Source organism: Mirounga angustirostris, unplaced genomic scaffold, assembly GCF_029215605.1.
Source record: "Mirounga angustirostris isolate CCGP_5_RB_7025 unplaced genomic scaffold, mMirAng1.0.hap1 SCAF_8, whole genome shotgun sequence".
Classification (NCBI taxonomy): domain Eukaryota; kingdom Metazoa; phylum Chordata; class Mammalia; order Carnivora; family Phocidae; genus Mirounga; species Mirounga angustirostris.
The window spans coordinates 52,659,592-52,731,680 of NW_026991716.1; the positions used below are offsets into that span (position 1 = coordinate 52,659,592).

Below are 72,089 nucleotides of genomic sequence, written 5' to 3' on the forward strand. Positions count from 1 at the left end.
CTTTCCCCAGAAGTTGCAGAAATTTATACGTCTATCAGCAATGTACTAAATACATCAAACTTCATTTTTTCCAAGTTGAAATAATATGGTGTCATAGGGTCTCATGTTAGTTATAATTTGTGTTTCTCTGTTATGATGTGCAAATTGTCAAAAGTTTTTAACTGTTCATGATGACTGAATATGTATGAAGTGTTTTCATCTGAGCTTTCTCAAAGACCTGAAGATCTTCCTGACATTCCTGTTACGATACTAGAAATTGCTTAATCTCTGCCCTCCTGGGCTCCAGGTACATAGTGGCTCCTGGCTGCCTCCATTGTCTTTTCTCACTTACTCTGAAGTTGTAACTTCTGCATATTAAACACTGGCTGGAAAATCAGGCATTAAAATTATTTCCTTAATTGCAGTCCTGAAATTTTCTTCTTATGAAGATGTCCATTTCCCAGCTATTTCCTGCTGTAGCCTTTAACTCTCAGGGATCACAGAGTTTCCAGCATCTGGAGAAAGCCTCTTCTCCCCAAAGCCCTTAGTATCCTTTCCCTATAAAGTTCCTACACATCACTGTCAGTTTAACAGCCTGATAAGCAAATTTATAGCTAAATTTTGGCAGTGATTTTTGACATTTAGAGTTCTTATGCAATAACATTTTTTTAATTTCCCTTTTACCTTATGCCATTTGATAGTCTCCTACTTTCAGGCCATATTTGGGACCCCAGTTTTTACCACCAGGGATACCAACATCAAGCAGTATATCCTAGTATAATGCTTAAAGACACCAAGGATTTGATATATAATTGGGTATGAATAAAAGAGTGGTATCAATTCATTGTGCTGCTTCTTAATTAACTTTAGCCCAGAATTCTTTAGACTCCCCTTTTAAAAATATTTAGATGTGTTAAGCCCACATATGTGGGAAACAATAAATAGTTTTATTGGCACACAAAATAGGAGTTTCTTGTGGAAATCCATTCTTTTGGCTTGTTGGATGAAATCTAAATGCATAAAATACAGAATCCTCATAGCAAGCAAGAATAAAACAATGTCAGTAAGATGACCTTCAGCACCGGATCCTCTTGCTACTGCAACTCTAATCATACCAATATTTGTAAAGACTCCTCCTCCCCCCGCAAAACAATAGAAAACATGTATTATTTACCTTTTGTGACTTATACCAAAACTTTGAAAAATGGTTCCATTACAAGAACACTGAGACAAGGACGTCAAAACAATTTTCAGTTTTCCTGAAAACTTGTGTTGTCTTATTTCTAACCAGAAATCAAATGCATCATGTAACATGTGATTTTCTATTTTTGAGTGTTAGCCTAGGATCCTCTGATTTTACTGTGGTTTGTGCTTATAAATCTGCTGTGTGATATTTGTTAGATTATACCTTCATTTCCTGTCTTAGGTGGAGGGATATGAAGAATCATTGTTTAAAACATATAAATAGCATGATAAAATCTAATATTTAAACCAATTTAGTAATATATTGATCAAAATACAACCAAAGGATCAGAGGAACATTTTTTCTCTAAAATTTTTTTTCCTGAAATTTTCATATCAGTAAACATGATATTTAAAAAATTATACAAGCCATAAAACACATCATGTGTATACATCCAACCAGTCAAGGAAAAATGAGGTAATAAAGGATTTTTATTTTATAATGGCACAGGAAGATTTGCACTTATATTCATGTTGGACATAACCTTGATATGAAAAATCCCTTAAAATACTGTTTTTATAAGCAGTAGTCATAATGTTAGGGCCCAGTGATTATGAAAAACTATAGTGGCTAAGAGAAGATAACCTTGACACCATTATATAAAATCCCTGAAGTGTTATGGATGACTATGTTGTATAAATGTAACTTAGAAATGTCTTCATGCTGAGATTTAATACTTGGGGGTCAGTGCGGTGGTAAAGTTTGAAAAAAAAACCATATCAACTAAACAACCTTCATTATTGTGTCCACCAGGGAGTCTCAGTATGAAATCTTTCGCATCAAGAATGAGTCAAAAAGCCTAAAGCATGCAGGAGATGAACCAAGCAAAGACAGAATTCTTAAAAAGATACATGAACTCCTGAACTCTTGCAATAAAGTTTTACATAAATGTTCTTAATCACATATCATTTAAAGATGAATTTCCAAGTGTACCAAGATATATATTTTTCGATCACTCACTCATTTTCCAAAAGGCAGTTGAGTTAATGAAAAAGATAAAAATGCTGGTTTATAACATTATGACATAAGATACACATAAAAATTAAAGTGTTAAAAGCAGTTAAATAAAAACTTCATTTTCAAGGTAGATTTTTTGGGCAGTAAAGCTATTCTGTGTGATCCTATAATGATGGATGCTTATCATTATACATTTGTCTAAACCCATAGGATATACAATGCCAATCATGAACAGTAATGTAAAATATCGAGTTGGATGATAATAATGAGTGGGTGTAGGTTCATTGACTGTAACGAATGTACCACTCTGGTGGGGGATGTTAATAATGAGGGAGGCTGTGCATGTGCTGGGGCAAGGATTATATGAGAAATCTCTGTGCTTTTTGCTTCATACTGCTATGAACCCAAAACTGCTTGAAAAAGAAAATCTATTTTTAAAATCTCATTTTCTTTTATTTATGTTTATATTTAAATGTCAACAGCTTTTTGGAGGTATAAGGGGTATACCATAAACTGCACATATCTGTAGTGTATATTTTGGCAAGTTTTGACATTTCATGCACCAGTGGAAGTATCAATGCAATCAAGGTAGTGAACATTTCCAATACCTCTGAAAGTTTCCTTATGCCCCTTTGAAATCCTCCCTCCTTCTCCTGCCAGACCTCAGTTCCCAGATAACCACTATGCTCTGTTCTGTCACTATAGATAAATTAGCATTTTCTAAAGCTTATATAAATATAATCTGTCTTCTTTCACCCAGAATAACTATTTGAAAACAATCTATGTTGTTGCATTTATCAATATTCCATTTCTTTTTTACTCCTGAGTACTATTCCATTGTATGGGTGTACCAAAGTTTGTTTACCTATTCACCTGTTGATGGAAATTTGGTTGTATCCGGCTTCTGCAATTGCAAACAAAGCTGCTATGAACATTTGTGTATGAGTCTTTGTATGGACATATGCTTTCTTTTCTCTTGGGAAAATACCTAGGCGTAAAATGGCTGAGTTATGTGGTGTATGTACACTTAACTTTTTAATAAAGTACCAGACTGTTTCCAAAGTGACTGTACCATTTCACATTACCACTAGTAGCATGGTAATAGAGTGTTCCAGTTCCTTTACATGCTTGCCAACAAAGACTTGGTATGGCTAGTCTTCTTAATTTATTTAATTTATTTTTTTAAAGATTTTATTTACTTATTTGACAGAGAGGGAGAGAGAGCACAAGCAGGGGGAGCAGCAGAGGGAGAGGGAGAAGCAGGTTCTCCCTGAGCAGGGAGCCCAATGTGGGGCTCCATCCCAGGACCCTGGGATCATGACCTGAGCCGAAGGCAGAACTTAACTGACTGAGCCACCCAGGTGCCCCCAGTCTTCTTAATTTTAGACATTCTCATAGGTGGGTGGTGGTATACAATTGTAGTTTTAATTTGCATTTCCCTGTGACTAATGATGTTGAACATTGTTGCATGTGTTTACTTGCCATCTATGTATCTTCTTTGGTGAAGTGTCTGTTAAAGTCCATCCACAGATGAATGGATAAAGAAGATGTGGTATATATATACAATAGAATATTATGCAGCCATCAAAAGGAATGAGATCTTGCCATTTGCAACGACGTGGATGGAACTGGAAAGTGTTATGCTGAGCAAAATAAGTCAATCAGAGAAAGACATGTATCATATGACCTCACTGATATGAGGAATTCTTAATCTCAGGAAACAAACTGAGGGTTGCTGGAGTAGTGGGGGGTGGGAGGGATGGGGTGGCTGGGTGACAGACATTGGGGAGGGTATGTGCTATGGTGAGCGCTGTGAAGTGTGCAAGACTGTTGAATCACAGATCTGTACCTCTGAAACAAATAATACATTATATGTTAAAAAAAAAGAAGAAGAAGAAAATAGCAGGAGGGGAAGAATGAAGGGGGGGAAATCGGAGGGGGAGATGAACCACGAGAGACGATGGACTCTGAAAAACAAACTGAGGGTTCTAGAGGAGAGGGGGGGTGGGAGGATGGGTGAGCCTGGTGATGGGTATTAAAGAGGGCACGTTCTGCATGGAGCACTGGGTGTTATATGCAAACAATGAATCATGGAAAACTACATCAAAAACTAATGATGTAATGTATGGTGATTAACATAACATAATAATAAAAAAATCTTTTACCATTTAAAAATTGAGTTGTTTGTTTTCTTATTATTGAGTTTTGAGAGTTTTTTTTTTTTTCAGTGTAATGTAAATACAGGTTCTATATCAGAGCTCGGCTTTGCAGTTAAATACTCCTAGTTTGTGGTTTGTACTTTAATTTCTTTGTGCCTTTCAAAGAAGAAAAATGTGCTATTCTCCTTATTTTTGTTCCCCTATAAGTAATGTGTATTTTTCTTTCAGCTGCTTTTAAGATTCTCTCTTTATCATTGGTTTTGAGCAATTTGATTATGCTATAACTTACTGTAGTTTTTTTTTTCCCCAAGTTTTTTATGCTTAAAGTTTGTTGAGGTTCTGAATCTGTGGGTTTAGTTTTCATCAAATTTGGAGAATTCCAGCCATTATTTCTTCAAATATATTTTCTGCTTTCCCCTTACTATTCTATTGTTTGGGGACTCCAATTACACATTTATTAGGTCACTTGAAGTTGCCGAGATCATTGATTCACTTTTCATTTAAATTTTTTTTTTCCTCTCTGTATTTCATTTTGTATAATATCTTTAAGTTCACTGGTCTTTTCTTCTGCAATGTAAATCTGCTTTTAATCCCATCCAGTGTATTTTTCAACTCCAGCATTGTAGTTTTCACCTCTGGAAGTTTGATGTGGATTTTTTTTTTTTTTAAGATTTTTAAAATTTATTTATTTAGAGAGTGTGTGCAAGTGAGGGGAGGAACAGAGAGAGAAGGAGAAAGAAAATCTCAAGCAGACTCTGTGCTGAGCACAGAGCCCGATGTGGGGCTCGATCTCATGATCATGAGATCATGACCTGTGCTGAAATCAAGAGCTGGACGCTTAACAGACTGAGCCACCCAGGCACCCTGACAAGGATCTTATTTTAGATTTTCAATGTCTCCATTTAAATTTTGGAACATATGGAATAGTTACAATAACTGTTCCAGTGTTGCTGTCTAATAATTTTAACATCTGTGTCAATTCTGACTCAATTGATTCTCCTTATTACGGGTTGCACTTTCCTGCTTCTTTGCATGACTGATAATCTTGGATTGGATGCCAGCCATTGTGAATTTTATCTTGTTAAGTGTTGGATATATTTTGTGTTTCTGTAAATCTTCTTGAGCTTTGTTCTGGGATGCAGTTAATTTGCTTAGAATCGATTTGATCCTTTCATCTTATTTTTATGATTTGTTAGGTGGATCTGGGGTAATGATCAATCTAGGACTAATTATTCCCACTACTGAGGTAAGACCCTCCTGAATATTCTACCCAATGCCTCATGCATTATGACGTTTTGAAGTCTGGCTGCTGAGCATAGGCCCTCCTCCCAGTTCTGGGCAAACACCTGGCATTGTTCCCTTTAATTATTTCAGATGGTTCTTTCCCTGGATTTGGGTAGTTTCCTCACATACAAGTGCTGATCAGTGTTCAGCTAAATACTCAAGAGGGACTTGAGTTTTCTGGATTTCTCTCTTCGTGTAGCTCTGTCCTATCTGATATTCTCTTATGAGCTCTAGCCTCTTTAGTCACCCTGGAATCACAAAACCATGTGTCCTCAACTCAGAGAGATTATCAGGCTCAGCATAGGTTCCTCTGTCCTGTACCCAGGCTTGGAAACTCTTGCAAGTAGTAAGCTGGGCAACTGTAGGGCTTTCTTCTTTGTTTCCTGTCTCTTAGGAGCCACAGTTCTTCATTCCTCATGCCGTGTCTTAAAAGCTTGCTTCCTTTATTTTATCTGTTTTTGTTTTTGATTGTTTCAGGCAGGGCATCGCTCCATCTTGGCTAGAAGTGGAGGGCTCCTGGGGCGCCTGGGTGGCTCAGTTGGTTAAGCGACTGCCTTCGGCTCAGGTCATGGTCCCGGAGTCCCTGGATCGAGTCCCGCATCGGGCTCCCTGCTCGCCGGGGAGTCTGCTTCTCCCTCTGACCCTCTCCCCTCTCATGCTGTTTCTCTCTCAAATAAATAAATAAATAAATAAATAAATAAAATCTTTAAAAAAAAAAAAAAGAAGTGGAGGGCTCCAAAAACTAATTTTCTAAGCGTTTGATTTTTGGAGAAGAATAAAGTAATATTTTAAAGATACACATAAGGAGATAGGTAAGTGCAATATTTCTGTTTACGTAGAGAATTTATCCTAAGGTACAATGTAAATAGTTTGGGCTTTCCTTTAATTTGTTCTGGTATTGAAATGATTATTATTTAATATATGTTAAGCCTTCTAGATATAGGCACCATAGCTATATTTTAATTAATCAAAGTCCTGCCTTGAGGAACTTGAAATCTAATGGCACATAAGATATATAATATTGGAACTCAAATACAGAATTAAAATGTAAGTGGGAAAGGATAGCTAATGTGGAAATGCACAAGGCTGAAACTTTAATCTTCGCTTTTTAAAACTTCAAGTGGAAGAGTCAAGCTATGACATAATAATGAAAGGAATGATTATTGAGATTTATGAGAGGAGATAAATTATGTAAATTCCATAATTGGAATATTGTAGGAAGATCTTACAGAAATAGAAAAGATGAGATGACCCATAGAACAACCTCCGGAGGTATTTGGGTGGTTATTATTACCTCAGTTTTAAAGAAGACACTGAAGTCTTGTTAGAAAAATAATGGATTCTTTAAAGACATACCTCCTTGGGTGCTGGAATGGAGCTGACTACATCTTCCCTGAGTCCCCCTAATTGTTTCTTTCTTGTACATCTATGAGATCACACCAAACCTAAACCCATACTTCACATGATTTTATCCCTTACTACAATGTATATAGATTGATCACATGGAAAAAATACCTGTTTGGGGGACACACTGTGACCTGGAGGTGGTAGATACTTCCACGAAGTGGTACTTAAGAGTCTATGTGTGCTTCTACTTTTGAGCTGTATAACAATTTTGTGGTTTTGACACTGTTGCTGAACTGTACTGTATTATCCATCTTTGAATCTCTATTATGTAACATGGCACTATGTGTATAGTAAGTAAGTAAGTGATCAGTAAATAATTATGAAATAAATAGGGGCGCCTAGTTGGCTCAGTTGGTTCAGCATCTGCCTTTGGCTCGGGTCATGATCCCAGGGTCCTGGGACTGAGTTCCAAATCAGGCTCCTTGCTGGGCGGGGAGCCTACTTCTCTCTCTGCCTGCCGCCCGCCCTGCTTGTGCATGCTCTCTCTCTCCCCCTCCCTCTGACAAATAAATAAATCAATCTTAAAAAAATTATGAAATAAATGAAAAAATGAATACTCTGAATTTTAGAAGAATGGAGCTAAAGTATACTAACTTTAAAGTTAAAATAGCACAATTCTTCTTTATTTTTTTCTTAATATTTCTTTAAGAAGTGGCAAATATTTGTAAAGAAATGCAAGAGTCAGAGCCTCCGAATTGCATATCTTCACTGTTTGAAAGAGTAACAAAGGATTTATTTTATACACTTTACTCTTTTTCGTATCTACTGTCCCTTTTCTTCCCAACCACATACAGATTACAAACTCAATCTAACCACTTCCCACCATCTCCATCTCCATCACTGCCCCCTACTGGAAGCCACCATGACCTTACCTGCCTTCTAGCAAATAGTTTCTCTGTTTCTACTCTTGCCTTTCCATGATCTGTTCTTTACATAGCAGCCACAGCGAATTTTTAAATGTATCTTATCACTCCCTTGCTTAAGATTGATGTCTTTCCATCAGACTGAAGCTAAGTTCTAACTCTATTTTATGACCTATCAAGCCCAGTGGGGTATATTGCGGCCACTGCTGCCACTCTGCCTGCTTCTCCTAGCAAATATCCCCTGCCTCGCTCTGCTTCTATTGGCCTGGGTGCTCTCCAAACACTAAGTGTGGGGTTAAGCATATGCCTTTGGCTCAGGTCATGATCCCAGGTTCCTGGGATCGAGTCCCACATCAGACTCCTTGCTCAGCGGGGAGCCTGCTTCTCCCTCTGCATGCAGCTCCTCCTGTTTGTTTTTTCTCTCCCTCTCTCTCTCTTTCTCTCTCAGACAAATAAATAAATAAAATCTTAAAAAAAAAAACCCAACCGAAAAACAAAAAACACTAAGTGTGTCCCACTTGCTGTCACCTCTACTTGGAACGCTTTGCCCCATTTTATCCTGAAGTGATTTGGATAATGATATCTCCAATAGAACAAACATATAAATCTTACAATGGTCTCTGTTGAAAAACAACACACATTTGGACACATATGTTATATGTTAAAGAACCAGTCACAGTCACTTCTAGTTGCAAAGCTTTTGGAAGTAAAGATGGCTTCCTCTCATTGTATAATAAGGATGGTTTGTTGTCAAGGGGAATCCATTCCATGGCTCATGACTACCTTGGGAAGCTGGCATTACCATTTGAACCGTGAATTCCCCAGCACCTATATGGGTAAAACAAAGAGCTGTCATTCCTTCTGTCTCCCTCAGTGTGTTGTCACCTCCGCAGTCAGCATTTTTTCAGCTTGAAAGAGTGTCCTTAGGGATGTAACACCTAACCTTCCCTCCAAGGTCAATTGCAGTTCAGTTGACAGGGACAGAACTATTACAGCTATGTTACACAATTTGTTTTTTTACTCAGATCCATTTTACACCATTAATATGGGCGTTGCTGTTTTGCTAGAGAAAGGAGGCTATGTTCGGGGAGAAGAACATGAAAAATGACCTGGGGAGAAATAGGATTTTTCTAACAAAGAGATATATCAGTGTAAGAACTTATTAAAAACATACCATTTATAATGCACAAATTGTAGTCATTGCAACGGCATCATTGTTATTCTGAACTGCTTCTCCAGACTTTAAAAGGAGACCAGTGTCCTCAGACAGTCTCTTTTGTCAATGATGGATTTTTCTTTTTATGCTGCAGAACTATAGGATTTGTTCCTCTGCTTAGTTCAAAGGGCTGCACTTCTGTTCATTCCTGTTTTCACCAATTTTCCTTCCATTTTTGTCTCTTCTAAGCTGGTTACAGAAGTTAGTACATTTTTTTCCCTTTCTGGAAATAAACTGAACAAAAATTACCTTTCTGCTTTAGGGAATTTAAAATTTCCATTAAAATATTAATAAAAATGTGATCCCTATAGTAACAAGCAATTTTGTTTCATGTCAGAATGTTTTGACACCTTGTGTTTTAATAGCTGTGGTACTACGCATTTGAATGACACTCAGGAAAATGACACCTGTCTCCTTCAGTGGACTTTTTATATATCTGCATGAAGAGTTTTTGCAAATATTTGGCTTCTCCTTTCCAGGGTAGAAATCACCACTGAGACATCATTTGAACTAGTTAAACCAACATGCTGGTAATCATGAACAAATAGCAGTAGACAGACTATGCTGGTGACTAGAAATCAGGAGTGGTATTGTTTAATTTGAAGAAAACATCTGTGCTGGTGTTAGTATGACAAGTTCAACAAGCAATAGTAAATGGAAGGAAGACAATGTAAGATAAAAAAGAACTGTGGATAATGTCAACCTTTTATTATATAACTGTGAACTGAGGAGTAGTACAACTAGTGGGAATACTTTCCAGTATGTATCCATACTGGATATGGATATCCATACTGGATATGTATTCCAAGAATACATGATGCCTAGAGCTCAAGTCATGCAAGGTATTAAATGCTATTTATTTTGTAGATTTGGGGCTGTGATGGACTGAATATTTGTGTTCAGTCCTATTTGAAGCCCTGAACCTCAGTGTGACGGTTATTTAGAGAGGGTGCCTTGGGAGGTAATTGGGGTTAGATGAGGTCAATAGGGTGGGACCCTCATGATGGGAGTAATGCCCTGGTAAGAAGAGACACCAGAAGGATAACTGTCTCTCTCTTTCTTTCTCTCTGTGCGCACAAAAAAGAGGTCATGTGAGTACATTATGAGATGGCAACTGCCTGTAAGGTAAGAAGAGAGGCTGCAGAAAGGACCTACCTCATCAGCACCTTGATTGTGGACTTCCCGGCTTCCAGAGCTGTGAGAACTGTGGTGCTTAAACCACCCAGTCTATGGTGTTTTGTTATGGCAACTTGAATGGACTAAGATGGGCTATGAGAATGTGTGTGTGTGTGTGTGTGTGTGTGTGTGTGAGAGAGAGAGAGAGAGAGAGAGAGAAAGAGAGAGAATCTGGCATAGCAAGAAGAGAATCTAGTGCAGTGTTTTTATATTAAAACTCTCTCATGTTACTGAGGTTGACCTATCTCAGTCTCCTACCATGTAATGAGTTACAACTTGAAAAGGAGCAAATCGTAAATCCTGCTCTCCCATCAATCAAGAGTTGAACTTGGAGCTTGAATAACAAAAGTCTACCAAATAGGATTGGGCAATAAGAGCCTTCCAAGGCAGGTAGATATGAAAAGATTTGCTGTGTTCAGAAGGCTGACAGTCTGGCTGTAAGGACAATTAAGTGGGTTTATGGAACAGAAGGGGCAGGAGATGAGCTTGGAAAGTTGGGTAGTATCTGGATTGAAAAAGGCCTTGTAAGACAGGGTTGGGAGGTTCTCCTATCCCAATCTTGGCAACAGGAAACCACAAAGAGTTTTAAGTAAGAAGGTATTATGAGAACTTGTTTTCTAGAAAACCCATCTAGGCTGCATGTTAAGGGTGGATTGAGAGGGTTTAGGGAGATAAGATTGGAGCTTATGGTGATGTTTGGAGTGAGGAGGATGCCACAGTTAAGGCAATGGGAATGGAGAGAAGGAGCCAGAGAGTTGCCAGAGATAGAATTGACAGGGCTTGGTGGATTGAGAAAGGGAGAACAGTTGGTTGGGTTAGCCAATCTGCAAGAGTTTATACCTAGAGACGTTAGAACTGGCAAAAAAAAAAAAAAAAAAAAAGGAAATACATGCCTTCCATTGGGCATGATAAAAACAAACTGATAAAATCATTTGTACCTAAATATATGAACATATACAAATATTTATATGACATAAAACATATATAAATTTATGTCATATGTCATAAAAAATCATTTGTATCAAAAAATTCTTAGTGCAGTTGTGGAGAAAAAAGACTCGTTTCCTTCTGTATCCAAATATTTTTAATGGGTTTACCCTACCTTCAAGAACTACACGGAAGAATAATCTATGCTGTATTGAAATTCATAAAGCAAGTTAATGCCAAAGTTAAATCTCATTTAAATTCAGCTTTTTTATGGCACTGTTTATTCAAAAATAAGTTTGAATTGGTCATTAACCAAGGTATCGTTTCAATAAATAGTAACCAAAAATTATACTTTGGAGCATCCCCTCTCCATCCCTTTCCTATCATAAACCTTTTGTAATTCATCTTACATACTTTTTAAAGAAAGAACTGTAAGTTGGTAAACATGCTTTCCAAGGAATAATCATGGGAATGAAACATATTTTCCAAGTTCCACTTAAATAAACAAAACATCTCTCTTTTAATTTTGAGAACTCATTACTCATGAGTTCCCAAGGTTTTCATAAATTTTTGAGCTTGTAGATTCTCTTTGAGACACAAAAGAAAAGCTTTATGACATCTTTTTCCTCAGTCTTAATTAAAACAACATAAAATTTTATTTTGTAAGTGTTTTAAGACAATTCCTTCTGGAATACCATTTAATTCCTTGCCAAGTGTTTTCTTTCATAGGTCTTTATAAAAACAAAATATGAGGGACACCTGGGTGGCTCAGATGGTTAAGCATCTGCCTTCAGCTCAGGTCATGATCCCAGGGTCCTGGGATCGAGCCCCACATCGGGCTCTGTGCTCAGCAGGGAGCCTGCTTCTCCCTCTCCCTCTGCCTGCCTGTCTGCCTACTTGTGATCTCTCTCTGTCAAATAAATAAATAAAATCTTAAAAAAAAAACACAACAAAACAAAACAAAACATGAAAAATAAAATAGTTTAACATTTGTCTGGTAATATTATAAAAAGTCATGCATTTTATTGGTTTATAAAATTCTCACAATAAATACTCAGCTACCTAGCCTTTTACCTCAACCCATTCTTTTCTTATTTCTTTTTTTAAATTCATTTATTTTTCACGCATTAAATATTTATTATTTACTATGGGCCAGACACTGCTGCATGTTATCTTCCTGTGTTTCTGCTGTTTTCCCTCCTTTCCTGCATTTTCCTTACTTCTAATCTCCCATCGATTTTGTCAGGCAAGGTACTAGGACTGAGGATAAAAATGGTGAACAAAGTACGATTTTTGTTTTTGAGGAGTTCATGGACAATACATTTACATACATGTATATCCAAGTCATTCACACTTGTGATTTCTTTGTGGTCATGTAAAATGTATTGATTTTTAAGACGAAAAGTAATTACTACATGCAATCACAAAAAGAGATCTTGGGTATTAGAGTATGTGAAATCATGTCTTGTTTAAATTGGCAAAAATCACATTCTCTGTTTGCTTAGTACTTCTCAAATAAAGAAAATTAATCTTCTTAATTATAAGTGAATTTTGAAATTACAAAACTTTTAAGTTAAAAGTTTTCTCTAAATGTATATTTTTGTAATGAAAATAATGCCAAAAGTTTAGTCTTAAATTTAGTCTCTTAAAATACTTGAGAGAAGGAATTATTTTATCAAAGCTCTTTGTATTTAGTAGGGCATAGTGAAATAATGAATAAATGCTACTTGTATTTGTGATCTCCATGTATTTTTCCATTCATTCATTTGGTTTTGATCCTCTGTGCTTATGATCTGGACACCTTTCTAGGCATTGGGACTCCTTGACATTAAGATGCTTATAGTTTAGAAAGCAAGACCTGAAAAAGTCGATGTTATGTAGAGATGTATAGTAGATCTCACTGTGGAACTTGTATTCCTAGTGTTTAATTAAAAAAATACTGGTTGGAGGGCGCCTGGGTGGCTCAGTTGGTTAAGCGACTGCCTTCGGCTCAGGTCATGATCCTGGAGTCCCGGGATCGAGTCCTGCATCGGGCTCCCTGCTCGGCAGGGGGTCTGCTTCTCCCTCTGCCCTCTTCCCTCTCGTGCTCTCTGTCTCTCATTCTCTCTGTCTCAAATAAATAAATAAAATCTTTAAAAAAAAATACTGGTTGGAAAGATACACTTTTCACTTTAAAGCAAAAATCAGGGTGTTTATCCTTCTGCAAAATATTTTATAATATTCTTTGCATTACAAAAAAGTAATTCTGAAAAAGTATTATTTTAAATGTTATTTTTATTTATTTTTAATTATTAAATTCCCACTCCAAATATATTTATTGTAGACTGGTTATATAACTTCAGCAACTTGGGACCAGACTAATACGGCATGACCAAAATTCTAATTCTTCTGTCTTTGGTGATCACAGTAGCAAGAAACTATTTTATGTTTAGTTAAACTGATCAATTTTAAATCAGATTAAATAGACAAAATGTTTGGGATTTTTTTTCTGAAGCTAGTCAATCACCACATGTACATAGCTGTGCTAAGAAATATAAAATCTATAGGAAATGGAATATTTTCTAACAAAATATGTTACCCAACTGAATTTATAGGAGCTGATAACTCTTATTAAAAATGTTTCTTGATAGAAATATTGATAAGGTAGTCAGAAATTTATCCATATAAAAAGTACCTGGCCAGAAGAATTTAAGAGCAATTTCTATTTAAAATAAGGAAACAGTTATTTTATATGAGAAGATGGAGGGCTTGCCAATACTGCAAGATTTGTGTATCAGTAATAGGAAAACTGAACAAGGATACTACAAAAAGGGAATTATAGATCTGTTTTATTTCTAAACATAAGCACAAATAGCCTTAATAATATATTAAAAAGTCAAGTCCATCAAATATACTTAAATTTGAAATATCATGAGCATTGCCATTAAAATCAGAAATTATCACTGTTAATATTGTTCAGCCAATAAATAGAGCAAGAAATAATCGATAAATAGATCAGAGACACACACACACACAAATGTGAGGAAGAAATGGGTAATTTCAGACATTAAGTTTTTTTTTTTTTTTTTTTTGAGAGAGAGATAGAACGTGTGTGTACAAGCAGCGGAGTGGGGGACAGGAGTGGAGGGAGAGGGAGAGAGAATCTTAAGCAGGCTCCACACCCAGTGCAGACTATGAACCTGAGATCATGACCTGAGCTGAAATCAAGAGATGGATGCTTAACCAACTAAGCCACCCAGGAACCCTGACATTAAGATTTCCTATTAAAATTTTTAACCAAAATTATTAGGGTTTTTAAAAGAATTAAGGAAGATGGCTTGTCATCCAGTCAATATACAAAAATCAATATACTTCAAAGATGTCATCATTTAGAAATGGAATTTTCATCAATGTAATTGATGAAAGGATGTCCCTTAAAATAGCCAGAAAGTGGAGCCCCTGGGTGGCACAGTTGGTTGGGTGTCTGACTCTTGGTTTTGGCTCAGGTGGTGATCTATAGGTCGTGACATTGAGCCCTGTGGCTGGCTCCACAGTCAGTGGGAAATCTGCTTGGGATTCCCTCTCTCTCTGCCCCTCCCCCTGCTTCAACATATGCGTGCACTCTCTCTCTTAAATAAATAAATAAATAAATAAATAAATAAATAAAATCTTTAAAAATAAAATAAAATAGCTAAAAAGCTTAGAACATCCAGGAATAACTCTAACCAAAATATGCAAGATCTACATATTAGTTTCCTATTATTGCTGCAACAAATTACCACAGAATAAGCATTTTAAGGCAACACAAATTTACTGTCTTACAGTTTTGGAATTCAGAAGTCCAAAATGAGTTCATACAGATTCATTCTTTTTGGAGGCTCTAGAGGACAATATATTTCATTGTCCCTTCTAGCTTTTAGAAGCTGCTTGCATTCCTTGGCTTATAACTATTTCCTCTATCTTCAAAACCAGCAATACATGACTTGGATCTCTGCTTCTTCTTAGACCCTTCTGCCTCCCTCTTTCATCTTTTAAGGATGGTGATTACATTGGACTCACCTGGATAATCCAGGATAATCTCCCTATTTCAAGATCCTTAACTTAATCACATCTATAAAATCCCTTTGGCCATGAAATGTAACACATTCAAAGATTGGGGGCATTAGGATGTGGAAATCTTTGGGGGTTCATTATTCAGCCTATTGTATTCTATCTGAAGAAAATAAGAGTATTATAATGTCATTAAAATTGTTAATTCTAAAGTCAGACTACTTGAGTGGGCATCCCAATTCTATCACTTAAATTTGCTTCTTTTATGATCTGAAAAAAATGATCTTTTATGATTAATGTAATTTTGCTAAGCTTCTTTTCCTTATCTGTAAAGTAATAATATTTGTTCTTTATTCCACAGAGAATGATTTCGGGAAATAATAAGATAGTCCATATAAAGAGTTTGGCATGACTTGATAGTTAAGAAAATGTATCCATACTTACAGACAATAAAGAATTCTTGGTAAATGCAATTATACTTACAAATATAAAATTTCAATAGGAGAATTGGAAGAAAAAATTAAGGAAACATTGTAGTATAAAATAAGATGATAAAGGGAAAATAGGAGTTAAAGTTCAGAGACATACAGAATAATTCCAGAAATTTCAACATATAATAGGACTTCCAGAAAGAGAGAGCAGAAATATTCAACAGAGAAAGTTATAAATGGAATAAAAGCATGTAGTTTCTCACAACTAAAGAATGACAGGACTCTTCAAATGAAAGAGAATTATTATTATTATTATTTTTTAAAGATTTTATCTATTTATTTGAGAGAGAGAATGAGATAGAGAATGAGATAGAGAGAGAGAGAGCACAAGGGGGGGGGAGCGGGAGAGGGAGAAGCAGACTCCCCGCTGAGCAGGGGAGCCCGACACGGGACTCAATCCAGGACTCCAGGATCATGACCTGAGCCGAAGGCAGTCGCTTAACCAACTGAACCACCCAGGCACCCGAAAGAGAATTATTAAATGCTAAATTAAATGAATATATGGCTTCTCAAGGGAAATATTGGATTCTCGAAAGCAGTGGAGTATGTTAAAAAATGCACAAAAATGAATTTCAACTTCAACTTCTATACCTAGTCAAACTATCACGCAACATGAAGAGAAAACCATTTTGAGATCTGTAGGGACATAGAGAGTTTGCCTTTCATGTATTTTTCCTTAATGAAACAAAATGAGGGAATGAAATAAGAGAAGAATGTGACATTTGGGAACAAAAAGAATCACCTACGGGGAGAAATGCAGGTAGTCTCAGAATGAAAGCTGTGGATCAGGCATAGAGTATAATTAGTTTAAGTTGAAGCAGGAAGAGTGAGGTCTTGTTAATTCACGATCTCGAGTGTGTTGCCCTAATCTGTATGGTTCAAAATGGCTCACTACCATGTCTCCATTTCACCTAGCAGCAGAAAGGAGACGGAAAGAAGAAGACCTCTCCTTAAGTACATGATCCAAATGCCCCTCACATTATTTCTGCTCACTATTGGCCAGAATTTAGTCATACCTAGCTGAACCTAATCACACCTGCTGGAAGGGAAGCTTGGGCTCTCAACCCTGTGTTTTAAACTATTTGATTATTCTATCTGCTCTTGAATACTATTTATTAAATGCTCACCACGTGGCAGACACTGTGACAAGTTCTTAAATTAACTCATTTTTTCTTCAAAAACAATCATAGAGGTATTGTCCTCTTCTTACAAATAAAGAAACGGACTCAGGAGGCTGAAGTTATTTTCCCAAGGTCGCATAGCTAGTAAGCAGAAGAGTCAGGACTAGAACTCACATCTATCTGACTCTAGTGTTAATAATCTTCACTGCTAAACTATACTGCCTTCATCATAATTGTCAACCGTTGCAATGAATTATGATTCTTAACCACCAGAGCGGTACTCCTGGTGTCACAGCTGAGGAAGTGCTGTGCCCCTGCCCTGTACTATTTTATTGGGAGCTGTGGTCTCCTGAATGGATATAAAGAGACACTGATACTAAAGTTCCTTCGGGGTGCACCTGGGTGGCTCAGTTTTTAAGCGTCTGCCTTCAGCTCAGGTCATGATCCCAGGGTCCTGGGATCGAGCCCCGCATCGGGCTCCCTGCTCGGCGGGGAGCCTGCTTCTCCCTCTCCCACTCCCCCTGCTTGTGTTCCCTCTCTCGCTATGTCTCTCTCTGTCAAATGAATAAAGTCTTTAAAAAAACAAAAAACTTCCTTTGGGTAAAGGGCTTCTTTGTATAATGGGAGTGGTGGGCAGTGACTCTCAGCTACCTGGGCTATAGTTACAGTTTCAAATGTATAAATTAGGTGTGATGGAAGTCTTTTTTCACCTCTTATCTCCACATATGGAAATGCTTTAGACATGACTTGTGTGCTAATCATTTCTCAAATCCATTCATTTGCTTTGTATTTAGAAATAACTTACTTCCCAAACTGGGCAATTCCTTCATGGATATTGTTTATTTAAATTCTCTTACAACTTTGAGTCTTTTTCTGCTTTCAGGAGTCTTTTAACTGGAAGGCAGGAGAAGGTGAATCAGGCCCAGCTGTCTTGCTGCCCCCAAACTTGGAAATTTCCCCGAGGCCAGTCATTGTGCTATTAAGGGAGCAGCTATTAAGAGAAGGATAGCTGAGCCATGGCTATTTGATATTCTCAGCAGGTCTGAGCAGACATAATTTGACATCAGGGTGGGGAAACTCCAAAGAAAAAAGGAAAGACTTTTACAAAATGACAACACTGTTTAGCGTTGTACTTTCTCAGAGAACTAATGCTTACCTTATGAAGAGGTCTGTATGATTGTGATGGTGTATGTATTTGTGTGTGTAGGTTAGCAAATATTTCAATGGCTGGGAAAATAAAAAGATGTGATCAAAAGTCACCTGGTGGAGAAATTTTGAAGGGCACGAGACTTGAAGTGTCCTCTGTCCTGGAGGTCTTTGGAGTATCAGTGTTATGTTATACCTCATTCTTCGGGCCTATTCTTCAAATGCAGAATGCCAAATACCACCACAGATCACACAGCTGAAGCCCTCCAGGACTTTATTCTAGGCCAAATTAATCTGATTTGGAGACGTGCACTGCATGGAAAAAAAGAGATGAATCTGGTTTGAAAACAGTACCTGTGGGCATACAGTGGGATTTGCCGTGAGGTGGGTCTCCAGCCACATGCAGGGTTGGGAGTGGAATGCAAGGGAGGCAGAAGCATGCAGACCTCAGAAGAGCAGAGAAAGGTTATGAGTGGGAAGTGACCAAGCAAGGAGTCCCAGGAAGGTTTATTTTTCAGGACGTTTTTCCTTTGGACTATCAGAAAAGCCATGTTTATTATATAGTTTCAGTTTTCTCCCATGCATAATTTTCTTAAATTTCTTCAACCCTTGAGTGAAGTATAGCTGGGTGTGGTAGAGTTGTTAAGGAGAAAGTGAGAGTAAAGGGAAATGTGACTTGCCCCACATAAGCTCTCCAGAGATATAACAAAGGAACAACCTCCATCCCAGGGGCCTGGGAGGTGCCAGGCAGGTCCACTCTGCTGTTCTAAGTGTCAGAGACAGCCCCTGATGGTGAGAGCGACTGCGGAACAGGCAGTTCGTGAAGGACTCACAGAAAACCCACCTATTCTCTCCTCACGTAACAGAGGGAAGTGATGCTTGCAAGGGGGGAGGGGAATAAGGGGGGGTATACTTTGACAAAAAGTGCTTGTTTACTTGTCTGTTTTTTGCATTGTCATGATTGATGACCAATCTCCTCGTAAGACTAAAAAATAATAGTTAGATCATTGTGGTGATCATTTCACAATCTATACAAATAGCAGATAATTATGTTGTACACCTGAAACTAATATAATGTATGTGTATCATACTCAATAAAAAAGATTAGAAGATAATAAATGGTTTCTTCTGAGAATAACTACCATAAAAACTTGCCTAGGTAAAATAATACTTTTCCCTATATATGTTCTGTACAAAGAAATACATATTAAAGAGATTTCTCATGAGGACATTGGTACCCAGAATGAATGTTTATGTGTCCTTTCACAAGTACAATTCTGGTTAAAAACCAATATGCTTAGATTAACACTTATACCACAGTTCGAAGGTAATGATATGTAGCTAGCTTCCCATGTGTGCTGAAAAACAGGCTTGGGGAGATTTTGTCAATAATTTAATAGTCTTCGATAGTGTAGGCTCTGGAGCATCTGGAATCTCTTCCTCCTTTTTTGGATTGCATAATTTTAGATTTGTTTTGCTATCTTTCCTGTTGTTTTGCCCTTTTTTTTTTTTCTTTATCCAAAACCACCCAATAAGGGACAACTTAAAATCTGAAATGTGCTTATGCTCCTGACTGCTTTGTTTCACTCTTCTGACTTCCCTGGCACTGGCTTGTAGAAAGAAGTTTATTCTCATCATCAAGACACACTGGTCCTAGTGAGAACTCATTCTCAAGGCTAACCTCTTATCGATGCCCCACTGTCAGAAGAGTTACTTGGCTCCATTGAAAGCGATCTTGTGTTTCTTCCTGCTACAGATGCTGCACAGAAATGAGATAATGAAGGTCTTAGAGTCATTTTATGGTCTACTTTTCCATGTTCTCTGAGTCAGGAAATCTCTGGGTCTTGATTAAGATGCTCTCTCTTCTACCTTAGGATCTAAATTGTAGTTTTCAAGTGCACATCAGATGATGTGACTAAGAATCTTGGAAATTCCTGCCATGTTGAAAAAAGAACAGGTGTTGTTTTGGCTAGGGAAATCCATATGTAACATTTGCAAAGGGCTTGTCCTCGTCTATCACAACTGAGTCTCGTGTGGGAGACACTGGGTAGCAGTGATCAACATCTTTCCCATATGTGGCCTTCCAGGTAAACTGCCCTCTGGTAAATGTATTGAGAAGTGCTCCTGTTGGGAGCTATGCCCTTCCACAGTCTTGTTCAATGTGTGGGGACTAGGAATCCACACTGATACCTAGAGAGTTTGAGAGTCACCTGCCCTCTTAATTTTATCCTAAGCCAGCAGAATTTTTACTTTTGCAGACTGAGAACACAGAGATCTTTTCTAAAATCATCTGCTAGTTTGGATCCCGCGCAGTTAAAAGTTGGGTGAGTCTGTGTAATGTCACAGGAATTGATAAGGAAGGTATTTTGAGTGATTCCTTTATAAAGTGATTCCTTTATCCAGTTTGCATGTCCATGATTAACCAAAAGCACACAGGTATGATCATGATGGCCTTTGGGTTTCCAGGGAAAGTGATGCTAGTGGTTGCAAGAGATAATCCTAAAATCTCTGTGGCATTGCACGATAAAACCTTATTTTTCATTCACATAAAGCCCAGCGGGGTAGGATGAGCTTTGTTACATGCTGTAATTCAAGAATTCAGACTTCTTTTATATTGTGGGGCCAACATCTTCAAACATAGCCTCTACAGTTACTGCATAGCGGGAAGAGAGAGGGACCAGAGCAGGGTTTGCAGACTTTTTCTGTAAAGGGCTGGATAGTTAATACTTTGCATTTTGTGAGCCCCATGGTTTTGTTGCAATTATTCAAATTTGCCGTGATAACAGAAAAGCAGCTATAACTATAGCTTTGTTCCAATAAAACTTTATTTACAAAAACATATGGTGGGCTGGGTTTAGCCACCAGGCTATAGTTTGCTGACCACTGGATTAGTCTTGTGTGGGTTATATTTATGACTCAGACACAGAATAGCATATATTTCTCTCACTCATACTGTTGGCCAAAAGTGAGTCACATGGTCTTAGCCAAACTGCAAGAGAGTTGAAAATGTAGTTTAGCTGGATGCCCAGAAGAGAAGAAAAGGATATTATGGGCCCCAGGAATCTCCATTACACTCTTCACCAGCTTAATGTGAATTAGCTCTTCCAGGCAAACCAGAAGCTTCTAATGATTCAGTTTTATGGCTAGGATGTTAGATTATTTAAAGTTATGTATTTTCTACTGTAGTTTTTGTTTGAAAAGCCACTACAATGACAAAGCTCCAGAAAAGAGTCATTCTACAAGGTACACTGAGAATTACATTGCTTTCATGATTTTGGTCTTGATGTTTCACAGAACTGGAGAAAATTTGCCTTTAATTAAAAGAAAGTGGATGAGTGCTGTGTCATCCCCTCTGGTTGGATGTGGAGCAGAGGAACTTCTATAGTCAGAGCTTTTCTCAGAGACTCAAGCCGAGGAGGTCGTCTTAGTCTTTTGAGATGCTATAATGTAATATCATAGACTGGCTGGCTTACAAACAACAGAAATTTATTTTTCAGTGCTCTGAGGGCTGGGAAGTCTAAGACTGAGGCACTGGCAGATTTAGTGTCTGGTGAGGACCCACTTCTGGTTCATGGACAGCTACCTTTTCACTGTGTCCTCACATGGCAGAAGTGGGTAGAGAGCTCTCTGGGGTCTCTTTTATAAGGGCACTAAATCCAATTTGTGAGGGCTCCACCTCATGACCTAATCACCTCCTAAAGGCACTACCTTCTACCATCATATTAGGGGTTAGGATTTTAATGTATGAATTTTGGGGAGGACACAGTCAGTCTATAGCAGAGGGCTAGGAGAAGCAGGGTAGTTTCTAATTGGCCATATCTCTTGTGGCTCTTTGCATAGGATTGGAAGACCCCTGTTGATACTATTTTTGTTTCATATAATAGTTAAGTCCCCAAAGATGAAGAGTACATTTCTCTGGAAAACTTTTCTTTCTTTTAATCTTTCTTTTAGATACATCATTCTCTACCAAGTGGCCGGTTCTAAATGTGTTTTAAATTTAATAAGCTAATAGTAATCACTTAAGATAGCAGAGATGTAGAGGATAGCCCACTAATTTCCGAATGCAATCTAAGTTTGCCTTGAGCAATTAATGGGATTTTTTTTTTTTTTTTACATTTTAGTAATATCCTTCTTTTTGTTTAATTGAGGACTAGCTCTTCTCCCAAGTTCTGAAGACTGGGTCTTCCCCCAAGGTCAAGTTGCCTATATGAGAAATGTAGTGTTCGTTACAAGTAATGCAGAGAAAGAATAAGATAATGGCCAATTTTTAATATGCAAATTGGGATTTTCAAGTAAATTTTGAGATCTGGGGAAAATCATTTTTATAAAATTTATCACTTGCTATAAAATATCTAACAAACAACTATGAAAGACCCCTGTGCATAGAATTCTGTCATAGTTTAACATTTCCATCAATGACAGAAAAAATACAAGTCTTGTTGCTTGGTGGTAGGAAGGCAAGGGCTAGGGGAAATGTTTTCAAAGCAAAACTTAAGGGGATTTATGGAAGAGGAAGAGGTGAGAAAAATGGGAATTGATTGGGTATGTGTTCCAATTTCCCTTCCCTGGGTTTTTCTGTTTGGATTCTGGAGATTTCAATCTCTCAAGTTTTAATTTCCCAATTTGCTCTTGGTTTCAGTATGGCATAGTTGGATATAGAAGTGGCTGAGAAGTGGGCCAGGGCAAGGGGGCCTAGAGAGTGGACCATCTGAGCTGAGGCCAAATGGGAGGTCCAGTTTATTTATTTTAATTTTCTTAATCCTTTATTGAGGTATAACTGATATGCAAAAAAATTATATTTATTTAATGTATACAATTTGATGAGTTTGGACATATGTGTACATCCCTGAAACCATTACCATAATTAAGATAATAAACATAACAGTTAACTCCAAAAGTTTCCTTGTGTCTCTTTGTGTGTGTGTGTGTGACGAACACTTAACAAGAGATCTGCCTTCTTAATAAATTTTAAGCGTACAATACAGTATTGTTTACCATAGGTACCATGTTGTACAGCAGCTCTCTGGAACTTATTCATCTTGCAACTGCATCTTTATATCCACTAACGACTCCTCATTTTCCCTAACCCTCTACTGCTGTATTCTATGCTTCTATGTGTTTGACTATTTTAGACATCTCATACAAGTGGATTCATGCAGTATTTGTCTTTCTGTGACTGGCCTATTTCACTTTGTATAACGTCTGGGAAGTCCAGTGTAGACCTAAAAGGAGTCTAACTACTACTGCAAAACTGAACTGAGGCTGAATCACCCTAGGAACACCACCAGGCCCTGACCTAGAAGAAAATAAACTACAACTTATACCAGACAGAGTCATCTTTAAATGACAGAAGGTCCAAAGATCTCCAGTCAGTGAAGGGATATCCTGGTCCTTGACACCAAAGGGCCCAAAGTATGATGTGATACAAAGACTCATTATGGCTCTAAGAACCACAACTAGCCCTAAAGCCAAGAGATCCCAAGTCTTACTTCACCCCCAGACTTGAGAGGCAAACTCAAGGAGAGAAGCAGAAGGAGGGAAAGCCTCTGAGAAGCACTTTTACCCAAAAGAAACTGAGTGATACTAAAAGGTACTATTTAAACTACAGGATCAGACATGAGATAAACAGATTGGACATGTAGGTTATTTTTTTCCTTGCCAACCAGCTTGAGAGGAAGGCTGATTAATTACAGACAAATCAAGAAATTACATTTTCTCTGCACATGTGATTTGACTTGTGAGTTAAATATTTGCTATCCCGCTACACTGGCTAATGAATTAAAATTAAAAGAAAATCTAAAAAGAAAACCATGTAAAAATTTTATTGCATTTCAAATTTAGTTAATTGGAAAATATTTGTATTATCCAAACATGCATATATATATTTACATCCACTTACCCTGAAAGAATCAATTATGATAAATAAGTAAAAAGTACTTTATCTTGGCAGTTGGCAGAGATATGAATTGGATATTCTCTAAGCTTTATAATAATATACTTCATAGGCTGAATAACACATTATACATATAATAGTTTAATTTACCTCAAAGATCTAAATATATCTTTAAAAAATGTATCATTATCGGAAAGTTGCCTTCCTTTTTATGAAACTGATAGCATCACAGAAGGCGGCAAATCACTACATATTTTTAACAGGGACAGAAGTCACATGCCATTTTCCACACTTAAGCTTCCTGCCTCTTCTGCATGTTATTACTTTGCGCCCAAGATGGAAGTTTATCGGGAAAAAAAAATTCAATAAATATTAAAGAAGGGACGTCTTCTCACGTAAGGGGAGAGGGGAGCGATTTTTGTAACCGCTTGTGTGTAAGGGAGTATTTTACTCATTTCTTACTCTCCCTCTCCAGGGTGGCGTCATTTCACAATTTCTTGCAGCCCTCCTTGTCCCTCTGCCTGCATGCATATGTCTGACTGAGATGAGCCTCTCTGGGCTTTGGGGAACACGTGGAGCAGCTGAGCCTCCCTGATGAGGGAGGGTTGCCGTTTCTGAGAGGAGCCTCGGCCGGTGCGTTGCTGTCGCGGCTGCTAAAAGCCGGAGAGCGGCCGGGAAGCGCCGCAGAGGCTCAGGGCAGGGCTGCTATGGGCCCAAAGCCCGGGGCTCCCTCCCTCCCTCGCTGCCGCTGCCGCTGCCTCTGACCACAGGAGACTGTAGTTCAATAGAATTCAAAATCTTCAGCGGCCTGGAGCAGCCAGGCAGCGGGCCCAGAGGCCCTTTCAAATCAGGGTTTTACGGCTATTTTAATCCACGGGAGACGCCAGCATTTCTCCGCCTCACAAAGACAAGCAGAACCGTACAGAGGTTGGTTAAGATACAAAGTCTCCAGGAGGACGTTGAGCCAGATTCTCTTGGGGGGGAAAAGTGAGAGTAAATCCAAGCGTCTTGTTCACTGTGCTAATCTGCCGTCTCTTTTCGATTCGCAGGGACAGATTCAGGTAGGAAGGACACAATAAATAAATGATGGGAGAAAGTGTATGCAAACACACACCATTTTGTGCAACAAGCCTGCTGCGGGCACGCTGCAGATCATATGACTCTTACTCAACTGAGTGAATATTATGAAAGTCACTTGCTCTTCCTGTTGGAATAAGTTGGGCACTAAAGTGATGGTTATGATGATTTGGTTCTGGCAGGGCATCCCGACTCAGCTCGGCACTGGTTCTACTCAGGGATGCTGAGGAGTGGTAAGTGCTACATGGCCCGAGAAGAGGCTTTGTTCTGACACCGGCCTCTGATTATCCTGGCCTTTTGGTGGCCAGTGAACTATGCTCCCGTGAGCCTGTGTCCCGTATTAGCCTCAACCTGCATCCCGGCCTTGAATGTTTACTTTGTATCCGGATCCTGATATTTTTGACTCCACCAGCTTATTTAACCCCAAGTCTCCATCAGCACCTTTGCTTGTCAGCTTTATTGGATGTCCTAAATTATAGACTGCATCCTGATGCCTTTGCAGTTCAGCTGGAAGGGTTTATGCCTAATCGCCCTCCCTGAACAAAACACGAAAAACATTAGGAACATATTGAAAAAGTTGGAATTATTTAACACTCCCCTCCTAGGCCCACACTGAACAGAAATATTTTGGTTTTTATAGTTGGCTCCAAGAGGCAATTTTCTAACCGATTTTTATAGCGGAGAAGAGAACTCAGCCTTTAAAGAATGCAAAGGTCAACAAAGCAAAATTTGCTCTATTTATGGTATGGGTGTGACATTTGGACCTCTTAGCAGCCAATATTCTTTTGGCTTTAAGAAAGAGTTCATTGCCACACCTGCTTGCTTTATTCTACATCAAATGGTGTTTAGTAAAGAGTTTTGGAAACAGAGACCTTCCATAGGCATTCATGCCAAGCTTATCACAATTCCGCGACGCTTGGCCAATATGCAATGAGAATGGATGACACCAGGATGCCAGGGCCCTTGATGTGGGGTGAACTGAAGGGCTATAACTGTATGTGACATGGACAGAAGAAGTGCTTCAAGGGCACACTGGCACCTAACTTACAGTGGCAAAGCGGCCCTGCAGAGAGGCGGGAGTTCACAGCAATAAGCTTTGTATCCTGCTATGGATCAAACTGGAAAGGAGGAGAGGTTAGTGATTTGTAGACTGTGAGATTAATGTGACTCACAAGCCATTTCAACTGTGGATGTCAGAGCTTCTTGGGAGGACCACTTGGGCATCCACAATCATTAATTGCTTCCTCTGTGAATGGCACTAAGAAAGCACCAAGAGACACAAAGGAGAAATATAATACTTCTTCCCTCTAAAAAGCTTGCAGTCACATATGTATATGAAGTGGGAATAAACTTTAGCAAGGAATAAGTTGAGGACTCCAAATGGGTATCAGAGGAAAAGTTACTTCTGTCCAGTCTAGAGGCTCAGGACAGCCTCAAGAAGGTGTGGTTGGAGATATAACTTTGGAGGATCAATTTATATTGCTACACACACATTCTCGTAAACACAGAGAAACTTGTGACCCAGGTAAAGCCTAGATGGAAAAAGAAGGCGGATTTTAGGGGCCCAACAAGTAAACCTTTTTTTTTCTTGCCCTCCCAAACTCAAATATATTGAGAGAAAAACATAGAAGTTAGACACTTGGGGAGATTATCATCTTTTTTTTTTTTTTTTTTTTTTTTTAACCAACAGAAGCTCAATTTGAGGACCTGAGTGATGTGTAGCTGCACACATTTTAATAATTTACTGCTGACATAAGCAGACTTAGCGGCCCAGCCACAGGCCACGCTCCACAGAGACAGAGTCTTATCATATGGCAGAGAGCAGACAAGATTCACCTTGACTGCAGGTAGGCAGCTACGAAAGAGAACCCAGAAGTACCATACCACGGTGGCTTAGCACTTTCTACAAAGTTCATGAGTCAGAAAATCCATTTCTTCTCCCTTGGAAATATATCCTCTTCCCTATCCACCTGCCCAATATCATCTCCCAGAGTTTATTCTATTTTTTTTTTTAAAGATTTTATTTATTTGAGAGAGAGAGAAAGAAAGAGCATGAGCAGGGGGAGGGGCAGAGGGAGAGGGAGAAGCAGGCTCTCCCTGAGCAGGGAGCTCAACTCAACCCCAGGACCCTGGGATCATGACCTGAGCTGAAAGCAGATGCTTAACCTACTGAGCCATCCAGGCACCCCGAATTTATTCTTTTTTTAATGGACTCCGTAAGTTGATTTCACTACAAGTAACCAAATTAACAAACAATAACATTTATCTTTCTTTAAATCTGTGCATTTCTGTGACGCAGAATTATTTGAAGCTCTTTAGGCTCTGATGCAAGTGGGTTAGGAAAAAACTGAGAAGCACTGATATATAAATAATTCCCCAGGTGATTCCAATAAGCAGTAAAGCTTGGGATCTTTTGGTCTAGATGATTTCTAAAGATTTTGGAAACTATTGGTTTCTATGATTCTTGGAGCTAAAATTCCCTGTGGATGCCTGCTGAGTGTTTTTTTTTTTTTCTTTCTCTGGATACTTATTTGATTAAGTTTCGTTTCTGGCCAGAGATTCTACATTTTGGAGAAGTATTTCCAAGAAATGTAATGGCCCTTTGAAGATCAGAAACAGATGTGAGAAGGAAATATCTCAATCCCCAGAGGAGAGGGTGTTGGGAAATTATCAGTTTAGAGGGTACTTAACGTTAAGAGGGAGTGGGGGTGGGACTGTCTGATAGGCTTTTACAAATAGTTTAGGACGAAAGACTCTTGAAATTGAAAAACAATGTAATGAAGGGATGTGTAACAAATTGTTGAACAATGCAGTTTTCAGTTTTGTGGGATTTCTGTTTTGTGGGAACTCTAGCATGTTACATGTCTCTCTAGGTCCCACTTGTCTTACTAACTAAACGGATTAAATGAAACCCTCTTTGCATGATTATAGTGCTAAATATAAAGAATATTTTTGAGACATTTACAAATATAAATGTTAACTAAGTACCAGATTACACTTGATCTTAGCCAAAAGGCCGAGAAGCGATAACTAATTACCAGATTAAAATGTTGCAGTCCCTAAAACTAGTTTATAGCAGATGATCTGCCCGCATAGGTTAAATATGTTCTAGAAATAAATTAATTGGCATTTTAGTGTCAGCTTTCTTCTTTGTTTGCTACCAGCCTGTACACTAGATCTCTCGTGTTTTGTCCCCTACACATTATTGTGTGCTCTCTTGGCTTCTAAGATGTCTCTCTTTCCTGGGTCTCTTCCTTTCCTCTGATGTTCTCTTGTTCTTGTTTTTGGAATCTCTACTTTTGCCTGTCTTTACATATAATCGTGCCCCAAGTATATTTATAAGGTTCTCTTTTTAATGCCTTATCTTTCCCTTTTATGCTCATTCCTTCAGAAATAGAATTACATAATAAAAGTTTATTGAGTCCTACGATATATGCCAGATAATGTGCAAGGCACTAGGAACAAGGTGGTCAAAGGCAAAGGCTCCAGCCTCTCACAAATTTGACAATCATTTATACTCAGTTCCCCTCCTCTGCAGTCCCAGCCCCAAATCAGACACTGAGCATCTCTGTTTGGAAGTCCTGTAGGCACTGCACACCGGATGTGGAAAAAACCAGAACTCATTATTTTTCCCTGTAACCCTACCCCTCTGTGGTCCCTTTCTCTATTAAGTAGCATTATCTCAAACTTTCATATTAGCAAGTTTATCATCCTCTCCCTATCTACTCAGCTGCCACTTCTTGTTTATTTTTCCTCTGATATGTCTCTCAGATCCATTTTCTTCTCTGTCCTTCCACTGTCTTGGTAAAAGTCTCCGTTGGCTCTCACCAGCACAAGTAGTCTCTTGTGTCCCTGCTTCCAGGTTATCACATGGTCCTGAGTTGTCATTCTACTCACACTTTCCTGCATCTCATTCTCCTGCTTACTTTCAGTGCAGCCCATAATCGTTCCCCACATGTCCTAACTATTCTCCTGCCATTTTTACCCATGTGCTCGTGCTCTAGCAGCACCAGACTAGATGAATTCCCCCCACACTCCAATGTCTTGCATGCCTTGGTGCCTTGGTTGACTCCTGGGCCCAGGATTTCCTTCCTCTCCATCTTTGCTTGGTGAACTTCAACGTTTAAGGCTTAGATTCTTCTTTTGTGAAGACTCTTCATCTGTGAAGCTGTCTCCACATTCTTTGTTCATATTTCTCTCATACCATATTTTTCACATGGTATTTTATATTCCTGAGTACTTCCATGTTTGGCACAGAGTAGATGATTTTTTTTTTCTTTTTTGGGTGGCTGGTCCCAAATAAGTAAAATGAAATTTGTCACACTTTTATATCTAAAGCTCTGTCTCTATGTGATCCCTAATAATGTATTTTAGCAAAAGATTGGACTATTGAACAGTTGATATATTTAATTGTTGTAAATGCAATTGTGAAATGCAAGTTTTGACTTGTTGAGTTTACATTTAACTTGAAATTACATCTTACTACAAAGAGAGGATTCTTTTTTTTTTTTTTTTTTTGTACCTTTAGGCTTTTCTTCCTTAAAATACATTCTGTTAGAAGAGTTGCACCGGAAAAATTAAGATAGTCCAGTTTGCCTCACATAATTTCAGCAGATGGTTTGAAGAAACTGAAAGTACTCTGAGATCTTGCAAAGCATGGTTACTTTAGATTCTAGGCCTACATTGTTCTCAGTACTGTACTTTGCACTTTAATGAAGAAAATACTGACTAGGGATATGATTTCCTTTTCTTCTCTCATTGGTTATTGGGAATATAAATGATAGGAAGGCATACAGTTAATTCCACTTATTCTATTAATATATTCATTCATAAGCTAGTTTTATAACCCATTATCACCATTTTTCATGGTAGGATTATTGAGTCCAGTTATTATGTGAAGTTTTGAGTTTTCTTTTAAGTTCCAGGTATTGTAGGGCGATGAGTGGGTTAGTTTATTATTGCGGCAGTCTGCTCTAGGAATACCTTCCTAGTAATCTGATTGTCTCCACAGGGTGGATTCTGCAGATACACTCAACTCATTTACAGCTCAGGATGACATGAGAGCTGGGGGACAACAAAGATTTAGTAATGCTATTGGTGTGTTAGGCTGCATGTGGATATTTTCCCAGATTCTTCTTGGATTTAATATTATTTCCAAGGGATTTTCTTTGGCAGTGTTTAATCTAAGAAAGAAGCATAGCAAAAGAAGACTTAGGATTCTCTTTTTCTAAACATTTAAATATAAAACCATTTAGTACAGTAGAAAGCAGCAATGAAAATTGGGGAAAGTGTTAAACTAACTCCAAACATTAACTGTTTTTAGTGGATTGGATGGTATACAGAGGGAACTATCAAAAATAGCTTCTTTCTTTCTTTCTTTCTTTCTTTCTTTCTTTCTTTCCTTCTTTCTTTCTTCTTTCTTTCTTTTCTTCTTTCCTCTCTTTATTTAGAAATGTTACTTTCTGTCAGTCTTATTTCTGTTTTCTATTTAAGAGTCTATAGAAGAACAGCTTAGGGCCACTCGGTGGTTGTTGCTACCCATTCAGTGGCCTGAGCCATGGGAGCTGCGGACCAGTCTTCAGTGGCAGGCTGAGCATGCCAATCTTCAGTGGGGAACTGCTGAATAGTCACAGAGGGCACCTGCACACCTTCAGACCAGTCTGCAACCTCGGGTTGAGTAGCAGTAAATCTGGGAGCTGCAGTAGTCCATTCACCCTGAAATTCCTCCTTGGTCACAGCTTTTTCAACAGTGGCCTACTCTTCCTTTTCAATCTCTTCAGGATTTCTGTAGAAGGAGAGATCAGGCACGACCTTCTGTGGGTGCTCACAGGAGAATGTGCCATGCATTGCAGAACTTCCTGGGCCAGCATCCGCCTCATCCGACCCATTGAGTGAGCTCCTTGTTATTATATGGGATGGCAGCATCCACATAGCACAGAGAAGTCCGTGTTACACAGAGCAACATAGGCAGGTTAACACAAGATGCCTCTGTGAGAGGCTGGTGGTCAGCCCAGGAATCAGTAATCACCAGAAGTCTCAGCTCCTAGAGGGCTTCCAGGATCTGGTTAGTGAATGTCCCAGGTGTGAAGTGGCCAGCAATACGAGTGGCTCTGGTGACAGTCACAAACTTCAGCACAGCCAGCTGGCCAGTATTCCTGGAGCCTATGACACTTACATCAACTGGGCTTCCAATAGCCTGAGATGCTGGCAGAAGCTTCTCTTCCAGGTTCTCTTCAGATTTATGATGTAGATGCCATTGCTTTTCCTTTTGTAGATTGAAGTCAAGTTTGATGCCACCTAAGTGGGTTCCTGCTGCAAGGAATTTGAGGACATCCTCTTCTTTCTTTTGCAGGACATCAAGGACTCTGGACATTGTGAAAGTTTCCCTTTAAGTTAGGATGGAAACTCAGAGCAACACAACATGGACCCCTCTCCAGGTAGCTTGGAAAGGCTCTACTTTCTGATAATTCATAAATACTGTCATTATCCTTGGAAAAGAGACCACCCTCAGGTTTGACACTTTGCTAAGAGGACTCAAAGAACTCAGCATATAATAATATTCACCGCTACGTTTTATTACAGCACAAACAACAATCACAACAACAACGACAAAAGAAGCCAAGTCAACCAAGGGAAAAGGCACATGGGGCAAATTCTGGGGGAAAACAGGTGCAAGCTTTCAAGGGTCCTCTCCCAGTGGAATCACATAGGATGTGCTTCATTCCCTCAGCAGTGAGTTGTGACAGCATGTGTAAAATGTTGCTAACCAGAGAAGTTCATTAAAGACTCAGTGCCCAGTGTTTTTATTGGCGCTGGTTATGTGGGCATACTTTGTCTGCTGTGTACCAGAATTCCAGATTCCTAGGAGGAATGCAGATGTTCAACACAAAACATATTGCTTGCACAAACATTTTAGGCACAGTGAACCATTCTTACCAGTTAATGGTAGGAACCCTCCAAAATCTAAATTCCCAGAGGCTAGCCAAGGGCTAACCTTACAAGGAAGTCTTTTCAAGGATAGACATTTAGAAGTGCTATGTTAACTCTTTTCTTCACGCTGTGTAAGGTAACATATTGCAGGTTTCAGGGATAAGGATGTGGACATATTTGGAGGGAGCATTATCTGTCTATAGTATATGTATTTTACTTAGTTTTATCGTCACAGCTCTAGCCCCAGTGCCTTGCATGTAATGAGCACATGGGAAATGCTCCTTTGTGCATTGACCTGTGCATCATGATTTGTCATATTCTGTGTCTCCATCTTTGTAAATGGCATTACCGTCCACCGAGAACCTGAATAGAAAATCTATTTGACTTCTTCCTGTTTCTTGCCCTCCACTTGCAATCTATCACCGAGTCCTACTGAGTCTACTCTCTAAGTGTTTCTTGATTCCGTTCCATTTCCTGCAGGTCGACTGCTGCCACTGTAGTCTGGGCTACCATAACTTCCAGGCACTCTTTCTCTATACATTCTGGACTGGTTTCAAGCTTCTAGTTTGCTTTCCTTCAATCCATTCTCCAGATAGAAACAAGAGTGTTCTTTTAAGAACATCAATCTAATTGTATTACTGCTCTGTTAAAAACCCTTCAGTGGTCTCTGTCTACTCCTCCAGACTCAGTTTTTACTCTTTCATCTTGCACATTATATACTTTGCAGTCACATTGAATTTCTCAAGCAAAACATACTCCTGCCTTACCTCCAGGGTTTTACATGAGTTTGTTCCTTTGTACCAAACACTTTCCTCCTTCTTTGCCAAGTTAATTCCAATTATCCCTTCATTTGAGTCTCAGCAAAAACATTTCTTCCTCAGGGTGATCTTACCAGGCATCTAATAGGTTAGGTCCCTCTATTATCTGGCCATTTATATCCTGTACTTTCCCTATCATTATGTTTGTCCCAAAAGTTATGGTTTTGTCTATCTTCTCTGCTAGGTTATAATCTCCATTATGGCAGAGACTCTGTACTGGTTGCCATTGTATCTCTAATATATAGAACATGGAACTGGACATGGTTAGTTTTCAGTAAATGTTTCCTAAATGAGTGAATGAATTAGTGCTGAAAGATTTTAAGAATGATTGCCTGGCTGCTTTGGAAAACAGTCTGGCAGTCCCTCAGAAGTTAAACATAGAGTTATCATATGAGCCAGCAATTGTACTCCTACATATCCACCCAAGAGAAATGAAAATGTAACCCCCACAAAAAATTGTATATAAAATCTCATAGCAGCATATTGTCAGCGTATAATAGCCAAAATGTGGAAAGAACTCAAATCTCCATCAACTGATGAAAGGTTAAATACAATGTGGTATATCCATGCAATGGAATATTATTTGGCAATGAAAAGAAATGAAGTGCTGATACATATATCATTACAACATATATGGACCTCAAAAACATGCTAAGTAAAAGAGGCCAGTCACAAAAGACCGCATACTGTATGATTTATGAAATGTCCAGAATAGACAAATCTATAAAGACAAAAGCTAGATTAGTGATTGCCTAGAACTGGGGATATTGGGAAAAAATGGGGAAAGACTGCTAAGGATTGCCAAGGTTTCTTCTTGAGGTGATAAAAATGTTCTAAAACTGATTATGGTGATGGTTGCACAATTCTGCAGATATCTTAAAAACCATTGAATTGTATATTTAAAATTTATGAATTGTACAAAATGTGAATTATATATCAATATTATTAAGAGAATATTGGACACTTGCCAATGTATAATTCAACTTTGAAAGAGAACTGATGGCAATTATGCTTAATTCACACTAAGAACATTGAACTAAAGAAGTATTAATTGAATGAGTGAATGGCTTATCATTGTCTATTGACTGAAATGCCTGGCCAGCTAGTTCACCTCACAACTCAATCACATAAGTGGTTTCCCTTGAGACAACCATCGCACTTTGGTATAGAGCAAAAGGGATTTATGTATATTTTGTCACATGAAATGTGTAAAAAGAAGTGAAGTTAGGAACTGAGAGTTAATTTTAAAAATTAATACTTTTCACAGGCTCATCAAGGACACTCAAGTGAAACAACCCTTCCACCCCAGTCTTAGGTACAGAAGGATGCAATGACTGACTCAAGCCAATAGTTTTACTCATTAGTGCACTATTGCTTTTGCACTGCAATGTCAACCCAGTAGAAAAGGCAAATAGCTGCTTCTTCTTATTATGAAAATAGTTTTGACCTGATATTTCCTCTGAAAAGATCTTGAGGACTCCTAATGGGTCTGTAGACCACACTTCGAGAGCTGCTGTCCTAAGTGATATAAAATCACAGATGCCTTAGCAACAAAGGTCCAGCATGTATTTACAGATCTCCTTAAGTTGTGCCCCAGTGGTCCTTCTAGGGTAGATAATCATCTCAATCAAGCTGGAAATTATTTGGCGGAGTTTCTCCTTAATGCGGTACACTTCTTTTTTTTTTTTTTTTTTTTTTTTAAAGATTTTATTTATTTATTTGACAGAGAGAGACACAGTGAGAGAGGGAACACAAGCAGGGGGAGTGGGAGAGGGAGAAGCAGGTTTCCCGCAGAGGAGAGAGCCCGATATGGGACTCGATCCCAGGACCCTGGGACCATGACCTGAGCCGAAGGCAGTTGCTTAAGAACTGAGCCACCCAGGCGCCCAATGCGGTACACTTCTAATTGAGGGAACAACGTTGCTAATTGTTAAGTGATTAGCATTTCCTTGCTTTTCACTGTCAGAGGATGCATTTACAGCAATCACCTCAACCTTATTTTATCTGAACTCTTAATTTTTTTGTCTCTTCTCTGCTCCCTTATCTAGAATAGCCAAAGAAGGTACAAAGGAAGTAGAGATAGAGTCAGAGACTTTGTGATAAGTAGCCTTCCAGAAGTTCACAAAACTCTTCTCTGAGTGTCTTTTTTGGGAAGCTTTCTGGATGTGTTATGGTAACAGATTGGAGATGGATTGAAACATATTCTGGCTGCCCTACATCTCTGGGAACTGAGAGGCCAGCCACCAAATTCTTGATTTGAGTTTAAAAGATGACATTCAGAGTTCAGTTGTGGGCATAGTTAGCTTCAGCACATGAATAATTCTTACAGCAATGATAGAAGGGAGAAAGTGCCAAATCATTCTATAATTTGCAGTTAGGTTTTCAGATTAAGCTACCATGATCTGTGACAACACTGAAGGTTAGAGAATGTACCAGTGGCAGGTTAGAGTTTTGCATTGTGTTAACATTGTCTTTGTTTAGTTTTTTGCTCTACCTTTCTTTGGGGAGCACTGACATTCTTCTTTGTGTTGCAGATTTCTCAGCATGGCCAGGTGGCATTTAAACAGCCTAATGAGAAAGATGACTTGGCTCCAAGTGGCAATGTCAAAAGACACTTCTCAGCTGCCCTGTCGCAGAGGTCGGGAATGAGACCGACATTCTCAATTACTGCCCAGCGTCATGCTGTCACTACCCCCTCCTCAGCATCCACCTTCTTCAAGCAGCGTTCATGCCCTCTCTTCTTCTGTTCAAGTGGGTGCTTTGGCATGAAGGAAGCTATGCTTTATCTCCCGAGTGCATCTTGCTGTCTTTGGCGCATTTGTTGTTTGTTGTTGGTAGTGCCAGGGCTCAGCTGTTACATGACAAGCTTTGATAGAGTGAATCAATTGCTGTTGTTTTTTCTTCTTGAAATACCCATCAGACTTTGTACTTCCCCTTTAAAAACGAAGGCTGCTTCATAATAGTTACTGTCGGGAATAAGAAAAACATAACACAAGAAATTTATATCATTTTCACATTTGATCATGGCGGATGAATTGTCAGGAGAAAAATAAGTCTTGATTTTTCACAGTGTTCATTTAGGTGGGAACAAATGTCAGATGTCCCAGAAATCTCACTTTCTGGAAATACAGTATTAAGAGTATACTGATCTAGCTTTAACTTTTAAAACTCCTTAGAAAGACAGAGAGAGAGAGAGAGATCATTATTTTCAGCTTTCCTCTATCCCAGAAGGGCAGGAGTCCTCAAAAGAGTACTTTCTGGGGGTCCAGGAGATTGCTTTTCACTTGCGTGTTATTTGAAATTTCCTGTGGATGGTGAATCTGAAAAACCTTGGGGTCAGGGTTGAGGATTTGTGATCTAAACATTCTTGACCTTGCTTCCTATAAAACGACAAATTGATATTGCTGGGACTCATCGCCACAGGATAGCTATCCACTGTCCAACATCCAGATAAAATTGAGTAATAAATTCAGAAAGTCGAATGTTCCTTGTTTTTTAGCAATTGAGTTAAAACTTTTAAGCCCTAATATTATTCAAATCTGACCCTACTCTAAGTTTAAAAAACTATCATAAGAAAACAACTCTGTGAAGTTTTTTGACTGGTGTTTAAAAGATGGCTGACCCTGACTTATGGTTTAAAAAAGGCAAGGGGGGGGGGGACTAGAACATATTCATGTCCTATCTTTGTCTGTGGTTCGTATTCTATGAGGAAGCTTCCACAGCACTGTGCAAACAGGTGTATATTGAAAAACAGAAGCTTCTTGATTTCAGTGGCTCTTCTTAACTGTACTAAAGGTCAAAACTAGCGATCAGCCAGTTTTACCAGTTATATGACCTTGGACAAAGTCACCTCTATATACCTTGGTTTTCTCACCTGTGAGATGGTGATAACTATAGTGCTACAGAAGTTTATGTGAAGATTAAATGAGCAAATATAATAAATATAATAAAGCACTAGAACAGTGCCTGGCACATAACAAACACCATCTAATTGTTAGTTTTGTTGTAGTGTATAATAATTGTATAAGTGTCATAGTTGAGGTAATGCTAAGTGTTAAAGAAAAAGGTAAGTGTAGAGGAGGGAAGGAAAGAGGGAAGTCAAGAGAGAGAGGGTCTTCCCTGTGATGAGCAAGGGGAGAGAGGTTGGAGGGTCAAGGCCAATGTGTTCCCTGGCACTCTTCCACGGAAACAAACTCTCTGAGTGAGTGGAGAGTTTTCTTGAAGACTGCATGGTTCACACAGAGAGCCTTCACTTTTAGCACAGGGCCTTCCAGCCTTGCCTAAGACTCTCATGTCCCAATGAATGGATGATCTCAGCCAGATCTCAGCAGTGATTGGTGAAGATGGATGAACCAGGACTGGGTGGGGAGCCGGGGGTGAGAGGGAGTTCCCTCCTACCCTTGGTGCTTTAACACATACAACTTTTGTGTGTTCTGAAGGGAAGGGAAACTCAGTAGGCTGGGTATTTGGACTTGGATTTAGTTTATTTAATGTTTTCTGTGCACCTGGATTGTGAACTGAGCATTATACCCACCCACTGCATTGATTGGCTCTTATAATGTTCTTTGAATATTTCACACATGTCCTGTTTTCCAAAGTACATTATATCTGACAGCAGGGATCATTTAAGAATATCTGTCATCATGCTCCATTGTGCCCGGAACATCATGCTCTGCACACAGTGAGTGTTTAGTAAACATTGATTCGCTGTCCAGGGCCCCCAGGACAGTGGTTCTCATCTGGAGTGCTAGGCAGACATATACCATATTCCTTCACCAAATTACATGACACAACATTTTATCAATGTATAACATTTTTGTCCTTGCTACAACTGAATACTGTCACTCAGAACTCTGTGAGATGTAACTGAGTGAATGGGTTGCATGATGCAGTTTAGTCCAAATAAAATTGTCAGTGAAGAAAGAACATATGTTTATTGGAACATGTGAGATCTTTTGCATCTTCAGGATATAAGAGGTCAGGGGACAAGACAGCTGTATTCAAACAGCCATACAGAAAGTCTTATAGGAAGACTACAAGGAGATGAATGAAGCCATAACTAGGGAAGCTTTTATGGAAACTATGAGATGTTATGATATAGCAAAAGTGATTTCCATGTTATTGTTAGTAACTTTGATGATGATGATTTTGGTATTTAATCCCTTCATGTATGCTGCCAAAATTCTAAAATTCAAGAGTGTGACAAATTCCAATGTGATTGAGAACTACTTCTTTGGGATAATTATATCATAAAGAAAATAGTATGAGGCACTTGAATGCAAAGTTCTTAATTCTTTCAACATCGTTCTGTAGGGCCAAAAAGAGGTATCGCAACTGGAATACCTAAATATCTCCTGTGTACTGGCAAGTCTGTCAAGCCGACCCTAAGCCACAATAACCACTGCAGTTGCTACTTCGAACTGCCACATTCCCATAGATTCCTTTGGTAAAGAGACAACGAGCCCAAATGTGTTTGACGATTTTTGCATCAGCTTAATGCTTATATCAGTTTCCCTTGACCCCCGAATTCCATGGGTGGTATAGACAAGGGCCTGGGGGGAATACTGTGCACACAGGGCTATTGGTCACAGATGAGGAACCCTGAGATTTTTTAAAAACCCATAAGCTTACAAGATGCTGCTGGCAAACCTGTCCAATCTTTGCCCCTAAGGAAGACATTATTTTTATTACCTTGGAATACAAACAAATCTCCTCTGAGGAAAGCGGGAAAACTTTTTATCTTGGAGCAAGGAAATCAATCTGTTCTCTGACCAGGAGAGTGACATTCTCTCTAGCTTCTGTGGCTGTTGGTATGCAAACATCTTTGAACAAAACTATTATTGGGCAACCATCTACGTACCGTGCACTGGGTTTAGCATCGTGCAAGAAGCAATAGAGACCATTAGATGTGGATTTGAGTTTGAGTTCTGCTACTTACTAGCTGGGTCATCTTGGGTGAGTTACTTAAAATCCCTGTAAAATGGGTGATAATAGTTTCCTCTTTGGAGAGCTCTTGAAAAAATTAAATTAGTGTGTTTATAGCATTTAGCACTGTACTTTGATAATCATAATAACACGTTCTAAAAGTTAGGGCTGTCTTAGGCTGAGATTAACAGAACACTTGATCAGCAATAGCTTAAAAAATGAAGGAATTTTCTTTTCTCACGTAACAACAAGGCCAGAGAGAGACAGCCTGGAACTGGCTCAGCTCCTCACTAATGCTGCCTGGCCCAGGTTTGCTCTGCTTTCATGCTGCTCTGACTAGGCGGCTCTTGTCTTTACGGTGGCAAATGGTTGCTGTTCCTCCAGACCTCTAAATCTGCAGTCCTGAAAAAAGAAAGTGGGGGACCAAAGTCTTCTGCTTGCGAGCTTTGCATTTTTATTCTGGAGGGAATGCCCTTCATAGGGACTTCATCCACATACTCATTGGCAGGTTCTGGGTTACATGGCCAGTCTTCGCTGGGAGATTGGATATTTTTAACTGGGTACACAGTGGCCCCAAGCAAAATGGAAATTCTGTTTGACAGGAAGAAGTGGAATGGATACTAGTAGTCAACAGGCAAAGTCTGCCCCAGACATGATCCCTGCGTGCAAGCTGTTCTAATATGGTGCTTCAGTGAGCAATAAAAGCTTTCCTTCCTGGCAGTCACAGACTATGGTTGGTGGATGCTTTTTATTAGACATTTATATTTAAATTTGAAAAGGTTAATTCTATTTGATCTAATGGTCAAAGGACAGATATATTCCCAGCTTCCAGATTTCAGGCACTGTGAAGAGCCTATTTAGTGAAGCCTGAAATGGAACAGAATGAACATATTACAGTTAATTAGGCCTACTAGAAAGCCTTATTGCCCCTAACATAGGTAGCCTAATTACTTTATATTTTAATTTCCTCTTCTTCATTAACAGGTACTAAGGGGCATCTTCAATGAATTGGCTTTCAGCATTTTGGCTTTAAGCTTCTGTTTTCATCTTTATGTTATGAAGAATTGGTCAACTGGGTATCAAGTCATTCTGTGTAGCCTAGTTTTTTGGATGTGAATTAAACTATTAAGTTCAGGATTATTTATTTCAGCGATTTTTCTCTGCTATAAATGTTACTAAAATGTATTTCAGAGTCCTTAATGAAAGGATACTGTCAATAACCTATCCTAATTTTGATGGTTCAGATCACCTTTGAACATTAGTCATTATGAAATTTTATAGTCATATACATTGATAGAAAACTCTTTACTTACTTGCTTTTTTCTCATAAAATGAAGACTGTTTCATTGTCAGACTCTTTGGAATGGTGTAATACACCTCCTTCAAGAGACTTCATCATCTTCAGAGAAGTCACAGCCTTCACTGTTGCTCCCTTTGCTTTTGATTTTCCATCCCTGTTCAAATAATTGTTGTTAATAATTATATATTTAATAATTCTATAGCTGGGCCACAAGCATCAGTCTGTGAACTTACATCCACCCTCCCTTCTCATTTGTACTAATTTCATTAATGAATTGAGAAGGGAAATCTCTCTTACCCTTTCAAAGAATTTTAGAGGGGTTTCCAGTGGGCTTACTCCAAAGTAGAGATTTGCAAACATTTTCTATAAAGGGCAATCAGTACATATTTTAGTCTTTGTGGGCCATATAATGTCCATGTCACATATTTTCCCCTTCTCCTTCTGTCAGAAACAGACCATGGATCAGACTTGGCCTGCAACTAAATGTTGCTGAACCTTGCTCCAAAACATAGTTCTTTACCATTAAAACAGTGGTTTCCAAAATATTTTGAAAGTGGGCCTTTTTTATTAAAAAAGCTTTGAGAATGTTCTCAGAGTATAGGTATTTATTTTTATTTATAAAATGTTTGCATGTTTTTATCCAAACTGATATTACGTACCTTATAAAACATGCACAAAAATAGAAATTAAAAAGCATCAGATAAAATGTGGATATAAATAGAAGTTCTAGAAATTCTTTCTGTGCCTCAGGAGATCATTTTGCCCACTTCCTGGAGAATTTGCATTTCATCTTGGAGTTCTCTCTATTAGAGGAAAAAGATGACACTTCTCACATGACACCAGCCCTGCAACTTTCTAGAAGCTCTTAATATCAGCTTTTACCTTGAGTCTACTTAAACCCAAGGGAACTTGATTCATTGGAACCTGCCAACATAAAGGTTGAAAAACATTACAAGAATAGACTTGAAAAAAAATCAGTTTTTTTCTAAAACTATTCAGAGAATAGACTATGATCAAAAAGAAGCTCCTTGAGACCGTGAAATTCTCCTCCAGAATCATGATTTATTAACTATTTTTCACTGGTGAATATACAGTCTTCTAATATGATATCTCACTTGAAATGCCAAGGCCACCTTTTGGGAAACAGCATACAACACAGGTACACGCTTTTATTTATAAAACTGTTTGGACTTTCTAGTGAATGGTAGCCTGGAACCCAAGGAACTTTCAAATTGTTTTCTAAGCACCATTATTGAATATGTCCTGCATCGGACTCTGAGATTCTTAATCTTGGCTTCATGGATTCCATAAGTGGCTGTAAATGAATTTTAGTGTATTAATGAACATGTTAAAATTTTTATGCAAAATGGAAAGAATGGATGTAATATGAGCTTATTTCTGGGAATATGGCCATAACTATCTATTTAGGAGACAGAAATCACACCAGCTATTTTATTAGAGAGAATTTAATACAAAGAACTTCTAACTAAGTGTAAAATTATTAATAAGGTAATTGAAAAGGCAAAAAGAGAATTTTGAGTTATCAGAGAGGTCGCAATTGCAGGACGCTGCTGCTACTCCTAGAGTTGGAGAAAAAGAGGACGAGGGCTGGACGAGCCACTGTTCATGTGGTGCTGGGACCCTGTCTTGTTAGGAGGAACAGCCGACAGCTGGTGCGGGCTCTCGGAGGAGGCACAAGGGGGCTGGTTCTGAGAGTGTTGGAATCTCTTCGCTAGACTCAACCGCAGTTTCCTAAACAAACTGGCCCTGCTAGGGTGAGAAAGCACTGCTCGGAGTGCGGCTCCCAGGAACCATAAGCTGACTGGAAGCCAACAGAAGAGCCCTCTTCCTCCTCCCGTCTTGCAGGCTTCCTGAAGCGCCCCCTACTGGTGGACTCCAGCAGGCATCAGTAGGCAAAGCAGAAGTGTGCTTTGCCGCATTGCGAAGCTGGGTGGATTTAAAGCTCAGATATAATAGCTTCATCGCAGGACCAGTGGCCCATAGATTCAATGAAAATCTTATAGGGGACTGGAACTCCAAAGGTTAAAACTTCTGCTGTTTATTTCTTAACACTTGGGGAAGAGGATTGTTTTATGTATGGAGGTGTTGCTTCCCAGGTGAAGATATATGAGAATCTGAATATTCTGAAGTATTTCATTTTCTGGGTTCTGGTAACACATAATGCAGACAAGCCAGTAATTAATCCATCATGAATGTTCTGGAACTGAACTTCTGAAATTAAGTGGTGAAGTCCCATTTCTTTTCCTTTCATGTGTTGTATCTTCTCTTTGTCTGGAAAGTTATTTCATTTCTGAGGACAGTGGAGTGCACATGATCTGTGGTGGTCCCTGGCACCAGGATCGCCCAGATCTGTGTGTGCTGCGCCCATGCCCTGCTGGCCATGATTAACGCAGAGGTCAGAGAAAGCAGGAGAGTTAAGCTAGTCAGGGCAGCCCAGCCCCGGCAGGTTAAGTAAGCGGTCCGTGTTTAGCAAGAGGGCATCTCTCTCAGGTGGCCAAGTTGGGAGACATGAGCTGGAAGCTGCCCAGCAGCCCTGTGCCTCATCGTGAGGAGGAAGCCCCTTTGAAGAATGAGACAATTGAGCCAACCCGGTAAGAAAAACAGAGAGGAGTGGAAGAGTCCTGTAAATTTCCAGTCCTGGTACCAGTGTTCCTGAAACAGCTACATGCTTGTGAACACATTTGGCTTGCAAGAATCAAGCCTACTTTCTTGGTCCTCTTAAGTTTGTTCAAAGTGGTTTTCTATCACTGGTACCCGGTAGCAGACTGCCTAAAGCAGCTCTGTTGTGCTGTTTTTGTGTATACCGATAAGACCCTTTATGTCTCGGGCGCCTGGGTGGCTCAGTCGGTTAAGCAACTGCCTTCGGCTCAGGTCATGATCCTGGAGTCCCGGGATCGAGTCCCGCATCGGGCTCCCTGCTCGGCAGGGAGTCTGCTTCGTCCTTTGACCCTATCCCCTCTCATGTGTTCTCTCTCTCTCATTCCCTCTCTCAAATAAATAAACAAAATCTTAAAAAAAAAAAAAAAAGACCCTTTATGTCTCAGGGACTCTGCTGCCGTAGTGGTAAAGGGGTGATGGAATTTATCTCCAAGATTGTTTGAGACGGACATGAGAAAATGTATGTAAAGCACGTAGCATGGTGCCTATCATAAAGGGCATGTTAGAAAAAAATTATTGTGGACTCAGTATTGTACCATCAATAGCCTAGCTTATCACCAGCCTGTGCTGAGTATAGCAATTTCGCCCTGCGCCTCCGGTGCTAGTCTACTACACCCTTTGGTTTATCCTTTTCATAGTGCCCTGACACTGTCAAGGACCAATATGGTTCAGGGAGATAATTATTAACCCACAACAGCAATGCTTCTTTTCTTCAAAGACGTTCACCTAAGTTTAGCGTAGGTGTCTATGAGGGCAGGCGTCCCTTTACGCTTTAAAGTTATTAGATTTTCTCTTTTTTTCCTCCTGTGCTTCACTGCTATCCTTCTTTCTTCTCTACCATTACTGTCAGCTCTTGAATCCTCATTGTTATTTCTAATGGGTGAGGTCGCTGGCTGTCCGTCTGAGTCTGTTTCCACTCCAGCTTTTCCTTTTGTTATGTTTCTTCCAAATCTTATTACATCTCTTTTGCTTCTTGGCTTCTCATGTGAAAAGTTTCATTATGTATGTATGTATGTATTGTATTGTATTTCTGAAGATCAATGCAATCATTTCTATGAGAATTATAACTTGTACAGACTAGCATATTCTTACTGGCATAAGATAGGAAGCTAAATTATCATCAAAAGGTTGCTTGGTGATCTAGGAATCATTGTTAGAGACATTAGATGACCCCCTCCCCCTGACACAGCTGTTTGATTCAGCCATTATTGCTGCAGGCTTGAGAGGATAAAAGTACTTTGTTATTCAGAAATTATTTTTGAATTAATATCAAACCATGCAGCTAAAGATTTTACAATTTGCTGCTACTTAAAATGAATAATTTAAAAATAAAAATAGAACAAAATTGTTTTATGTGTCTGAACAACTATCTTTGCCTCATAAATACAAAGAATGAGGATGTACTCAATTCCCAAACAGAACAAAACAAAAACAAAAAATTCCAAACTAACAAAGCAAGTGGGAGTGAGTGGTGCCTGGGAAAATATCTTATAATAGTCATTAAACTAATTATTATTAAGAAGGCAAATGGCTTCCTTTGTATAAGCTCTCCCCAGCTCAGTCAAGTGTAGCATTATCAATTTAAAACTTTCAGGCACATAGTCAACTAATTTAAATGAGTAGATCCAAATTGACCTTCTTAGATGACTGAAATAACTGCTGATTGTTCAGCTATTTGAATTATATAGTCATGGTTCAAGACAAATTTCAAGATGCATTTGTGTACTGAGACAGTGGGGTGTAGTAATACATCTACATTTCTATATGCCCCAACTCCCCCACGCGTTCTAAGCTCATACGTTCAGTTGCCCACTGGATAGTCTACGTAAATGACCAACAGATACAACAATCATAACATATGCAAAACTAGACTTCTTCCTGCAAAACCTACTCCTCCCCTTCTCTTTCCTATTGCACCAAAATCCTGAGATATTCTTGATTTCTCTATTTTGCTCACATCCTACATCAACCCCATCAACTGAATGTTCAAAATATACCCCAGTTCCAGAAATCACATAAGCCTAAGTATTATTCCCATACTCAAAATGCTCAAGACATATTCAATACATACAAAATTGCACCCAGGTGATTTTTTTATTTTCTTATTTACATTTTCAATATTATCTGTAATTATCATATGTAATTTTTATAACCTGAAAAACCATTCAGTTTTACATTTCTGCTTTTATAAGAAATACAACATTTTATATACAAATTAAAGAAAACATTTCTTAGTACAGCTTTGCTTTCTTTAATCATTTGGTTTGATACACATACCCTGATGCTAATTTCAGAGGCTTCCTTTTGTTTTGACTATTTCTATTACCAGTCAGATAAAAGATAATAAATACTCAGTGACACTAGGAGACAGCATAGTATAGTAGGAAAGATGTGCATTTTAAACCACAAGACCTAGGATCTAGTTTATCTGACAGTGGATCAACCAAGTAGTTTTAGCTAGTTGACTCAAATTTTCCGTCCCTCAGCTTAAAAAAAGAATGGAACTAATAATATCTGGCTTACCTACCATGTAGAATTTTTTAAAAAAAGATTTTATTTATTTATTTGACAGAGAGAGACAGTGAGAGAGGGAATGCAAGCAGGGGGAGTGGGAGAGGGAGCAGCAGGCTTCCCGCTGAGCAGGGAGCCGGATGTGGGACTCGATCCCAGGACCCTTGGGATCATGATCTGAGCCGAAGGCAGACGCTTAATGACTGAGCCGCCCAGGACCCCCTACCACATAGAATTTTAGTGAAGTTCAAATAGCTATTTAAAAATGTTTGAAGTGTAAAACACTCAACGAATGTCAGTTAAAAATAATAGAATTATTTGATAGTCAAATGGTGAGTTGTAAAATCTACAGATGGAGTGATGAATTATCTTAAAACACAGAAGTAAATTAGGGTTCATTTGAGTATTGTACTTGTCATATGCTATCTTAACCAAATATCCATATGTGTAGAGGATGGTTAGATTAGTGGATGTCAGATGCTAACTGACTAAAAATTAAAATGACAGATGTTGAGTCGGAGCAGCCCTGCTCATCAGAGAAGACAGCTGTATACAGCTCAGAGAAAAACTCTGCCTTAAGTGGATGGGCTTTCTTATAAACCTTGAGAGAGCAGCTAAGAGCTTAGATGTGTGGGTGGACATAGTGCCCAGATCTGGGTGGGGAGAGAGGTTGCACCTGGTGGCCCTGTCAGGGCAGCCATGAGCTGACCTTGAGAAAGGGGGCCCTTCCTGGCTGGAGGATCTAGGAAAAACTTTGTTTTGCCAGTCCTGGAGCAGGTAATGGTGATGAGGCTTATGGGAAAAAAGCTCTTGGCCCACTAGGAAAATTTAGAGTTGGCCTCAGAAGAAAGAACGATAGAAGTTTTGAAATCTTTATTCAGTTTAAAGCAACCCAAAACTTACTGAGTACCAGACACATTTTCCATAGTTCCTGTATTTAAATGTTATATTTGATCTTAAGTATGCACTTTTGGATAGGTATTTTTTTTTAAGATTTTATTTACTTATTTGACAGAGAGAGAGAAAGAGCACAAGCAGGGGGAGCGGCAGGCAGAGAAACAGACTCCCTGCTGAGCAGAGAGCCTGACGTGGGGCTTGATCCCAGGACCCTGGGATCATGACCTGAGCGAAAGGCAGACACTTAACCGACTGAGCCACCCAGGTGCCCCTGGATAGGTATTATTATCAGTTTACAGATGGGAAAACTTGAGACTCAGAGGGGTTAGAGAAGTTGCTCAAGATCACCCTATTAGTAAGTGACCAATATGAAACTGAAATCCACTTCGGTCGGCCTCTTTACACTATATCCTCTTGAATGCTGGTGAACTTCTACGTAGTAAAGCCCTCGACTCTGTTCATATTAATGATTTTCAGAGAGACACCTGTGAATTTTTTCATGGATGTTGGCAGTCTTTGATACCAGGGAATAATGCTATTGGAAGCAATGAGTCCTGGTGATATGTGGAGCTCCTTTCTTTAAGGAAGGACACTAAGATTTGTGGCTTTGCATCTCTGAAAGATTATCATGATTTTTTTCAAGACAGATATTTTCTTGATAAAGAAATAATTTCCTATTTTTTTTTTAAGGGCTTAAACTCACTACCCTGAGATCAAGACCTGAGCTGAGATCAAGAGTCGGACACTTCACCGACTGAACCACCCAGGCACCCATAAACATTTTCCTTTTTTAAAGATGGCCTTTACAACATCCCCCCAAACCTCACCAAATCAGTGTATAATAATGTAAGAAACAGATTTTTAGCTACACTAAGAGCTCCGGATGGTTTCATTCAAGTGTAGGGAAATGGCATAGCTGCCTATAATTCATGACCTGCTTCATGGAGTCAGGGACATTATTTTACAAGGACACTGCTTCATTATCATTTTTCTGTTCCAAGTCACAAAACAGAACACATGGCTTCAATGAAATCTTTTCAGTCAGGTGTAGCTTCTTTTCAAATGCTTCAAGACAAGATTTTTGTGTTGGGGCAAATCCAAGAATTAGTAAAATCCCAGCCTTTTCAAATCCAGTCTTTTCATGAAGATTCACATTGTCTAATGTATCATGGGCAGACATAAGATACTCTTTGAATTTTGTTGGCTTCACGTTTTTATTGGAAAAGATCTTTTAACACCTAAAGGACTGAGACTTTTGTTTTTAATTTATGTTCAATTATAGAGGTAAAATCTAAAAATATAGAAAAATTATCACACTTTATTTTCTTTGGTATTTTACATCTAAGTTCTATAAAATAATTTCTAAAAATCGTATGTCTATAAAAATAATGACAGTTTAAGATCTCTTTTATTCTTTCCAAAGGAAAATTATTCTATATATCTTAGCAAGAAAACAATAATGGATATAAATTAAGTGACCATGTACAGTACAGATGGTGTATTGCTATGCTATATTATCTGGAGTCAACAATGCTTTAATAACTTAGCTTGTTATAAATAGAATATATATTACAAAGTCTTGTTTGACTTTTATCACAAATGTATCTAGAAAAAATTAAAGACAAAAAATTAAGCATCTGTTTCATGTGGCCCCTAAAGTCAATCCATGGACCCCATGTCACAGTTTAAGAAATGATGTTTGGGGTGCCTGGGTGGCTCAGTCAGTTAAGCATCTGCTTTCAGCTCAGGTCATGATCTCAGGGTCCTGGGATCAAGTACCATATCAGGCTCCCTGCTCAGTGGGGAGCCTGATTCTCCCTCTCCCTCTGCCCCTCCCCCCCCCAGCTTGTGCATGCACTCTTTCTCTCTCTCTCAAGTAAATAAAATCTTTAAGAAAAAAAAGGAAATGCTGTTTTAGGGAAAAACCAAACATTAGACTTAGTATAAGAATAGCTAATTACCGTGATCTGTAAGATGTACCCTTTCTATTGTAAGAAATCTTAATTGTGTGATTCAGTTGTATAAGTCAATTGCCTTATCTGGTTGAAATCAAGGATAGAAGGTTCCCTATTGTATGGCAGAATTAAAAATTCCTTTATTTAGAAAATAGTTTATAGTTTGCAATGTGTTTTCTGGTAAATTACTTTGTGCTAAGGTTGTGTTTCAGTTATCTGTTCTGTGTAACAAAATACTTCCAAATTTGATGGCCTGAAACAACATTGGTTCTCTCTTGTGGTTCTGTGTTGATTCTTTTGCTGCACATAGTGTTGGCTGGGATCACTCATGCAGCTCCAGTCAACTAGAAACTTCGCTGGGACAATTTGGTTCCTCACATGGCCTCTCTCTCCAGCAGGATCACTGGGACTTCCTTATAGAATGGCAGCTAGGCTCTTAAAAGGAAGTGAGCCAAGAAGATGAGACTCAGTGTGTAAGCCTCTGCTTGCATCATGCTTGCTAATATGACATTGGCCAATGTGAGTCACATGACTAGGTCCACAAGGGAGGAAACTTTATATGGGTGTGAATTCTGAGAGGTGTCTTTGTCATGCACTTACTGCCAAATGATAGATTACCCTCAACGCTTAGCAACGGAAAGCAACAAACATTTATTTTCTTGCACAGATTCTGAGAGTCAGGATTTGGGAGCAGCTAATCTGGATGACTTCGATTCAGAGTCTCTCATGTGGTTGAGAAGGGCTACGATCATCTGGAAGTTGACAGGCTGGAAGATCACTTCCATGATGGCTCACTCATATGGTGTTGACCAGAAGCCTCAGTTCCTCACTGGCTCTTGGCAGGAGGCCTCAGTTTCTCATGATGTACACCTTTCCACAGGACTGCTTGAGAGGCAGGTGGTCTAGCCTCATGTCATGGAAGTTCGCTTCCCCCAGAGTGAGAGGGAATGGGAGAGAGGGAAAGGAAGATAGTGGAACAAAAATATGTTTTATGACCTAGCTTTGTAAGTCACATATTATAACTTCTGTATTCAGTTGGTCACACAGATCAGCCATGAGTGTGGAGGGAACTACACAAGAGTGTGAACACTGGGAGGCAGGAATCTTTGGATCACCCTGGGGTCTGCCTACCACAGTGTCATTAAAGGTAAGGTGTATGTGTTTTTTCTTATTCTGAGCTTCTAGTATTTGTTAATACTCTAAGCAGTTATTTAAGACAAAGCTGAGCAAACCAAATTCTATACAAAAGGTTCTCCACAGTGTAGCTAAGCTCCAATTTATTTGTATTCTTCATTCTCATTAGGGGAAACAAAAAAACAAAAGAAATCATTTCTTAAAACTAGAAACACTTATGACAATATTTACTGAGAATTCTGTTCTCTAACCTGCTAGGAGTGTTTCTGGATTGTTTGAAAACAATTTAGAGAACATGGCCTGAAACAGAAACATTGCTGTCTTATTCATATTCATTGCAAAAATAATTACAGATTATTGTTGGCAAACTGGTCTTTTTTTTTTTTTTTCCTAAACAAACTATAAATGGGGCAGTGTAAACTGTGTGGTATAAAATGAATTTTTGTATTGACCAGTTCTGCTATTGCTTTCCAGCTGTACTCATGGTGGAGCTGTTGGTTAAATCCTATCTTTAACATGTCCAAGAAAATACTGATACTGTTTACATAATTATGAAAGAGAAAGTCACATCCCTTACGCTGTTTTTCCTAATGTAAATTTTGATGATTTGATTCTAGCAGTGGATGAAAACATTGACTTTGGGTTAGGCGTTCATGGTTTCAGGTCCCAGTCTGGCCCCTTCCTGGCTATGTGTCTTTATAACAGTTCCCTCATCTATAAAGTGGGAATAATAATACATACATCGTAGTAAGATAAGCTACATAAGGCTTATAGTGAACATGCAATAAATAGAACTATAATTGGCTAAATGTTCTTTATTATTTTTAAAGATTTTTTATTTATCTCTTTGACAGAGAGAGAGCACAAGCAGGTAGAGGGAGAGGGAGAAGCAGGCTCCCTGTCGAGCAAGGAGCCCGATGAGGGGCTCGATCCCAGGACCCTGGGATTGATAAGGGAAATCTGTGTTCTAAGATGGCCGACAGAGCCAGCGAGAGAGTCCCAGTCCTTGCCCTGGTGCTCTTCTGGGCTCTTCTTCCTGCCCTGCTTTGCGCACGCGCCAAAAGTGCCCAGTATGCGGAAGTAGAAGTATATAAATTGCCCCCTTTGTTTGTGCTCAGGGCTCAGACCTTTGGAGATCACTCTCCTCCGAGCCCACCGGTGTTAAATAAACCTCCTAACCTCCAAGATCTCTGAGTGCCACTTGGTTCTTCCGTCGGGCGATCCAGTCCAGGTTCCGTAACAGGATCACGACCTGAGCCGAAGGCTTTTGCTTAACCAACTGAGCCACCCAGGAGCCCCTGTTCTTTAAATAATTATTATATCTAGTGAATATATTTGGCTTTGGTGAATGTTTAGCATATTTCCGATAACAAGACCTTCCTTTAAGGCAATTTCTTGTGTGTGTATGTGTGCATGCATGTGAAAGTGTTTAAAAAGAAGATACAAAGGTACTAGGTGAGCTAGGATTAAGACAACATGTCTCTTCTATTGGAAAAATTCTTTTAGCAATTTGAGTTGTGTTAATATAGGCAAATAACTAGAAACCATCCATCTATCCGTTTATCCATCCAGCCAATCATTTAACCAACATTTATAAGGTATCCATCATGTGGTGAGCACTAAAAATGCGGAGTAAGATATTTTCCCTGCCTTCCAGGATTTCTCAAACTAGTAAATATTTATATCAAAGAGATGTAAACAAATAATCGAAGCAATGTGTCAGCTGCTGTATTTGTACCATCTCTGCTGCAAGCTCTATGTAACACTAGCTGCTTGCACAGGAAGAAGCACTTAACTGTCCGGGAGAAGCTTCATCTGGATCTTGAAGGATAACAAATAGTTCCCCAGGTGGCTAAGGTAAGGACTAGGGGTGCTGGGAGGAGAGACGGAACATCCTGGGCAGAGGCTATAGCCAGTGAGAAGACTAGAAGGAATGGACGGACATGGTATTTCCTGAGGAACCTCCTTAGTTTACAATGTCCGAACTGCAGAGTGCCTCCAGGGCGGCAGGCAGGGCAAAGCTGGAGAAGTAGAAGAGGCCAGCTCATGAATGAGTTCACATCCCACGAGAAGGAACGTGAACTCTACCTTGTAGGTACTGGTGAACACGAGCACGTTAGCACTTCCATCCTGGTGGCTGTGTAGGACGTGCACTGTAGGGACCTGGCAGGAGGCTGCTACAGGGATCCAGAGAGTCATGGCAAGGGGCTGAACTAAGAGGTGGTGGATGTAGCGGAAAGAAAATATGCCTGACTGGCCTGTGGTGGGGGAGGGGAATGGTGGTAAGGAGAATGGAAGGAGAACTGGGTTTTGGTGTAGGGTGCAGGGGGGATGGCAGTGTCAGTCCCTGAGAAGGACACAGAGAAAAAGGAGTAGGTATATGGGGGAAGAGGGGATGATGTATCCCATTTTGGACGTGACAAATCTGATGTGCCCTGGGTAATCCAGGTGGAGATATCCTGTACTAGTTGGATACCTGAATGTAGCCCAGGGATGGAGAGAACTTCCAGCAAGCAGCAGCATATGCACAGCGTTGGACCTGGCTTTTTGAAAGGGGCCTGGTCTAGGCAGAACTGAAATAGGTAAGGTTTGTCTTGGATCTCCCGACCTCTTCGTGCACATTATTGGCTGCTATTTTAATCTGGTCCATGGCTACCCTTTTAGCCCCACTTTCTACTATTTTTTCACATTCATCTTTTGTGCCAGCTACATCAAACAACATGCAGTGTTACCGTTTCATGAATACCTTGTGCTTTTCTGACTTTAGTGTGTTCACATCTGTCTTTACTGAATTTTCTTCTTTTTACATTCTACTCAATCATTACTTCCTCTAGGAAGCCTGCCTGGATTCCCTGTCCTTTTTAGATAACGTCTTATGCCCAGCTCTTAAGTTGGAGGGCGTGACCAACCTTATATCATTCCAGGACAATATAAGTTCCCCCTGCTCTCCAAAAGTTGAGCATCCTTATGAAACCTTTCAAAAGCCTAAATGGTGTAAAGAGAAGAAGCAATTACTGTTAATTTATGGGGAAAAATTCTTGAGTGTTCCCAGACCCCAAATATAACCTCTCTTCGGCTTTTCTGATACCTTAGGACACATCTTGCTAGGATGCACAAAAAAGATCAAGGTAAAGCACAGATGCTCCCTGACACAGTTCACAGCTAAGGGGGCTTGATGCTGAGATGCTGTGTGTCGTTCCTGGGGGAGGAGCTTGGCGTTGCCACTCTGCCATTTGGGGTGCAGGTGAATAAACACTGAACGCTGTTTTTGCTTTTTGCATTTTTTCATAAAAGTGAAAATCTTCTTAAGATTTGGTTCGGTTAGTGAAAACAGCCCTAATGTAGGGCTTTCCTAAAAAGTGAAGTGGTGTAATACGAACTTTTGAAAAGTGGGAGATACCTGTATATATAAATATCATATATTATTAATTTAATGTTTTCTATAAATAAATTTACTTGTTGACAACTGACAATATACCATATAAATGATTTAGCTGCGAATATTAATGGGAGTGGACTATCGTTACCTTTCAGACCCACTTTCTTCAATAAACAATGTATCAGAAACATTTTTCATGTTAGTAAATACATGGCTCCACACTCCCGTAAAGCTACATGGTATTTTGTTTATTGTATGCATTTATTGTATCCAGTGGTTTTCAGAATAGTACCTATTTCCCTCTCCTTCAATATTTAAATTTACTTCTCTGTCTTTTCGTACAGTTTGTAAGGTCCTTGCTAGTAGGGGATAACTTTTGTGGGGAGCCAGTTCTGCATGGATTGCTTATTTCCTGTACACATTGAGAACGATGGCACTGACAGCCTTGGTCCTGGCTTATTTTTTTAGGGATGTTTGTACAGCAGACTGCCTCGGAAGATAGAATGTCTCCCTCTGGAGTGGAGGGCAGGCCTGAAGACTGATTATAGAAAGGATAATATTCCCCCTCCAAAGTGAAAGTCAGGAAGGTTTGCTTGCAGCCCATTATAAGAGATTTGGCTTTCCTAGGCTCAGAGTTTCTGGACGATGACCCAGAGCTCATGGAAGTTTGAGGAGTGAGTGGAAACGATGTGAACAGAATGCGCAGGCTTCTTGCTGTGCTGTGAGTAGCGAAGTCCTTTGTCCCTGACGCAGCAGTGTAGTGTCCTCTCGTAGCAGCCATGGAACTGGCAGGATCGGTTGTCAGAGTGCAATTAGGGTTAAATCTCAGACCATCCACAGTTTATCTCTCAGCGCTTACTGTTATTATTATTGCTAACAAAGCTAACGCTTACTAAGAGCTTACTATGGGCTAAATATTCCGTGTATTTTTTCTTTCAGTTGTCATACGATCATAACTAGAATGTTATTTCCCCCTTTAGTAGAAGAACAGACCACTGGAGATATAAATAACTTGCCAAGATTGCATCATCAGGAGTGACTGAGTTAGGAGTCAAACTCAGGTCTTGGGAGCCCCAAGGATTACTTACCTTTGCGTGTCATTATGGAATAGCGTAAAGTATAAATCATCCTAGGAACCTCAGAATGAGGAATGAATACTTTGGCTTAAAGAAAGTCAACACAGGAGAGGGGAGATATTTTTGAGTAAGGAGGCCTTCCTCATACTCCTCAAATTAGATGATAGAAGACGAACCCTCAGTATGGATGTCCAGCTTGGCCGAGGGAATAGAATATATGTGTTGGACATAACACTGCTTTTGAAGATCTTGTAGTTTTGTTTGGGAAGTGACATTTACCCAGAGGAAGCAATTAGAAGGCGAGACAGTATTTAATTAAGCTCTGCATTGAATGGCTCAAGCAATAAGCAAATTACGAATTGAGGGAGAAGAGGGATCAATGAAAGATTCATTCAGGAGAGATTTAGGAAGGAGGCAGGGCTTGAGAAGAGCCTGGAGGAAGGAAAGTCAGTTCCAGGTGGGGTCAGAAAAGCTGAAGAAAAAATTCAGGAGAAAGTCATGCACCTAATAGGGGCTCCAGGAAAGAGTACGTTCTGTTTCCTCTTTTCTCCATATATGAAAAGAACTATTTGCAGTTTTGTATGTTAAAAAATCACAACATACAACCACTGGGAAAAAAAAATTCCAAAATATACTCACACAAAGAAACAAAACCCACCATGATATTTTCTCATTTGCACTTAACTCAGAGTCTGGGGGCCTTTTTTCCTGGTGTGGATGTTACCACAGGCCCCTGACATTCTTAACTTGATCGGATCCCTGCCCTGCAGTCTACTTCAGACTACCTTTTTTAGACCACTTGAGAATTTTTCGATTTATTCAGCAGAATACATCAGCCTGTCAGCTTTGGAGAGCTGGTGCCTGCGGAAGATATATCTTTCCTCTGCAGGTGGCACTGGCTGCCAGTTTTTCTTTGGGGTGAGCTCTTGTTCCCAAGAAGCCCTCTGTGGTTCGAGCACCAGTTACATTTGAGGGGAGCTCCTTTTCTGTCTACCACTTTATCTGGATAATGGCTATACCTGCTGTGTGTGAGTGGAGAGACGAGCCTATTGTGTTATTTCTTTACCTCGTGATTAGCAGATTACTTTTTGCTTAAACTGGGTCATCCTATCTCTTTTTTTCTTGCTGGAGCAATTTATCTGCCTCTATCATTTCCTAGATGTTGACATCAATGTCACTTTGCTTCAGATGGTGTCCCTTGAGTCCTTGAAGTTTCTGCTATCTGTCTTCTCTCTGATTATTCGCCATCCACTGTGCAGAATCGCTTCGCTCTCCTCCTGCTGTCCATCCTCATCACATAAGCGATCTGATTCAGCTGAACTGCCATGAGCCTTCCCCTCTGGGCTTCGGGGAGCAAGCAGAAAGATTTCCTCTGGGATTGTCAGAGACCTCTAGAAGGTGCCTCCATTTACTCTTGATAGCACATGACTGAGCCTGAAAGTAAAACGTACCCACTGCTGTCAGTCTGACTAACTGGACTTTATAAGGTGACACTGACATCAAAAGTAATAATGGATGAAGGAAAGGGCCTCTCTTTTGTTTCTGGGTTTTCCTCTTCCAGTCTTTCTCTGTCCTTTCTGAATGTCAATTTCCTTTTTTTTTCCCTTCTGCACAGCAAGTTACCAGGAGATTAGTTCATTAAAAAAAAAAATTTTTTTTTTTTGCCATATGAATTATAACTCTAAACCCAGTTTTGAGGCTTACTAAGTTCCAGTAATGGAAAAGTCCTGAAGAGACCATTGAGCCCTTTTCTCCTGTTCCTAGGAGAGAGGGCCCTCAAGAATCCTAGACAGATGGGTCTTGAGGCTATTTATTACAGGTATTTTGTAAAACAGGGAGCAGGAGGAGAATCTGGCTTATAGCGGATGGCTCTGTATTTAACAAGTAACAGTTAGTAGTAATGAGGATTGTACACTATTAATAAAACAGCTAAGAAAAGGACTAGAGAATTACAGTAGCTAATGGTCTGAAGAACATTTACTATAAACCTGATTTTATGATACATTTTAGAAGAGCAGTTTGATCATAAATATTCACTCTCTCGTGACATGTTGCACATAAAGTCTGATCTCAGGAACATTTTTAAAATACCTTTTAAAATTATAGGAGACAAGAAAAGGCAGCTTTCATATGCAAGGGAAAGCTAGGTTTTTGCCACCCTTGGAGTAGGAACCCTCAATCAAATTATTTCTACTAAAGATTTACCCTTAGGGAAACTCATAGTAAAGTGAAAAGGTCAACTCACTGAAAATATTTTAACTTCTATAAAAGGATGAGACATTGATTGGGTGGTAAGTGGCTCAGAGGTGTCTTGTTTTGGATTTTATTATAATCACAAGGAGTTTTTGCTATTTCTAGAGTTAAAGTGCTTGATCTTCTAGTTCTCCCATCTTTTTTCTTCTGCTGCGAAGAGAAGAAAGACTGTACTAGACGAGAATGGAGGAGAAGTCATAAAGTGGTTGGTTTTTTTATATTAAGCAGTCAAAAATAATCAGTGGTTCCTTTGAATTAGCTCTGTTTTGACTGGGTCAAGGGCCAAGTGTATTTAATTTTCATTACATGTTTTTTTCAGAGAGAGAGAGAAATAGAAATAGATTGATTATTATAAGGAAAATGGTTTTCCTTGATTTTACCTCAAGAATGGAGGCAAGGTATTGATTTGCAAAAATACATAGTATTGTTAAATCATTCTTATTTAACACTTCCATTTTCATAGCTTTTCTTTTTTTTTTCCCCTGGTGCGGGGGGAGGCGGGGGGAAGAACTGAAAAGCCTCACTCCACAAAAAACACGAGACTCCTGAACTTCTTGGATTTCCTGAGAGAACCACAGGGATTCAAGCAGTCTGAATGACCTTAGAAGTGTAAGCCACCTTGTAGATGGCTGTAGGATGGCAGGATGTCTATAAGAGTCACAGATACGGATTTTTTAAGAGATCAATCACTTTGGGTGATCAGACTGTATTACAACAGACAAGGCATGACCTTTCTCCTGGTTAATGTATTTATTTTTCCCTCCTGTGTTTATTAAAGAGTCTATTTTCAAGGCGGGGAGGGTGATAGAGGCATATAATTTAGACTGACAAATGGGTAATAATGTGGCTCTTTTTCTAGAACACTTTGATGGAATTTTTTTGGCTTTAACTTTGAGACTTATTATTAAAAAAAAAAGAAGAAAGAGAGGAAAAAGAAAAGGGGGAAAATTACTGTACGAGCTTATTGGGACATCATAATCTTGCATCCACATGTATCTAAAAAGCCATTAAGCATCCTGATTAGTTTGGGAGATGGTGTAGTTTGTTACATTTCCAGTTGCTGTAACTGAACACCAGATATAGTATTTGTCTTGGTGAAATGCACCTATCAGAAAATCTGGGAAAATTATTATACACTGCAATGCTTGATTTGGCCTAGGTATTGGATATGAGATTTCTTTTAAAGGAAAATATTTGAAAAGATAGATACTATAGAAGGGATGGCAGCTCAGTGGTGGATATGACCACAAAGGAAAGCATGGAATTTCCTAGGCCACACATCATTTTCTTTACTGAATGGTTACACTTTGCATATGTTAATGACTTTTCCTCTCATCTGTAAATTGAGAAACAACCCTTAATGAGTTTAAAAAAAATAAAAACAAACCAAAAAAACTTTTCCTCAGTATGCTAATTGACATGGTATATATTTTTGGAGGTTACTTTAGCTGTAAGGTTTATATTAACATTTAATGACTATAATTCATTATGCTCTGAAATAAGAATAAGATGATATCACTTGAGTCAGGAATGCACATGGGTATCATCAGATCTTACTAAAAGAGCCAGAGTGGGCTTTCATTGCAAACTGACTTTTTTGGAGATGGATCCTATGTGATACACTCTGTTATGCAACAGCTGCTTATTTCAACCTTATTTTTCTACTTGCTTACCTTACTCCATGGCATCTTTGGGAAGCTCTTGGGAGGATTTTTGACAAAAAAAGTGGCCCAGAAATCCAGCTATCAAAACAACACGTGTGATCTAACCATGCACTGGGATTAGCAGAGGCCCTTGGGAGGCAGGATTTGAGGAGACAAAGATGGGCCCTGGAAAGCTCTCATAGGTTCTGTCCAGGCTCCCTGGAGCCTTGGTTTTTGAACTGAGTAGGATTAAGGAGCTTCATAGAAAGATAGAGGCTAGTACTATTCTGGGAGTGATAGCATGCCCCAGCTAGTCTGTTACCCAAATGAATGTAAGGGATGTTGTAGTTTTATATTTGAGTTTTTGTTTCATACATTTTGGGGGCAGAGGGAGGCTAGAATTATTGTCTTGAGTTCTACATAGTTGAATAAAGAACCGTGTGTTAGGAGATCTTTAAATTTAAAACGGGGATCTTCTTAAAGTTTTGTGTGAGCAAAGGGCAGGTAGGCATCATTCTTCCCAGATGTTAATAACATACAGTGGCACATATTTGTTTTTGAATATATTTAAGCATCAGATATTTTAATAATATTTTAAAAATAACATATATGACATTACTTATAAAGAATATATATGACATACTTATAAAGAAGATTCTAAATTCTCACCTCAACTTATAACTTATAAGAAGCATACCAAGTATATTAGGATGAGCGCACACAGTGATCTTAAGGTTTGAATTGTGGTGTGATTCCAGAAGAGTGGCCTAACCCTGCAAGATGTCTTGGTGGAATTTCAGTCATTTTGTTGGGAAATGTAAGCCTGGAAGTAGAGTGAGATGTTCTCTGGGCATGGAGATTAGGGAGCATAAATGTAGCCAATGGGCCCAAGGAAAAATTTGTCCATTTAATCAATATTTGTTTCATGTTTCAAAGAAAGTATGGCTTCCTTAAAATAGTTTTTTTAATTGGCTCAAAAAATTTTCTTTTTAACTATGTAAAAAGTTACATATTTCTTCCATCTTCCTCTTATTCCATCTCATGCACTATGTTCACCCACTCCCTCTGGTAGCCATTGTTATATGTTTTTTACATATTTTTCCTGTGGCAGATTGTGTTTCAAAAGATGGTCACAACACCTCCCACCTTGCCTGCTCTTTTGCAATGGGACACTGTCACTCTCCCATTAAGAGACAGAATCTATGTCTCCTCTCCTTGAATCCGGGCTGCCCACTGTTCTAAGCTTTTTATAGGAATTAACTCATTTGAGTTTTACGAGAGCCATATGAGGTGGTACAATTATCATCCCCATTTTAGAAATGAGACAATTATGGTTAAAAGCCAAAAGGTTACTTAGGAGTAGCATTCATAAAGTTGAAATTACAGTATACACAGAAAGAAATAGAAATTTTAATTTATGCCACAGTCCACGATCAAGAGGAACACTAATAAATTGAAAGCACTTGAGAAATGTTGGTTATTATTAGATTTCAAATGTTTTATTTCTGTTCTCTTAATTGTGTACTTTAATTTTTTTGTTTTATATTTTTTCTAATTCTCAAATATAGTATTTTCATTGTTTCAAAATATATTTCCCATTCTACTTTTATAGTTTTACTATTATTTATTTTTCTCTTTTAGTGCTTAATTCTGTTTCTAAACCTGAATCCTACATATTTTTACATTTTCTATTTTTACATTAACATTTAAAAAATCCATTATCTCTTTTAGACTCCTTTTCTTTTTTTTTTTTTTCCTATTGGCATAGACTTTACATCTCAAATCTCACGTCTTATCTCAGTATTTTTAACTCTTACTATTTAATCCTAATTGAGAATTTAGTCATTTCTCACTTTTTAAAAAAGTTCTTTTGCCTATTTTCTTATTGCATCTTATTATTAAATAATATATTTTTAATCAATTACCCTTTATTTCTAGTTTTCATGGTGAGAGCTCTTGACAAAGTTCCTAATTTCTCTCTCTCATTAACATCATCATCTAGTACACAAGAATTATTCTCAGAAGCCTGTAAACTTCTACCTTGAACTGGATGAGTTTCGCTTTTAAGATCTGGGACAAAATTCTGTACCTGGGGCAATGAATTGACAAATTTTAAGCTACCTGGTTATACATTATAAGATCCATCATCTGTCCTATATTATGGAATGTGGCCAGTTGGGGTCATGAAAGAAATGACACTAATGTACTAATATTACTTGAGTTTTTATATTATACAACTGTAAGAGAAGTTTGAACATTTAGTTCTCCATATTCACTGTTTTGGATTTCTTATTGTTTGTGCAGACAGGTGGAAAGGTTAGCTGAGAATAGGATTGGGTTTGCTGTTGAGATCCTTGGTTCATATGACAGAGATTTTTCTTAACATTTACCACTACAATCAAAGTGCATTCTGTATTCTTGGCACATGCTGATTGTCTTCTTGATGATAATTTATTTATTTTACACACCTCTCTGAATTCATCATCACTGGTCACTGATTACCAAGACCAAAGGCATTTCCTGGAGTGATTGCAGTGGGTCCTATCTCTATGGGCCTTCCCTTTTACAGGAAGATGCAGGAACATAAATGGAAACTTTAGCCACATTTCCTCCCTGAGAACCAGCAATATAGATAATTTAATGTTAAGCCATCTCTGCTTATATCCTCTTAAGATGGATGCTTTGGACTAAATATTAAAAGACAATATCCTTTATTTTCATCTTAGGAAAAAAACCAAACAAACCAGAACCAATATCACCCATGGTTAGATTAATGAGATTAGAGGGCAGGGAAAACTAAGATGAACAAAGGGGCTTTAACATATATTGGTTACCTGCTGTTATCACAGTCCATGATTGTAGCTTAAGGAGAAATTTCCTATATCCTGTCAATATATAACTTAAAATATGTTTGATAACTTAAAAATGTTTTGATACATGTGGTATCCTAGAAAATATGGAAATCACCTTTTTGCTTTGACAAAGACTTTTAGGTAGCAAATAAAACAAAAGCACAAAACAAAAGAAAACCACAAAAAGAAACGAGTTAGTGATTGACATATGAAACAAAAATCAGAAGCATCCACTTGTGATTTTATCAAATTCAAATCCTAAAACTCTGTAAAAAATCTGGTAAAATAAAACTATGTGGAGGGCGCCTGGGTGTCTCAGTTGGTTAAGCGACTGCCTTCGGCTCAGATCATGATCCTGGAGTCCCTGGATCGAGTCCCGCATCGGGCTCCCTGCTCGGCGGGGAGCCTGCTTCTCCCTCTGACCCTCCCCCCTCTCATGTGCTCTCTCTCTCTCTCATTCTCTCTGTCTCAAATAAATAAATAAAATCTTAAAAAAATAAAATAAAATAAAACTATGTGGAAAGCTCCATCAAACAGCAATAAGAATGATTTTGAAATATAGTTACTTGAGGTAGAATTTTGGGAAGTGAGGCAGAGGATTGGTGGATTTGTGACATGTTTATATTTGCCAGCTTTATAAAGGAAGATTATCTGCCTTGTATTTTGTACTGAACTGTTTCCCTATGCCTTCTCATATTCAACAGCTGACTTAAGGATTTAAGTTATTTATGGAAGGTTTTATGTCTTTTGAATTATTCAAAGACTTCAGGTGGTGTGTTCCAATCCTTGTCAGTTTCTTTGTTTATTAATGCCAGATTTTACCTAAATATAATCCATCCTTTTGTTTTTTTGAGGAAAAATTACAGACCCATTTCTGTGTAATAAATTCCTTTGACGGGGTGCCTGGGTGGCTCAGTTGTTAAGCGTCTGCCTTCGGCTCGGGTCATGATCCCTGGGATCGAGCCCGGCATCGGGCTCCCTGATCCCCGGGAGGCCTGCTTCTCCCTCTCCTACTCCCCCTGCTTGTGTTCCCTCTCTTGCTGTGTCTCTCTCTGTCAAATGAATAAATAAAATCTTAAAAAAAAAATAAATTCCTTTGACAATATAGGCCATATCCTTCCTGGTGAATTGCAAATTTGATTTCTTATGTTAATGTCCCTCCTAAGAAAACAAGCAAGATTTAAGCATAGCTATTCTGTTATTGACGTATACTCTCTACCTTGTAGAAACATGTCTTTATGATAATATAAGATAATATAAGATTGTTTGAAGTTTTGACATTGTCGACAAAAATTAACTGACCTCCAATTTGTGGGCAAGACTTGATTATGGACAAACAAAATTGATTATTTCTCTGTTATTCATGCTAATGTTTAGTTGTGCTTTAAATGTTATCAGGGTGAATGGAGTGTTCCAGCTCCTGAGTTCACTGCTACTCAACCTGAAGTCGCAGACTGGTCTGAAGGCATGCAGGTGCCCTCTTTGACTATTCAGCAGTTCCCCACTGAAGACTGGAGCGCTCAGCCTGCCACTGAACACTGGTCCGCAGCTCCCATGGCTCAGGCCACTGAATGGGTAGGAACAACCACCGAGTGGTCTTAAGTTGCTCTTCTAGAAAGGCCAAGAAAATGGAAATAAGGTTGATGGAAAATAAACAGTTTCTAAAAAAGATAAAAAATAAAAAACTATAATGTAAGAGCTGGGGTTATTAGTAATGATCTTTTGATTAATCAGATAACAATTGCTTTTGTGCAGAGAAGACAGAGTTTTGATTCTCAGTAATTTGTAACACAATATGTTGATAGCTGTTTTGGATTAGAGAAAACCATACCCTCACCACAAATAAAAAAACATGTGATGATGATAGTAATGGTGGCAATTTTTGTGGGGGGTACTTAGAATATTTATTGAAGCAAATGAATGAAATCATACTTTTGTACTTGCTCAACAAATTATTACCTGATGTAAAGTAGTAACAATTTTAAAAAAAAAGGATTAAAACACTGTAACACTAACATGATAGGCTAGCATTTACTGAACACTTCATATATAGGAGGCACTATTCCTAGGGCCTGACATATATTATCTCATTTAATTCTCACAGCTCTTTTATAGAAATATTATTATTTTTAAAGATTTTATTTATTCATTTCTCAGAGAGAGAGAGAGAGAGACAAAGACAGAGCGAGCAGCATGAGCAGGGGGAGGGGCAGGCAGAGGGAGAAACAGGCTCCCCGCTGAGGAAGGAGTCTGATGCGGGACTCTGATCCCAGGACCCTGGGATCATGACCTGAGCTGAAGGCAGATGCTTAACTGATTGAGCCACCAGGAGTCCCTATAGAGATATTATTATTCCCATTTCAAAAATGAGGAAACACAGGGAGAGACAGATTAACTATACTCAATGTCACACAATAAGTGACAGTGTTAGAATTCAAAACCAGGACAGTTTGACACCAGAAAGTAAATACATAGAATATGATAGAAAGCTAAAGACTTGCTAAGTTTAGTGGACAATTAACGTACTTCAAATAAAAATCTGTGACAATTTCATTAAGAGATTCTCACACTTAAAAAAATTTTTTTTTTAATGATGAGTTAGTGTAGGTCCTCATTAGTAACAGCATCCTTTAGTTGGAGGTGCTTAATATACTGTTTTTTTTGTTTTGTTTTGTTTTGTTTTAGGTTCAGTGGAAATGATGTAGCTCTGTCTAATTTCTTCCTCATCAAAACACTGGAACTCTGGTTTATTTCAAAGTTGTATTTTAGGTTGAAAGAACACATTTAAAATTTTGTTTTCTTTTCGTACATACCTTCCTTTGATGTTCCCTTCACAGGCAATACATCTGCTCTTAGCTTCTTGAAAGGAAATTTTCACAGAAAAATTAGAAACATTATTTGGTATATCAATGTTAGTAATAATAATTTCAAATATATTTTTAGAGGATCAAGGCCAGCTTGAAAAATTAAAATATATTGTTCTTCCAGAATTGTTAACTTATTCCTTTGCAATTATTCCAAACTCTATCCTTATTATTTGCAGGCTTATTCTTAGCCTTTGATAAACTGCTGTATCATCTGTAGAAACACTATCCTAGCTTTCAGACATTACACCATTGACAGTTAGGCCAGAGGTATTTTTTTTTTTTTTTAAGATTTTATTTATTTGAAAGAAAGAAGGAGAGAGAGAGTGAGAGAGAGCACTACCAGGGAGGAGAGGGAGAAGCAGGCTCCCTGTGAGCAGGGAGCCCTAGGAGGGGCTTGATCCCAGTGGACTGAGCCACCCAGGCACCTCCAACCAGAGGTATTTAAAGTAATATCTAAAGGATCATTTTCCAATTCTTCTAGTTATATCTTGATTAGATCTCAACAAAAAATTACAGGCTCTATTTACAACCAGAAGAGTGTTCCTATTGGTATGCTTACACAATTTAAAATGATGCCGTCAGGGCGCCTGGGTGGCTCAGTTGGTTAGGCGACTGCCTTCAGCTCAGGTCATGATCCCAGGGTTCTGGGATCGAGTCCCGCATCGGGCTCCCTGCTCTGCGGGGAGCCTGCTTCTCCCTCTCCCACTCCCCCTGCTTGTGTTCCCTCTCTCGCTGTGTCTCTCTCTGTCAAATAAATAAATAAAATCTTAAAAAAAAAAAAATAAATAAAATGATGCCTTCAAAGGAACTTCCAGCTTAAAGATATAAGGTCAACTAAAATTTCCTGAGATATCACTTAAGACAATTTAAAGGTGCTTTGGCAATAAAATTGTCAAACTCGTAATTTTATTCTTGCTTTTCTTGGTCATGTAACTGTGTTTAACTCTGAATCTGCTGCAACGAATGCTTCTTCTTTTTTTTTTTGCGAGAGAGAGAATGAGAGAGCACATGAGAGGGAGGAGGGTCAGAGGGAGAAGCAGACTCCCCGCCGAGCAGGGAGCCCGATGGGAGACTCGATCCAGGGACTCCGGGATCATGACCTGAGCCGAAGGCAGTCGCTTAACCGACTGAGTCACCCAGGCGCCCTGCAAAGAATGCTTCTTACTTCATGCTCTACTCCGTAGGGTTTTTTTTTTTTTTTTTTTAAAGATTCTATTTATTTATTTGACAGAGAGACAGTGAGAGAGGGAACACAGGCAGGGGGAGTGGGAGAGGGAGAGGCAGGCCTCCTGAGGAGCAGGGAGCCCAATGCGGGGCTCCATGCGGGGCTCGATCCCAGGACGCTGGAATCATGACCTGAGCCCAAGGCAGATGCTTAACGACTGAGCCACCCAGGCGCCCCTACTCCGTAGGTATTTTTATTTAGTGCTGCTTCCGCTTTTCCAGAGGACGGTGTTTTTGGGAAGAACACACTGGATCATCTAGTTCATGAGATACGTTTTCTCTTACGTTAGTCCTGTTATTGTCATCAGCATCTCTGGATAAAATGATTGAATCGTTTAAGTCCAACAGATTTTTGGATCGGGAGACAGAGGAGGTTGGTAGGTACCACAATGACATTTCTCTTCTACTTTCCTCTTAGTTTCAGTCTTCAGTCATGATTCAGACTTGTGTTTTGTTCATTATACGAACATTATATACAACGCCTTGAGGCCAACTTAGTCTTACAGGATTAGTTTTGTTAGGCACAGAGTGGGTATCCTTGAGCTGCTGATTTTAATACTTGCATCTATACATTAGCATGAGGGGAACGTCTTCCATGAACGTTCCAGAACGTAAGGATGCATTTTGTGTATTTTCATTTGATTTCTAGTTACCGCTCTATTACGTTAAGCAATTAGGTAGCCTTCCAAAGTTTTAAAACTTCCCGTCTTGTCTCACACGTGTCTTCAAGATGAAATCACCCGAAATGGTAACAACTTTGGATGGACAAGGTCACTTCCAGAGAAGTAACCTCCCTGCGGTGTCTCGGCTCTTGCGGGCCGCCATATTCCTCCGCCCACACGGCCGCCGGGCTCCACTGGACTAGGTGGGACCCCCGTGCTCCACCCCCTCCCCTCCCCTCCCCTCCCCTCCCCTCCCCTCCCCCACCCCGGCGGTGCTCACCGGGAAGAGGGGCCGTGTGGCCGGAGGGGAGCCGCAGCAGCGTTCCGGCCTTGGGCTGGGCCTTCGGGACCGCGGGCTCCTGCGTCAGACGGACCTACACGAAAGCAGGCCCGGTGCTCCCGGCGGCGACGCCAGGGCTTCTCTTCAGGCAGCCCTGGACAAGGCGCGGCGACGAAGGCGACGGCGCTTCCCGGGCCGGGTTCCTCGCGGCCCACGTAGACCGCCTGGGAAGCTTTCCCCGGCCACGGGCTCCTGGAAGGGAGGCTGAAGGTGAGTGCACGAACACGCCTTTCTCCGTGCGCGCGGAAAAGGGGCCACGCCGGCCTCTGGCTGTCTTTGCAGCGGCCGCCGCCGAGGCGTGGCCCCCACCCCTCCCAGGCTTGACGGCCGCCGTGGGGACCCTTGCGACTGTCCACGTGCACAGGGGTGGGTCTCTGCTGCCAGCGCCATGTCGATCGCCCCTCTAGTATCCTGGGTATAAAACTGAATGTGCCGTGTAATAACAGAAGGGCTCCAGGTTTACTCAAAAATTAAAGCTGTCCTTTGTGATGGTGGTTCCTCAACATTTAAGCGGCTTGTATTTAACAGTGCTGTACTTACTGGCAGCTTAGTCCCTTCAGCTACTTAGGCGTGCACTTCGTGAGGGGCGTTGATGAGAGAAGTTGTGTTGCTCAGCAAGGCCACTCTTAGACGCTCAGGGCTGTCAGGCCCCTGGCGGGAGCCCTGGGCAAGAGCAGACCCACATCACAAACTCGTGAAAATTAAATTATAAAAACACCTTCTCAGCTCTGACACAGTGCGACCTGTAACTCGAGACATCCACTTTTGTGACTCATACTTCAGGCCCCAGGGAAATGCTTCTCTGGGACTCTTGTCCACTTACCTTGGGTTGAAAGGCAATCGAATCCCAGTGCTGTAAAGGTTTGTAGACTGTGCTGTTGCCAGGATAGGAGGTACAAACTACTTGGGAGTGCAGGAGGATTTGTGTGGCAGAAACGGTTAGGAAAGAGAAAGAGAAATTAATTAGGTTTGTCTACATCGCCATCATTTCTTGCCTATTCTTCAATAATCATTTCTACACCTTCTGCTTTTGCCTCTCTCTAATCCATTCTCCGAATCTTTATAAGTATAAATCAAATCCTATCGCTTACCTAATTAAAACTCTGTAATGGCTTCAGGTTCTTCCTAACACTCCTGACCCATATCACCTTGTCCCATGGTGTGTCTGCATCTTCATGAACATGATGTTCCTGCAGATGGGCCTTCTCTCTGTTCCTGGAGAAATGCAAACTCCTTCTTGACTTAGGGCCTTGCATATACTCATACACTGTTCCTTTTTCCTTCATATCTTAGTATAAAGCTCAGCTCCATGAGGAAGACCACGCTGATATCCAGGTCCAGATTAGGTTTCTGTAATACACTTTCACATTCTCTTAAAAACTCTTAAGTCTGTTTCCTTTGTAGGACTTAATAGAATTTTAATCGTGTAATGTTTTTCCCATTAGTTGTTTATTATATTTCTTCCCTACAGATTAAGAGCTCCATGAGATCAAGGTTCTTTCAGGAATATCACCAGTCCTGAGATTGATGTCTGGCACAAAGAAAGCACTTGGTTTTTCTTGGATGGAACGATTAATTGTATTGCTGCTCATAATGCCACTCTTAGATCCAGGCCAGATAGCTTAGAGAAATGAATGAACAAAGAATGCCAGTAACCAATTGTATGATCTCTGGCATGTCTGGGTCTCAGTTACTTTATATTTTAATTGAAGATGGTAATTCCTATAAAATAGCTACTTTATAGAATTCTTAGAACATTTAAAATTACACACACATACCTGGAAAAGATTATTTTGATTACTGGTAAATGTTTATGTCTGTGCTGTCAAATATGTAGGTATAGCTATGGTTTGGAATGAGTATATAAATCAGTTAGGATGAAGTATTATTGAACTGAAGTGGGTTTAAAAAATAACTGGGATCATTACTTCTTTTAACAAGAAGTCCATTGGTAGCGAAAGCTCCAGGTACATGTTGTTAGGACTCTGGCTCTGCCTCTTTGTCATTTATTCTGTTTCACTCTCCTTTGTGGGTTAGCCTTGTTTTCAGACCTACAGCATGATGTCTATAGCAGTTCTGGCACAATATCTAGACACAACAATATCCAGAGAAACAATATCTATTTCTGTGAGTCTTGAAAAGGAGAGAAGGCTTTCCCAGATGCCTCCAGCCCAGGAGAGTTCCTCTCATCAGAATTGCATCACATTCCTGGCTTAAACCAACCCTGAGCAGGGGAATTGGATTGTCATGATTGGCTTCATTCAAACTGACTTCAACTCTTTGGTTGGTAGTGGCATCAGCATTCCTTTAATCATGGGGACCTGTGGAGAAGGGTGGATAATAGAACATTATAATTGTTTCTGGAAGGAGGAAGGAAGGAGATGGATTTTGGGTAGGCAACCAACAATCCTATTGTCTGCTGTACAATATGTTAAATATATATCTTTAAATTTGTTTTTCTTATTAATGGAGGTCAGAAGATCTAAGACACTAGATAGTGTGGAAAGATGAAATATTGTAGTATCACACAGTATTTTCAAGTACAGAATACTAGGATTATTAGCAAATGATATCACTAGCAAGTCAGCCTGCACTGGTATGCAACAAAGAAGAAAGTTTCTCTACTGTTTAGTTAAAAGTCATGTCTGATTATAAGGTAGACAGAAGTATCAAATAACAAAGGGTTCTATAAGCAGTGACAGCTGTCAGGGATAACATGCCTACTCTCTACCCACTTCCATGCTCATTGCAGACTTAGCTAATTGATCACAACATACTCCTTACTGAGAGTGGACATGATCTGGAGTCCTTTTCAGATAGCTCCTGACTACCACTAGAGTTGATCCTCTAAAGAAAGCCTATCCACTATCTGTGACATAGATATGTTACAGAACTATGTTTTTATACTAGGACAAGAAACCAATATATATGAAACAGAATGAAAAAAATTTCAAAGTAATTTCAAGTGAAAATCAATAAATATATGGACCAAAAGCAGAAGAAATAGAAATATGACTAGTAATTTTATGCAATCTTGGCTTTTGGTATAAGTGGCTTTTCAGTTAGACCCTGCAGGATGCAGAAGTTTTATGGATCGGTGGATGAAAAAAGGAAGAAAAAGAGGAAACAGGTCAGGGCATTAGCAAAGACAGGTAGGCAATAGGATCAGTGATACCAAAATATTGAGATGAAAATTTGCATGTCCCTAACTTTCTTCTCTATGTGCCTTCTTCCTTCATCTCTTCGCACTTTATCATTCTGTTTGCCCTCACCCAAATCCCTCTGTCAGCAGAAGATCTGACAAACTCATTCACACTAAACAGAACATGATTGATAAGGCTCAATGAGAAATCTTTCCCTGATCTATTGTGAATATTTGTTAGAAGCAAAGCTTTAAGCTGAAGTTGTGAAGTTAATAAGGTATAAGTTCACAAGGTAGTGAAGTAGGAGTAGGGCAAGGGCAAGAGATATTTCAGGGACAGAGAGCCTTCCCCCAGGTCTGTGCAATTGTATGACAGAGTGAAATACTGAGTAACAACAAAAAGAAAAGTATTTTGGGCAAAGGCAATTTATTCTGCCTACAGTGTCCAGTGCTTTAAAAAATGGCTTTATTGAGATATAATTTATATACCATACAACTCAACCATTTGTGTACATGTCAGTGGTTTTTAGTGTATTCACAGAGTTCTGCAACCACAGTCCTTTCTAATTTTAGAACATTTTCTTCACCTCAAAAAGAAATGCTGTACCCATTAGCAGTCATTCCCCATTCTTCCTCCCTCCAGCTCCTGGCAACCGGTTATCTACTTTGTCTGTATGGATTTTCCTATTCTGACCATTTCATATAAATGGAGTCACACAATGTGTGATCTTTTTGAACTGGCTTATTTCACTTAGCATAATGCTTTTAAGGTTCATCCATGTTATGGCAGCTATCCCTATTTCATTCCTTTCCATTGTTAAGTAGTATTCCATTGTATGGATGTTCTGCATTTTGTTTATCCATTCATCAGTTGATGGACATGTGGGTTGTTTCCACTGTTTGGCTATTATGAATCATGTTGCTATGTACAAATTTTTGTGTGGACATAGGGTTTTATTTCTCTTAGGTATATACCTAGGAGTGAAATTATTAGGTCCTACAGTAACTCTAAGTTTATTAACCTTTTGATCGCACACCATTTTCCAAAGCAGCTGCACCAGTTTAAATTTCCACCAGCAATGTGTGAGGTTTCCAGTTACTCCACATTCTTACCAACACTGGTTTTTATCTTGTCTTTTGAGTATAGCCATGTTGGTGGTTGTGAAGTAGTATCTCATTATGGTTTTGATTTGTATTTTCCTGATGGCTTGCCCAACACTTTTTTGTACCCTCCTTCAGCCCCTGATAGACATGGTTCCATTGTTTTCATCAAGTGAAATTTCCTTTTTTTTTTCCTTTTTCTAGCTAATGACCAATAGAGATTAACACAATGGATGGCTTCCCTTTAAATGATACTGATCCTGTTTATGATTTGGATGATTGATACTCAAGATTTATTCAGGGGGTACCTGGCTGACTTAGTCAGTAGAGCATACAGCTCTTGGTCTCGGGGTTATAAGTTTGAGCCCCACGTTGGGTGTAGAGATTACTGAAAAATAAAATATAAAAAACCAAAACCATATTATTAAAAAATATATATACATATATTTAAAAAAATATGTATTCAGGTCAAGAACAGGAATACTGTCCAAAAATGAAAATCTAACTTGTGTGTGAGAGGAGCAGATACCAGTGAATAGAAACTGAAAATCACAGTTTTGCTCTACATGTCACTTCAATCTTAGTATATTGCTAAATGGCCCTTTCGCTGTAATTTGAAATTGTGGGAGAGCAGTGACTATCCTAAAAATCTTGTAGGAACTGAGAAAGATGAATAGTCTACTCTATTTCCTTAGATCTTCAGAACATTAGTAGCATTTTGGCATTGCAGGAAATCTTCATATTGCTTTCATTTTCATTTATCTCCAGTCAGAAGGAACTCAACTGTGAAATGATATCAGAACCCCTAGTGCAAGAGAGTCTCTCTTTCCTGAAGTTTGCTTGGCTGACTTCACTGGGCCATTATCCCTGAAGTGTTTGCAGAGGCCAACAGCTCTTAAGGACTTTAGGCAAGTTTTTATAATATCAGTTAACTTTGAGGAATTTCATTTTATTTTGATTATTGTTTTTGTGTATGTATTATGTTTATTAATTGTATTATAATCTTAATAGCAATTTATGGTATATTAAACTACAAGAAGGAATCTTTTTTTTTTGGTCATAGATATCCTAACGTTTAGAATAGCGCCTGGTACGTTGTAAGTACTCACAAATATTCGTTAAATGGGTAAATAGATGAATCGAGTGCTTTTTATACCTGGCACATAATAAATGCTCAGTAAATGTTAGCTTTTATTTTAAAGTGCAAGTTTTTGGTTAAGCACTTTACAGTGGATACTCACTTAATTCTCCTACCAACCAAGAAAGAGAAATATTGTTATTATTATATTAATTTTACAGATGAGGAAAGGAAGAGCTCAGAGAGTTAACTAATTTGTTCAAGGTCACACACTGGACTGGTAGGTGGCAGAGCTGCGGGTGGAACCCAGCAATGCTTGTCTACTAAGCATGTGCCCTTATTCACAGTGCTCCTCTGCCTTTGCTATTGAAGTATAAACAATCAAAGCCCTATGCCCTTTTATCATTGCCTGGCAGCTCCTCAACTGCCGGATGTTACGATTTAAACAGAAGACGAGTGCCGTTGTGTCTGAACCACCTCTCCTTGCTCGGCAGCAGACGGTCCTTTGAAGTGGAGAGAACAGATATTCAGGAAATAGAAAAAGGAAACTTCAGACTGCTTGAATTTCATATGAAAAGTTGTCAGTTAGTGTTATTGATCCACCCCACATTAGGAGCTGGTAAAGGGTTTGTTTTAACTTGCTTTTCTCCTGATGTTTAGAAGTTTTGCTGGGAGTTACAGAATTGAGAGTCTGCTTAAACTCAGCCTAATCCTTCTGATGTGTTACTTTAAGAATTTATACTAATGCTCCCTTCTAATAATAATAGCTATTCCCAAAGGGTGAAAGAGGAAACTTAATGTGGTGGCTTATTCCAGGAGGAAAAAACAAACACCTTTTCTGAGAGTGAAGAAAAACATGAAAACAAAAATCAGTGCTGACTTGTGTTTTAGAGTTTCTTGGAGCTACTCCTATGCTAATAAGTCTTAGTGACTAATTATAGGCAAAAAGAATAGGTGATATGTGCAGATTTGAAGAAATTAGGCCAGTCATTTAAAAAATATATGAGGCTATTGGCAAATGAGATTTTTTAATAAAAATTGAGAACAAAAATTGTTTCTGTCACAAATAATGATCTGTCTAGAAGGATGATTGGAAATTTGTGGTTAGTAGAAGAATTTTTTAAAAGTTGAAAGTTTTATGGACATTCAGCAAGGCCAGATCTAGCCAGTATTCCTTGAGTAATAGTAGATTTTCTGGGACATGTGTTTCCCAACTTCATAGACAACTGGAGTGAAGTTATAGTGAGGGCTGCATGGCTGAAGAAAAACAGTGTTTAGCAGTTACCAAGATAAAAAAAAGCTAAGCTGGGGGATGTTTCCCTATGTTAATTTCTTTATCTCAGTTCATTTCCCAG

At 39.1% G+C, this 72,089-nt stretch overlaps 2 pseudogenes; both read right to left on the reverse strand.

The window, feature by feature from the left end:
• Nucleotides 1–27,870: 27,870 nt before the first annotated feature.
• On the reverse strand, nt 27,871–27,996 carry LOC123838109 (U2 spliceosomal RNA; annotated as a pseudogene).
• A 2,483-nt stretch (nt 27,997–30,479) lies between these two features.
• On the reverse strand, nt 30,480–31,341 carry LOC123836426 (small ribosomal subunit protein uS2-like; annotated as a pseudogene).
• Between the last annotated feature and the right edge of the window lie 40,748 nt (nt 31,342–72,089).